This window comes from Sus scrofa, chromosome 1, assembly GCF_000003025.6.
Source record: "Sus scrofa isolate TJ Tabasco breed Duroc chromosome 1, Sscrofa11.1, whole genome shotgun sequence".
In the NCBI taxonomy this organism is placed as follows: domain Eukaryota; kingdom Metazoa; phylum Chordata; class Mammalia; order Artiodactyla; family Suidae; genus Sus; species Sus scrofa.
Window position 1 is genome coordinate 148,809,577 of NC_010443.5, and position 72,089 is coordinate 148,881,665.

General features: G+C 44.8%; 2 long non-coding RNA genes across 4 annotated transcripts; both read right to left on the minus strand.

Moving 5' to 3' along the window:
* Positions 6,255-13,105, minus strand: LOC110261567. The gene is made up of 2 exons (XR_002345845.1): positions 11,821-13,105; positions 6,255-11,718 (listed from the first exon to the last, which is right to left on the minus strand). It is a non-coding gene; the product is annotated as an uncharacterized LOC110261567 (long non-coding RNA).
* On the minus strand, positions 14,080-55,140 carry LOC106509048. 3 transcript variants are annotated; one of them, XR_002345842.1, is made up of 3 exons: positions 53,268-55,138; positions 52,311-52,414; positions 14,080-15,241 (listed from the first exon to the last, which is right to left on the minus strand). It is a non-coding gene; the product is annotated as an uncharacterized LOC106509048 (long non-coding RNA). The 3 variants fall into 3 exon arrangements; XR_002345844.1 differs by lacking the exon at positions 14,080-15,241 and adding an exon at positions 36,042-37,172 and having other exon boundaries at positions 53,268-55,140; XR_002345843.1 differs by lacking the exon at positions 14,080-15,241 and adding an exon at positions 36,042-37,167 and having other exon boundaries at positions 53,268-55,139.

Consider the following 72,089-nt stretch of genomic DNA (forward strand, 5'->3'; position numbering starts at 1 on the left):
TGTCACAGCCTCTGATTCCACACCCTTCAGAAAAGAAAAGCAGGAATTTGCATTGTGGTCATCGGGTTAAGAACCTGACATAGTGTCTGTGAGGATATGGGTTCAATCCCTGGCCACACCAATTGGGTTAAGGATCCAGCGTTGCTGCAAGCTGTGGCGTAGGTCACAGATGCAGCTCAGATCTGGCATTGCTGTGGCTCTGGCGTAGGTCTCAACTGCAGCTCCGATTCAACTCCTACCCTGTGAACTTCCATATGCTGCATGTCCGGCCCTAAAAAGAAAAAGAAAGAAAGAAAAGAGAAGTAGCCCAGTCTCGTTCATGGATGCAAAGGCCACTTGTAAGTCAAACTTGATTTTGTTGACAGAGTAGTTTCTGTCATGTTCTGGAACCCAGCTAGGTATGAGCCAGGTAAGGGGATGGTGGAGGCGGTTAAGAGCTGGCCAGGAACTGAGCTCCCCTGCTCCCAGGATCGGAGGCAGCTTCCTGGGTGCAGCACAGCTGCAGGGGCCAAGAGTCCATCCTGTCCACAGAGGGTGGGCCCTATGGGGATTGCCACCTGTGGAGAGTGATGAAGACACAGCTGTGTCCAGATGTGTAGCTGTCCAGGACCCATATCCAAGTAGCAGAGTACCCTAAAACAGGGGCAGACCCTGGCGGAGTACCCCTTGGAAGGTCGAGTCTGGGATTCAAGCCAGCAGGACAACTTTGATAACAGCAGCAGGAACTAGGAGAGCTGGACGGAGCTTCCTACAGGGCAGAGGTGGGCAAAATGCTTTCAAGGCACCTTGGCCATTGTTGTTAATTTTATCCTCATGGAAGAGACATGGACCAGGGCTTGTGGATCTGAAGCAACTTGCCAAAGACTCAAATTCAGGTCTGTCTGGATCTAGGACTGAAACTAGTAACCTTCACACAAGGTGGTATTTCCCAGAGCTGATTGGAAGCTAAGGGGGCACATTTGGGACAGCAGTGCTGGGCACAGGTGCCCCCCCTGCCCCATGAAAACAGATATTTTCAAATCTGGGTGTTTTCTGGGATCTTTGTAAATGAAACTCTCTGCTCAGAGGATCCTCCTGACACTTGGAAAGTCAGGAAAAAATGTGCACTCCTCCCCACATGCCAGGAGGACCCCAGACCTGAAGCCCCTCTGAAGATGCAGCAGTCAAAACAAGGGGTCAGCACCACACAGAGGAGTGTCCCACTACTTTGGACTGCTCTGCACAAGTCACAGGGCAGCAGGTGATGAAGCAGGTTCTGGGGGCAGTGTGACAGGAGCACGTGCCCAAGGGACTGCAGCTGCAGGAGGGTGGACGAGTCAGGCCACGCCTTCCAAGACAAAATAGGAGCCAAACAGGCTCAGGGATCATTCTGTGAGAAGTTGACAGACAAAGACAAGTATCTATGAGATCACTTCTATGTGGAATCTAATAAAAGTGACACAAATGAATGTATTTAAAAAACAGAAACAGTAGAATCTCATTGCTTATCCATTCTAACTGTAACAGTTTGCATCTACCAACCCCAGTCCTACTGTACAGCACAGGGAACTATATCCAATCTCTTGGGATAGAACATGATGGAAGATAATATAAGAAAAAGAATCCATCTATATGTATGACTGGGTCACTATGCTGTACAGCAGAAGTTGATACAACACTAAATCAACAATGCTTTAATAAAAATAAAATAATTTTTTTTTCCTTTTTTTGTCTTTTTGCAATTTCTTGGGCCGCTCCCGTGGCATATGGAGGTTTACAGGCTAGGGGTCCAATCGGAGCTGTAGCCGCTGGCCTACACCAGAGCCACGGCAACAAGGGATCCGAGCTGCATCTACAACCTATACCACAGCTCACGGCAACGCTGGATCCTTAACCCACTGAGCGAGGCCAGGGATCAAACCCGCAACCTCATGGTTCCTAGTCGGATTCATTAACCACTGAGCCACGATGGGGACTCCTAAAATAAAAATTTTTAAATAGACAGAAACAAACTCAGATTTTAAAGCCAATCTTATGGTCACCACAGGTGAACCAGTTGAGGGAAGGGAAGAATTGGGAAGATGGGAATAATATATACACACTACTGCATAAAATAGATGATTAATGAGAACCTACTGTACAGGGAACCTATTGTACTGCCCAGGGAAATCTACTCAATAGCTTATAGTAACCTACATGGAAAAAAAGAATGGATATATTTACATGTATGACTGATTCAATTTGCTATACACCTGAAACAAATACAACATTGAAAGTCAACTATACTCCAATAAAATTTAAAAAAAAAAAGAGAGAGGAGAGAGAGAGACTCAGAGCCGAGAGCAAGCACTCTACAGCTAGATCCCAGGGGCCAACTAGGCTCCAGGAGTTTCTGTAGGACCAGGGATAAGAACTCCATCAGGTCTTAGGACATGAAGCCAGTGGACACAGAGGGCTCCAGGGCTGGACTCGTGAACTGGTGAACTGCAAAGGGCACAACCATGTCAGAAGCCAAAGTCAAAGTGGAGTCCAAGAGGCTGGAGGGAACATCGGGCGAGCACAGGGCAGGTGCATGTGAAATGGGTACATATAAAGGATTGAGTCAGGATGGAGCAACGAAGACAGCCAGGGAACCTAAAAAGACATCAAACAAGATCCTCTGAACCAGTCCAGTGGAGACACCAACACCAAAGGAGGAAAGCTTTTGGATGAGTAACAAAAGCCAGACTTTGAAGGGCAAGAGATCTATCCTGTGTTACAGGGGACACTGGTGGATGGAAGAGTCCTGAGAACATGGTGGCCTCATAATAGAGATGCCCCAGAATTAACGAGACGGTCAGTCAGAAATCTTTCCATCTTGAGTCATGGGAGTCATGCCTTTGTTACATGCTGAACAGTTTTTAATCGATATTTATTTCAGCATTATTAGCTGTAAGAACAATAATAGGAAAAAAAAAGTGTCATCTAAATATGAAGTCTTATTATAGCTAGCAAATTGGAAGCATAAGCTGATTAATTTGAAATCTGTTTGGCTATCCTCTGGATTTTATTGCCAAGTTTCTGGATGTTCGGTTTGAACTGGTGACTTTCAGAATTGATGCTGAGGGCAAGAGACAGCGCTAATTAGTGCATGAGCTCCTCACATCTGAAAATCTGGGAATGCGTCCTTCTTGGGTCAAAAGTGAAAATGAGCTTGGTTCTCTCACTCTGATCCCTGTTGACACTGTCGTCGTCACAGAACTATCACAGTATTTGGCAGAGCCACCAGGCTGTGTGGAGAGAGCCTCCGACCCAGGGCTGCAGGGGACGGTGGCAGATCCAGGCCAGACTAGCAGGCAGGGATGCTCCCAAAGAGCAGTCGTCACACTACACAAATGGCCCAGCCAGGGCTTTAGTCCTTTGATTTCCTGTGCTGTAAATTCATATGGGCTGATTTTAAAAGGAAGGGGAAAAAAAAGAAGAAGAAGAAAGGAATTAATGATGCATATCCAATCTAAAAGATAGTGTTATCTACTTTATTTCACTACTTGCGTTTCATTTCATTGATTGTGCCCTATAATCTTAAGTCACATAAGCATATAAAATGATGCAATATAGCAGAACATGAGACTTTGCACAATAAAGCACCACACAGCATAGCCCATCACCTCCAAGCTGGTCTATGTGCTCATGAAGGACAGTGCATGATTAAGGGACCTGGCAAAGATTTCCAAGTTACTGCCACCATGCATGGGTTTCCTGCGAGTGGAATCCTGGTGCCTGGAGTGAGGGCTGGGGTTCAGGGCTGGGTGTGGACAGGTTATAGGAATGGCTGCTAGTCTTCTCATTCATTCATTCGTTCATTCGTTCACACACTCGATCATCCATCAAACGTGGTAAGACTGCCCTGGGCTGGGGAGTTCCCTTCATGGCTCAGTGGTTAATGAAGCTGACTAGGATCCATGAGGATTTGGGTTTAATCCCTCTCCTCACTCAGGGGGTTAAGGATCCGGCATTGATGTGAGCTATGGTGTAGATCATAGAGGCGGCTTGGATCCCACGTTGCTGTGGCTGTGGTGTAGGCTAGCAGCTGCATCTCCAATTAGACACTTAACTGGGAATCTCCATATGCCACAGGTGCCCCTAAAAAAATGCAAAAAAAAAAAAAGACTCCTCTGGGGGACCCACGGGGCCCTCTACCCCAAGCAGGCACTGCCTGTGGGCAGGAATCAATGCAAACAGACAAAACCACAAAATAAACATGGGTCACCGTGAGCTGGTGCCATCAGCCCCAGGAAAAGATGGCGACGTTCTTGAGCTGATGGGCTCTGGGTAGCACACGCACCAGGGCGAGAGGAGATGCAGAGACTGGGCATCTCCCTCTGACAATCTACACGGAGGCCAGTGGCCCAGCACAGCCGTTACCAATGGCCCCCCTTACTCACGGCACTCCCTGCCATTTAGTCCCGGCCTGAGATGAACCACAGAATCGGAAATATTAGAATTTCCCTCTTTAGATGTTCTGACTTCAGAGAGAATTACCAGATGTCAGAGAGAACAGAGAGAAGTAAGACCAAAATACTGAACCAATACCCACTGTCGCAAATCTAGGATGAGGGAGCAAAAAACACCTTCTCCACCCCTGGGGGGACTCTCAGACGCAGTTCCAGAAGGGGCTGAGTCTAGAGCCGGGAAGACAGCAGAACCCTGCACCCAGCCCCAGATAAAGAGCCCCTGTCATCACATTTATTCAAGGAGCATCTGTGGGGTCCTGTGCCCGGGTCCCGCGGACAGCAGGGAGCGTCTTCTGCTGCAGGAACAGCCTGAGGCTGCCACAGAACACGCCCTGGCACTTTGAGTCCCCTCCATCATAACCAGGGGGGTCTGGGCTCCTCCGACTCCACAACTTCATCTCCATATCCAGGCCCACGGTCACCCAGGAGGCGCCCGCTGCCCCCTCACCACACCATCCAAGCACTGACATCCTTGAGAATTCGCCACCTAATAACTTCATCAATAACGCTGACCCATTCCAAAGGTCACTGGAGAAGGAAAGGCCTTGGGAGGCCCCCACCTGCACTGTGGGGGATGACACAACGCGTCGCCACCCTGTTCTCCATGTCTGTAATTGGCACTTCGGGATCAGCATCAGCTGAGCCACAACAGAAAGAGTGAGCCATTGACAGCAGGACAGGACACCAAGCCGTCTGCCCAAGGTGTATAGCCACAGCTAACATCCTCAAAGCAATAATTCCATTTTATGTCTTTCACATTTAATAGCAAATTCACCATTTAATCTTTAAGACAGAAGTTACTTATTCTCAATCTACCTCTCCTCGCTCTGCTGTCATCTCATGCCACTGACACTGGCCGGTGGCATGAAGCCCATCACACTCCCAAATCAGGCCCATTTTTTCATTAGCTCATATCCTTCCCGAGGAGGCCTCCTTTACAGATGGCTGATCAGCAATCAACACTAGTTTGTTTCAATCAGAACAGCACCCGTAACTTCTCATTTAAAAACTGCTTCTCCAGAAACACATTAGTGGGCAGCACAGAGAGCCATGGTGATTGTAACAGTGGGTTTTTTCCCCCTTAGGAAAAATGATGCTGAAATACAAAGAGAAAAAGAAAAATCTCACACTCCAGGGACCTCAGTGCAAATTTAAGTCTGTCCTAATTGTTAATGCGTGAGGTATCCCTTACGAGTTAGGAAAGGAATTAATAAATTCTGTTTACAATCTTGGAAATGGAGGCAAGGAGTAAATCCCTTTCCTTCACCCAGAGACCCAAGATCACTGCATCATTCAAAGCAAGCCCATGATTCTGGACAAAATTTAAATGTTAGACATTAAGTTCACTAACAGTACCTCTTGAGAGAGTTTTGCTAAAGGAATAATCAAAGCTTTTTCCAGCACTCCTTTCTAGAGAAGGGGAGGGAGAGTATGTAACTTGGAAAAGGCCACCCGAGGTACTGGCTGGGGGGGCAGGGGGGATGTGCAGCATGTTCTAGAGCCCCCTTTGCCTAGCTGTCACTCTGTTCTCTTGGTGGTCCTTTGTGAGCCAGCCGGAGTTTTACCCATGACCCAGCGGCGCTGAGGTTAAGCATGAATACTTTTTCAAAGGCTGGCTCGTCCACGCGGGGAAATGCTGACTATAATAACAGGAGACTTTAAAATGATTTTCTTATCTTGCTCATCCTTCTTGTATTTCACTTGGGTAAATGCAACATGGCCACACACACACTCAGAAATCACATTTGTCACCAAGTGAAGGGGACAACTTAACATTCGATCCCGGCTGAGCAAATGCAATCGTTTATTAGCAAAGGTTTTGAAAATTCATCAATGTGTTCACAAAGCGTGGGCCACAAAAATTCAACATTGGGATCTTTACTTATTATTTATGCAGCTGGCATGTTCTCTAATTCCATTCCTGAAACCCTAGTCATGAAATTACTATAGTAATCACCTGATGCCAGGGGATACACTACTCAGTGAGCGCAGCTTCCATCCAAGTAGGCATATCAGCACCTTTCAGTAACCTTGTCTTTGCTCAGCATATAACCAGGATTCCTCTTTGGAACTGCTCGTGTGAAAAAATCAGAGATATGGAGAACCTTCAGCTGAAAATGGTCTTTTAGATGAAGTCATCCCAACTGGGAGTGACAGAGTCCAATGTCATCACAGAGCTGGGTCCAGGTGCACGCTGGCCAAACACAGGCATGGCATGTGCCCCAACACCCTTGACCCCTGCGTTCTGTGGTGGCCAGGCTCCCAGTCCAGAAGGGGAGCATGGCTAGACCATTTTGAGAGGCAGGAATGCTCTTCACACACAGGTGAGGATTTATGAAATTTTAAACCCAGCCCCATTTTTACCCACTATACAGACATCCAATAAGCTCATCTGATGGCCACAAGGTTTTAACCCTATAATCAGTGGGTCTTTTTTTGAATACTCCAGATTTGGGAGTTTTAAAGGAAAAGAGCGAGCATATTACCAATACATGTCCATATTTTTGAGCTGTGCCCTGAATGAAGCTCTTTTCAACCATGGGGGGGAGTATCACTTTTTCTTGTGTTTTATAGATACTATTGATCTTTTGGAAGAACTGTTTTATAAATAACGTCACTCCCTTAGGGCCCCAGCTTCACACGATCTAGCACTTTGGACATCCCAACATGGGAGAAAAGCATAAAATCAGAGAAAAAGAACAGTGAAGAGAAGGGGAAAATCTATAGCAATTGCTACTGTCATCATGATGCTCTTGTGAACGCTTGCTGAAATGTAAAGTGACCTAAACCCTTGACCCGGTAACCAGGGTTTGGGATGAGTCCTGCAGAACCTGACAATGGGAGGCAAGGTCGTGTGCCTGGCGAGGCTGTGGGATCCATAGCAGGGGCTCCACCAGCACTTCAGGTCTCATACCGTAGCACTGTAGCTACTGCCCAGGGCTGAACTCATCCTTTATGGACAAAAGAAAAAGAAGAGGAAAAGAAAGAGAAAAAGTAATAATTGATTTGTCCTCTGTCTTACTTAATAATTGGCTATAAATGGACTTTGACTTTATCAAGAGAAGAGTCACAAGGACCCATCCTCCTTAGAACCTCCAGAGGGATTTGCCACAGATTCTGAAGGCGATTCCTAAAAGAGGATAAAGGCTATTTCTCCTCAGATTCAAAAGGCATGTTGCAAACCTGCCCAGCAGAGAAATCCTCCCACTGAGGTGAGGAGAGCGGTTGAGCAAGGTTAAAGCTCTAGCCCAGGGTTCCCAATTCACAGGTGGCAGAGTGGGATTGGGCCTGAGGTCCTTAACTAGATTATTTCAGCAAAGTGAAAATCACCCACACCCTCATTCAAGGGTGTTTATGTGGAGATGTGGCTTCTGTTGTCAGCGAACAAATCTGTGCCCTAAGTCTAAGGCGGGGGACAGTCTGGTGCCAAGGAAGACTGGCTTCCGGCTCCCAGGAGTCCCCCCCACCGTGAGAAGATGAAAGTTTGAAATCCCGGGATCTGAGCACGCAGCTAGGGGACAGCCCACACTCCCACCCGCACTGACACCTCACTTCTTTATTCCCCAAAAGACTATTCACTGATTTCTACGCCAAGTCAACCACAAATAAGTGCTTCTTCTGAGAGGTTTGCACCAGGCCAAGTGGGAGCAGAAAGGGGATTTAAACCAGATACGGTGGGGGGTGGGGGTCAGAGGTGACATCTCAAAGGAGCCCAGGCCCAGTCTGAAAGGGTGAGCAGGAACTGCCAAGACACAGAAAGGGCTGGGCACTTGGAGGAGGAGACGTGTGTAGGACAAGGCAGTGCGCCACCACCATAGGACTTGGGAACAATTAAAGGACAGGGGCTTAGGTTTGATTAGAGCAAAGCACGATGCAGGAAGGGAGGAGTGCTGACCAGAGCCGGAAGGGACAGCAAGAGGCAATCCGGGAGGGCAGGGCTGTCTGAGCTGTGAGTCTGACTACAGCCTCGAGGGCATTTCTGCTGCCTCCGCTTTGCTTCTGCCCGTCCTCCTGCCTAAAACGTTCTCTTCCTCCATCCCTTCTACCCCAGCTCACACTCATGCACAGCTCACCTCTGCCCCACCAGCTCTCAAGATCCACTGCAACATCCTGGAGCCATCCCCTCAATATGCAGCCTTTGGCTGCCCTGTCCTCTCTCCTTCCCTCACCACACCCTCACCCAAGGGACCACTCAGCTCCACTGGTCCCATCTGGTGAACATGACAAAACGCAGAGCAGTAACTCTCTCCTCCCCTCTCCCTCCCTCTTCCTCCTCTTTTTTCATCTTCTTCTTGGTCCAGCATGTCCAGCGTGGGCAGAGCATTTTAGGCAAAGATGTGCTTTCCTCCCCAGATTTGAAAAAGATGTGAAATAGGCTCATGTGTTCTTTCACTCAAGAATTAATCCACAGAACAAACATTTGTTGAGAATTTGTTAGGTGCAGGGCTGGGTGCTCAGCGCAGGGGTACAATGGCAGGCAAAGCAGAAATCTGCCTTCCCTGGCAGAGCTCACGAAAGAGTCAGGGAGAGAAATTTTAGGCAAAGAATCCCTCAAACACCCAAAAAAGTATGTGGCTTCCACCCACTGAGACACAACAGATGAATGTGGGCTAAGTATTTCTTAACAGTTCATTGAGTATCACCTGTGTACTAGGGATTATATTGGACATGGGCACTTAGCTCTAGCAAAGCCCATTTTGACAACACATCACTGCTGTAAACCCCACAGGATGCAGGCCTGACAACTTGCTCCATGCCATGCAGTTTCCAAGACAGCAACGTTTCATAACAGGGAAAAAGTCTGGACAATTCTCTGGTTATTTTCTACTTTGACATGTGCATCCTGGATTAGAAAGCTTTAAGAAAGAATTTTGGGAGAAAGGCATATCTAATATGCTAATGAAGTGGGGCCTTCAACTCTTCTAGATTGTGTTCAGGTCTAAAATTGGATATGACCCTGCCCTGCTCAGACTTAGTACCTTTTCTAGGGCTCTCCTAAACTACACACACCAACCCGTGTGCAAAGAATCACTTGGCCATCAAAATTCACTAGGAGTCATTTACTAACTCCAAATTTAAAAATTAGCCATTTGTTTGACTGACCTGGCTCACAAAGTGTGTGTGTGTGTGTGTGTGTGTGTGTGCACGTAAAGTGATTATATGTGTAAACATAGCCTACATATGTGCACTGAGAAGAAACAGGGGCATGCAGCCACGTGAAAGCACTTTCTACATTTTTATTTAACGTTTTACAAATAAAATTCTGAATGGAACAAACCAAAAGTCCTTTCAAAGGAGTTTTGAAATTGAGTAACTGCTCTGGCTGTCCGGAGAAGAAGAGGGAGAGGGAGCCTGTGGGACAGAATGGGAGGCTGGCCCTGACCTTGCAATTTGACCTTGAGTAAATTGTCTAACATCCTGTGCCTCGCTCTCACCCAATCTGTAAATCTGAGCTTAGCAATGACCCTTAGTTACCTCATGGCTATGCTGTGAAAAGAAATGAGGTAACACTTCTGAACTTAGAGGAAACCTGGAAAGGGTGCAGAAAAGAGTGACAAAGATGATTAAGAAGGAGCTGGGTTCCTCGAACAAAGGTTCAAAGACACAAAAGATAATTTAGGCTAAAAAAGGGGACACCAAGCAGTGATTTAATGATTGCCTTGCATTTAATATTATATTTGCATGTTGATCCTGTTCTCTTTCTCTCTTGCTCTCTCTCTGCCAGCCTAACAAACAGGAAGAAACCCTGTCCTTACCCATCACTCAACCCCTCCCACCTCAACCAAACTATTAGCCTCCTGACCTTGCTGGCCTCCAAGTTGAGGTTACCTCCTGGAAAGCTGCCTCCTCCACCACCTACACTCCTGCAACCTCTTGCAAGTCTGCTGACATTGATCTGAAAATTCCCAACCTTGTATCCAATTTCCAGGCTCCTGGGCCACCTAGAATTGTTAGAAGAAAATACACAATCATGCACACTTGTCAGATGACAGAATTCACATTGACCTGAGAGCAATCCTTATAGATTTCTCTCTACCCACGCCTGGGGTAGCTCCTTCAGCAATGGCCTGACCTCCAACTTCACTGAAAATATTCAGACCTTTAAGGCCACTGATACAAAGAGGAATCCAGAGAGAGGGCTGGGGACACAACATGAAATAAATACTAATACAGTCAACCAGTGACCAACTCATTCCAAACCAGGGTGAGGATGAAAAACTCCCAACCCAGAGCCTTTGCCAAAATCTCACACCTTAGATCCAGTGCCTTGAGCACTGCAAAAATTGCAAGAAGTCTGCCGCCAGCAAGAGATGTGGAAGAAGATGTAGAAACTGGTAGGAAACAGTAGAATTCGGCCTAGCACACAATTGTTTAAGAAATGTGCATCTCTGTCTCATCTCTGGTGCTGCAATTCTTGTCATGGAAACCATGAATGCTTCTGGAGGGGCTTGATCTGGATATTATCTCAGAGTTGCCAGCCAAGCAAAGCAAGCCATTATTCCTAGTCACTGTCATTCAATCACTCATCAATAATTATTATAAGCCTGGTGAAAGCTGACTGGCACGTGAATTGACATCAAAACTTGGCCTCCCACTGCGAATTCATCCGTGGAACATAGCTGCTTTCACAAAAAGGAAGGAGTGAGTGGGGCCTCTCATTAGGAATCATAAATCCAGATTCTTCAAACCAGCACCTCCGCCCACAGTAAATCATGCTTCTTAAATGTCCATGCCTTCAAGAATGGCATGCCCTTGTCCAAAAGCATGTTCCTGGCCCCCACGTGCAGACAAGCTGATCATAACAAGCACCCATGTGGTTCCAAGCCATTGAGAAGCCCTGTCATAGATGCCCATCCCGCTGGTGCATCCCTCTCCCTCAGTGCTGTGAATGTCAGTGAGAATATCTGTGAGTTCCTCTGGAGACAGGAAAAGTTACGTTAGAGAACAGAGGCCCCTAAACTCCACTGTTCTAAGGCTGTAATATCTGTGTTTCGCTGAGTTGAGAAAGTTACCTCCATCCTCCACCTCTTTCTTCACTTTTAGTCCTAATGGACTTTTCCAGAATGAGAGTCTGTACCACTATGTCAAGTCCTCCACCACGTCTGAGTCCTCTTAAGGATGTCCGGATTGCCAGAGCACTTTGAGGTCCCCAAACACCAGCCGACATCGAATGACAGCCACGCTGCCTAGTCTGTAAGATCAGGGCTCAGTCTTTTCATACAACACAAAGAATAAGGACCACCCACTGAAAAACAAAGCCAAAAAGAGTGCCTATTAAAAGCCATGCCCTAGGTTCAAGCAGGTAACTCACCTGAGGGGGTCACTTTTAAAGACATGTCGGGGCTACCTTTTAAGAGGATTGTTGACAGGAATGGGTTAATCTCGTCACCTTGTCTGTTCTTGTTCCAGCCCCCAGGGTTGCCAAGGGGTAGATAAACCTGGTGCTGTTTCCCGGGTTTGGTTTCACCGTCTGTCAGAAGAGTGGGCCAATTTCATACCATTTTCCACTTTCATTACTGTCTCAAGGTTGTCACAAGAATTGATAAATTTCAGACTGTTTTTCTTGTCCTCATTACAATCTTAAGGTTGTCATGAGAATAAATTGATTTTGTGCCATTTTGAGTCCTCATTATCGTCTTTGTCACCAGAATGGCTTCATTTGGAGCCATTTTTGTTCCCGTAGCCATTTTCTTCATGAGAGAAGAGATTCTTTAACAGGAAGCAAGAGATCCCATTCTGGATGTTGGATTCGGAGCAGGAAGCTCTTCCTTGGAGAACTGAAGGATCTGGGAAGGAAGCACAGCCCTTCTGGTGAGGGATTCCCCACTGTGATTTTTGTGTGGCTGATGCGACTGTGGAAAACACACAAAAAGCAAAGCCTTGATGTTCAGTTACTGTTCCCTGCACTGTTTCCTCCTGTGGGGCAGAGAAGGTTCTAGATTGACTCTAGATGTCTTAAAGAGGGAGCAAACAGGTGGCCCAGAAAAGATGAGTGTAAGGAGGAAGGTTAGACACAGGAGGTGGGGCTCCAATTAGAAGCTTTGATGGGACTGAGCCCCTGAAGCTACAAGTACACAACTTTGTTACAGAAACTCCCCTGTTAGCAGTGAGAAGACACCACACATTTTCCAAACAGTCAACTGCCCAAGACACAGTCATGACCCCGAAATATGTTTCATGTCTCTTTGTGACAAATATTCAGATCCTAATGAATTCAAACCAGATGACAGCAAACAGGACCATCACCCTTAAAGCCTGGACTGGGAGCTCAGCATCTGAACACAGAGCAGAAACAAGTGGTTAAGAATATCACATGTTCAAAGCCATAGGAGGGCCACTTCTTGAGTTTGAAAAGCCTGCTGCATTAGAGACTCTCTGCAGTTAGAATTTATGAGAAGATCCAGTTGGTCAGTGGGCAAAGTCATGCAGATAAAGAAGCAGGAGTGAGTTTAGGGTCCTTTCATCCAGAGATGTTTTTGTTCATTTCCTGGGCCAAATTCAAATCAAGCAATCAGTTTTTACCTGCTTGCTTTTGGAGGGAGGATTTATAGGGCTACATGTGCAGCATACAGAAGTTCCCAGATGGCCAGCAAACACATGAAAAAATGCTCAACATCGCTGATTATAAGAGAAATGCAAATCAAAACTACCATGAGATATCACCTCACACCAGTCAGAATGGCCATCATTCATAAGTCCACAAATAACAAGTGCTGGAGAGGGGTGTGGAGAAAAGGGAACCCTCCTGCACTGCTGGTGGGAATGTAAACTGGTACAGCCACTATGGAGAACAGTTTGGAGATACCTTAGAAACCTATACATAGAACTTCCATATGATCCTGCAATCCCACTCTTGGGCATCTATCCGGACGAAACTCTACTTAAAAGAGACACATGCACCCGCATGTTCATTGCAGCACTATTCACAATAGCCAGGACGTGGAAACAACCCAAATGTCTATCAACAGATGATTGGATTCAGAAGAGGTGGTATATATACACAATGGAATACTACTCAGCCATAAAAAAGAATGACATAATGCCATTTGCAGCAACATGGATGGAACTAGAGAATCTCATTCTGAGTGAAATGAGCCAGAAAGACAAAGACAAATACCATATGATATCACTTATAACTGGAATCTAATATCCAGCACAAATGAACATCTCCTCAGAAAAGAAAATCATGGACTTGGAGAAGAGACTTGTGGCTGCCTGATGGGAGGGGGAGGGAGTGGGAGGGATCGGGAGCTTGGGCTTATCAGACACAACTTAGAATAGATTTACAAGGAGATCCTGCTGAATAGCATTGAGAACTATGTCTAGATACTCATGTTGCAACAGAACAAAGGGTGGGGGGAAAAACTGTAATTGTAATGTATACATGTAAGGATAACCTGACCCCCTTGCTGTACAGTGGGAAAAAAAAAAAAAGAAGTTCTCAGGATAGGGGTAGAATCTAAGCTGCAGCTACCTGCCCACACCACAGCCACAGCAATGCCAGATCCAAGCCCACCGAGCGAGGCCAGAGACTGAACCTGCATCCTCATGGATACTAGTCAGGTTCTTAACCCACTGAGACACAATGGGAACTCCCTGCTTGCTTGTTTATATAAAATACACCCATTGGTTGACTGATTAGACTACAGGGTACAAGCTGAAGAGACAGGAAGAAGATTATTTAGAAAAACTATGGACCAGGTAATATCTCCAAAGCTATGGGTTGAGGACTTCTGGGCTGCTCAGAGAGAGACGAGCTTCACAGCCTCTGATGGAGAAAGAGGAATTCGTAGCATGGACCTGTTCATACAGTCAGACCCAGATGCAAGATTTCAGTATAGATGGGGAATAGCCCAAATGTCTGTCAACTGGGAAGTGGATAAAGAGACATATTATATCTGTACAGTGGAATACTGTTCAGCCATGAAAAGGAATGGAGTCTGACACACACCACAACACAGATGAACTTCAAAAACCTCATGATAGTCACAAAGGACCACTTGTTGCATGATTTCCTTTATATGATATGTCCAGAATAGGCAAGTTCATAAAGAAGAGAATTAGAGTAGTGGTTGCCTGGGACTCTTGTAGGTCAGGCAACAAGAAGTGTGGAACAACTGCCAGTGGGAACAGAGTTTCTTTTGGGGTGATGGAAACATTCTGAAGTTAGGTGATGGTGATGATGGCAAAATTTTGTGGATTTTCTAAAATTCATTGAGTCGTATGCTTCAAATAGATGAACTTTACAGAATATAGAGTATACCTCAATAAAGCTTCTTTTTTACAGAGTAGCCCAGAGATTTGGAAATGTTTGTCCCAATGGGCTGCAGACATGGCGAAAGTAAAAGGGACTTTAGGAGGGAGAGGGAAAGAGTTGTGGGAATTGATGCGTCCATTTTGGTTTTTAAGTGAAAAAGAGCAGTCTCAAAAATGTTGATCCCGTGAAGACCTCAGAAGAAGGAAGTTGGATACTTGGTGAAATTCAGAAGTGCTTTATTGATAAATTGATGGGCAGTAGATGAAGAGGAAGACATAGGACAATGAAGTGTGATTAACATGAGAGCTGGTAGCCAGAAGGAAATACCAAGCCTGCTTCAGTTAGATCCACTGAAAGTTTTAGTGATTGAAAGAGCATCTTCTCCCTGGTGTTGAAGTGAATTCACCCCGTTTAAGCTGACTTGCAAGCTCCCAGCCTGGGCATCCTAGGGTCCGGTGCATGTGTTTTGAGGTGTTCAAGTTCTGCAATTTGGAGGTGCCGAAGGACAATTCTGTGAAGAGGAAGTACTACCTGTTAGCAGTGGGCAAGCTGAATGGAGGGCAAGAACCAAGCTCACCTCCCTTCATAAACCCCAAACAGGAAGCATGGGCTGAATCGAGAAGGGAGGGGTGATGTTCCCCTGTGGTTTCCCTGGCATGTGACCGTGTCTGGGCCCAGCTTGACAAGCAGCAAGGATGAGCACATGTGTTATAGGGCAGAACGTCCCTATTGCTGTAATAGGGCAGGGCTGCTGGGAACCAGGGTACCTTTGCAGGTGGCCAGGAAAGTGTTGAAGAACAGTCTTTGAAGGGCTGGGAGACCAAGGCCACATGTCATATAAGAAATCTGACCCAGAGGCACTCATCTTCCCAGCAGGTGCCCAGTCTGGCCCAGGACAGGAGTCATGGCGGCACCCTTCCCCCACCCCAAGCAGTCAGAAGCCCGGCCCCAAACCCCGACCCACAGTGGTTTCACTCCCAGAGCCCAGTGACCTCAGCATCCTTATTGCTTTTCATTAATCCCTCCAGGCAACTACACACCTTCAGGCACTCCCTTCAACAAATTGTTAGGCTCTCATGCTACCAAAGGGTCACGTGACTGGAGACAGAGACCAAAACACCTCCCCCCTTCACATTCTCCACAGAAGGATGCCTCCCATTTGCGGGGCGGGGGGGGGGGCACCCCATCCCCACCTTGTCTCCCAAGGAGGCTTGGCTTCTTTCTGTCTGGGCACAGGCCCCACCCCCAATTCAGCCCAAGGGGTGGTAACAAAAGCCAATCTGTGGCCCAGGAGGGGACGTGCTTATATCAGTGATGGATAAATCCCAGCTAGAAACACGGGTCCCTGACAACCTAATCACCCAAACCCTGTCAACTAACCCCTAATTTTGAAGCGAGTGGCTAATTCCCAGCAAATTGATTTATGCACTGTTTAAGGTTCGGCCAGTGGTGTTGTTCATCTGTTATTACCAGGAACTCAGCTCTGACTATTCATTCAGAGCATTGACACAACCCACTGCATCTCTCAAGAAAATCTCCTTTGTCAGCACATCTAGAATTTGCTAATTAAATCAACGATGACATTATTCACTTTCTCAAGAAAAAAAAAAAGGCTCATCCCCACCCCCAGCCAGCCTGCTCTTTCTCTCTCTCCCTTTTCTTCCTCTCCTCCTCTCCAATCCCAGGTTGCTTAAGCACTGAGAATCTCGAAGTTTAGCCGGCCCTTCCTGGGCTCCTTTTGTCTGCCAACAACAGTAAATGGAGAGTGACATCCCTCTTCCCCATTCGGCACAGGCCAGTATGTGGGACGTGGCCACATAGGGGCCTTTAGGACACAGCGTGATGACCCCAAGCACCTCTGCATCTTGCTCACTGACTTCATCCCAGAGTGAGGGTTGCATTGAGTGATGGGGTGCCTGGTTGGTACCATTCTGACTGAAGCCAGCTCCCAAGGTGGGGAGCATAGGCTGGTCCCCAGAGTCCCTAATTATGGGTCTGTGGTATCTCTGCTTCCCTTTGGGCTCCATGTCCTAAGGATTTACAGCAGGGCTTGAATGACCTGTAGCACAGAAGTTTTCAGTCACATTTTTCTTATGCCAGAACTTTCTTTTTCAATTCACAGAAATTAAAAATTAAAATCAGTGAAAAGAGACTTAGAGGCTCTTCTGTTGTTTTAACGATGACCTAGAAAACCTTACCTCCTATACAGAAAAAGTAAGACGTGAGCGAAATCAGAGGCAGAATAATTCATCCTCAGAAGAGTATTGTTTCTGTAGTATGTTTTTTTAACAAGAACCTTTAATTTTGTATTTCATAGCAAGAAGTAAGGGTATTTTTTAAGATTTTTTTAATTGACTGTGAAGACCATGGTCAATTAACAGGAGATGCCAAGGGGCATGGCCCTGTGATATTGTGAAAAGTCAGTGTGGTTTATGGGGGCAACAGCTAGGTACCCACTGACCAGGGTGGAGAAATATTTCCACTGGAATTCACCTTCTCCACAGGCTCATCTGGAAACAGACCAGACATGAGCCTATTAAATTCACTCCTCTGGGGCAAGGTTTTGGCCTAAAATGCATACGTTACCTTGCAAGAGGTGATGTGTTTACAAACAAGTGGGACTTAAAACAACTAACCTGGTAACGGGCAGAGTCCAGCCAGGACTGGAAAGGAAGGAATTGGTTCATAAGTAGTAGCATTATTTAAAAGCCCAACAGGGGACACTGAGGCAGCCTGGAAATTTGCAAGAGCAGAAAGCAATACCCAGGAGGCCAGAGGGACAAGGGAGAGGTTGGTGGTTACAGAGCCCAGGGCAGAGTCAGCCCCCCGGGGGGCTGGAACCACAGAGGAGACCCAGCTCCCAGGCAGCGATGAAAAGGAGGACCAGAGCCTCCCCACCACCCCCTACCCTCCTCTGCCCTCCACCCCTACCGCCCAGTCTTCCTCCACCCCCCTGCCACCCCACCAAACCTGAGCCCAGGAAAAGCAGCCTGGAGACACATGACAAGCAGGGTGGGGCAGGTGAGGGACCCGGCAGCAGAGAAAAAGGACTTCAGCTCCCACATCGAGGATGTGTGACTGAGTCCGAATGGGGACCTCAACTTTGGGCCTCGAAGAATTCAAAAGGAACTGCCATGACTCTGAGTCTTAGAGGAAACATGTCAGGAAGGTATGGTGGACAATTTATTCCACCTCTCAGAGCCTCCCTTTTCCCTCATGTAAATGCGTGAGCAAGGTCCCCACAGGAGCAGGTGCTGACACCACTAGCCACACTAGGTTTTCTTTTCTCTCCTCCTAGCCATCTAGAATAATAACTGGACAGTCCCATAGGAGAAAAGTCCGTATGCTTTTGTCTCAGCCATGACCTGGCTACTCCTCCAGCAACAAGCAGCCAAGTTGTCATCTGGGGTAAATGAAAAACACAGCGCTCACACCATACACTTTGCACCCATGATTCCACCATACCCCACCTCGCCTGCCTGCAGGCCCTTCTTTCTATCCATTCACCCTGCAATTCAGGGCTCTGCCCGCTGGGCTGCAAGACAGCCCACAGTGCTGCCTGTAAATAAAGCTTTGTGGGAACACAGCCTTGTCCCTGCTCACCCTGCTACTGCAGCTGTGGCCACAGCTGAGAAATGCAACAGAAACTGTGAAGCCCAGGATCTGAAAAGTTCTCCTCTCCGGCCCTTTATAGGATAGGCTCACTGGCCCCCCACTTCCAATGAAGGCTCTAAATGAAGGTCTTCCCTTGGGAATGAGTAAATTTTACTCCGTCTCTATCCTTCTTGAAATCCCATCTCCAGGGTGATGTCCCAGCTTGAAAGTCAAAGGCAGGGGAGAAGTGGAATCCAAAATAGAGAACAGCTGGGGAGCTTCACAGAGAGTCAGACTGCAGAGGTTCATGAAAAGTGGGACCTTTCCCCGCAACAGCCAAGGAGACCTCAGGGCTGGCAGGTCCCCTCACAAGCAGTGGTGTGATAAGGCAGTTGCACATTTCATCATGAAGGCTGTTTCTTCCCTGTGTAAAAGTATAAAAGTCTATAAAAGTACAGAAAAGAAAGATGTGGACTCAGGCTGTGTCTATATGAAGCCCAACAGATGGCTGGCCAGGGAGAAGCGGTCTCCAAGGTCAGCCCACGTGCTGAGCAGGCCAGGTCCAAGGTGGCAGCACCCAGCCATCCCAGCCTCTGCCTGAGCATCCCGCCAGGGTGCAGACTCTGGCATCAATGAGCATAACTTCCTGGGAAATATTTGCACCGAATTCAAACCACAGTCTTGTTCCTCAGAAAGGTGCTGGCCTCTGTCGCCTGAAGTCTTCATTTCTGAACCTGGAGGAGGCTTTTCCTCAACCCACGTCTTACTCATCAACTCCCTCCCCCATCCAGCTTGTCATTTTGTTTAATGTTGCAAAACACGGCAATTTTTTAAAGCAGGGTCTGATTTTGCCAGGAGATGTCTAAACTTCAAGGAAATAATGGATGTAACAAAACACCGCTAAATATGACAGACAGCTTTGTTCTGCCAATGTGATTGGCTGATGCTGGAAACCAAATGCAAAACCGCCTGTGCCATTCTCAGAAAAGAGCATGTGTGACAGACTCCATCCAAAAACCCGCTGCTCACCTCACGGGGGGCAGCAGACTTCTGCGTCCCTTGTTGGGTGTGTTTGCTCCTCAGAGCTGGCCTTTTGAAACCCCGAGGTCCCTTCCAGCCTGCAGCCCAGGAAGATGGTCTCGCGTTAGAGAGAGGAAAGGACGCTATTTCATAATGCTACTGGATTCTTTGATTTGTGATATTCTTTGTGATGATATTTCAGAAAATCAAGTGGAGCCCAGGGCTTATTTTCAGGGAGAGGCCAAGTCAGCCTTTGGAAGACAGGTCACACTGGAACCCACAGCTCCAGAGTCCCGCACATCCAGGACCCGGTGGTTCATATGGCCAGGCCTCCATATGAGGTAGGAAGGCCCGGCCACTCACTCCTGATGGGGTGCAGGTCTAGAGAAACCAGGAAAGAGGCTCTCCAATAACAGGACAAATACTGCCCAACACCTCACTCGAGACGCACCCAGATGCAGGGAAATGCACACCGTGCGATCCTGAGAGTCTGAGGTGCTGGGTGTGTCAGGGGAGGTGGCCCAGAGGGTCTGCTGGAAACCAGAAGTCTTAACTAGAAGTGGGACTGCCAACTGGGAAAAGGAAACAAAAGGAAAATCCCAGCAAGCTCCTTTCTTTTTCAGAGGTGTCACTGCTGGAACCATCAAGAGCCATGTGGAAAGCAAGCTCTCAGCTTTGGGAGTCTCCAAGGGAACACGTCCACTGAACACACATCCCATAGTGAACTTTAGGGCTAAACTTGACCTCCCATGGAGGTTGAGTCCAGGGCACCACTTCGCACTGTGTGTCTGGTCAAGGAGGCATCTGCAGGCACAAACATGTAGATGTTACCTCTCTACAGTTATGTTACCTGTGGCCATGAACACTAATTTGAGGGCTATTTTCCCACTATTTTCTATTTTGCTGTTATTTGCTATTTTCTGCATTTCAGCATCTTGTGGGATGGACCATAAGGGATATGAGTCAAGTCTTGTGATGGGTCAAGTGACAGAAAGTGATGTCATTATTTCACCAGAGCAAATGTTAAAAGGAAAACTGGTATTGGGCAGCCTTGGCCAAATACTGGACAAAGACACCCATGAGGACTTGGTGCAAAACTGTAATACACATGGGAGTACCCATTCCAAATGGTTCCAAGTACCACCTTCAGTGAAACTACAGATACTGCAAGATTTGTTGATGACAACAAGAAACACTGGCCTTTTTGAGGTGGATTGGTTCTGCATCTTTCAACTAGAGCTTCATCAAAGAAGGGAGCTTGGGAGAAAAGTGAGGGGTGTGATTGGGGGCAGGAGGGAACAGGAAGACCAGACACCCTGCATCTCAGGAGATGGCAAGTTCCAGCACATCTGCCCAGCTGGCAGATGCTTAGAAGGCCTTCTTGTGGGTGTGCCTATTTTATATGAAATCAAGTTAACCTTCAACATAGTTCAACAAAGGGACACAGTCTTGTGATACGGCTGATAGCTGTATTTACACACCACAGTTAAGAATGAAACTTTGGCATCATGTTCTGCTGCAAGGGTTTCCAGGGCAAAGAGTGTTCATGGCCATCTCTGTGCAAATACGTCTGTCTGGAAATAGGACAGGACATTTCTCTATCATTTCCAAAGTTTTGACTTGAAGCTAAAAGGGAAGACTTTTTATCCCGGAGGCAGATTCCTTCTTGTCTGCCAGCATCCTCTATAATCTCTTCCAGGTTCAGCCCAGAGAAGATAAGGCCCTACTGTGTGCTATACATCTGCTCAGCAAGACAGTGTACACCTCCATGGACACTCCCAAGAAGAGCAGGGGGTGCCTCGCCATCACTGCTAGGCCTGATGCTGAGGTGTGGGGGAGGGACACAGAGAGACGCAGTGCCTGAAACTCCCTGCGGTGTCCTGTCTGAAATCATGGCTGGCTGGTTGGATGGAGACTTAAGGGCCCCTGATGGCTATTTTAAAGTATCCAAAGGGAGGCCTCAGGGAAGAGGAAGTGATCCCATGCCGTGGTTTTGGAAGGCAGAGCAACATCAGGGAGCAGATTTTGGTCAAGGTAGGCTCTCCTAATGATTGGAACTATCTAAAAATTGAAAGGGATTCCTGTGAGACAGTGAGTTCTCTGTCACTGGATGTATTCAAGCAAAAGTTGAATAATGTTTAAAGGACATATCAGGCACAGGGGGTTGGACAGATGCTATGGCCCCTCCCACATTAGGGTGCCATTATCCTGGAAGCCCCACAGAACTCTCATGATTTCCTAGAGCTGCCACATCACAGTACCAAGAACTGCAGGCTTAAACTACAGAAATGTGTGGTCTCACTGTTCTGGAGACCAGCACCCAAGATCACTGTGTTGGCAGAGTGGCTGGTGGTTTGCTGGAAATTCCTTGGATGGATCAGCACCTCCCTGATCTCTGCTTCCTCTTCAGATGGCATTCTCCCCATGCATATCTGTGTCCTAATCCCCTTTCTTATTGAGACACTCATCATTGGATTTGGGCCACCCCCATGACCTCATTTCAACCTGGTGATGTCCGTAAAGATCCTGCCACCAAATAAGATCTCATCCTGAGGACCTGGAGGTTGAGACTTCAACATGTGTATTCATAGGCACAATTCAACCCAGCCCCAAAAACCTGTTAGGTAACTATGTTTCAACCTGTAGTTGACCCTAGAGAGCCAAAATTGTTCAAACCTGCGGCAATGGCTGACACAAGATTAAACTTTTTCATAGGAACGTCACAAGCCAAGAAACAAGACAGTTTCCATTCCAAGTGCATCACTTAAGTTCCAAGAATTAAGGATTTTCCTGCAGTTCATTGCATGTGATGTGCGCGACAGCTCCCAAACCCATCACCATCACAGCTGCTTCGAAAAAACTTCAAAGGAGCACCTGCAAATCAATGCTGGGCTCCAGGTCCCTGAGTTCATGTTTCTGGGCAATTCACTTGGGCTTCTACATACGCCCACGGAGCTCATCCAGCGCTCAGTGTCGGCTTTTGTGGTTTATCCTCACGTGCATGGCCAGCTGTCATGTTTCTTCTAGTCCACAGGGGATGCCCCGACACCTTGATTGGTTTCAATGTAAGCTCAGTGAAGCCAGTTTATCCAGAGTCTTGTTGGACACATGGTGTGTGGGTTGCACTGGTCCCCAAGGAACTATGTCCACCTCTTATATCCCGAGAGCTGGGATGTGACCTTACTTGTTACCAAGGCTTTTGCAGGAGTGATCAGATTAAGATGAGGTCCTACTGCATCTGAGGGGCCCTAATCCAAATCCTTAGGACTGCTGTCCTTACAGGAACAGGAGAAAAGACGGACACACAGGGACTATAGTCAGAGCAACGCATCTCCAAGCCAAGGAAAACCAGCATCCCCAGAAGCTAAGAGAATGGCATGGACTCATCCTTCCCAGGAGCCTCAGACAGAGGATGGCCCCACCAATACCTTGATTTAGGGCTTTGAGTCTATGAAACCATGAGAAATTAAATTTCTGTCATTTTAGGCTACCTAGTTTGCAGTACTTTTTTACAACAGCCCTAGGAAACAAACGCACTTGGAATATATGCACTATATTTTGTTGTAATAATAATAATATGAATAAGGATAAAATGGTCAACGGATACTTGCTGAATAAGTGCATCCATCACTATCCCCATTCTACAGAAGAGAGAAGAGAAAACCATGGAACAGGCAGGTTAAAATAACCGGGTCAATTCCAGACCAGTATACAAGGAGAAAACTTGAATTAGAGGAAAGTCTATGTGACAGAAGACCCCACACTGTTTTCCACAATATTTACCTCAAGACAAGATACGCATACATCTTACAAACAACAGAGATTTATCCCAAAGCTCTAGACAGAGATAGCAGGGACCCTTTGCCAAAAATCTTAGCACTCTCCATTTTGGAATGATGTGCAAAATTGTCATTTGGAATTTGTCTTTGATTTCACCCAGAAATATTGACACACATGCTGTTGTGACAAGGCAAAACAGCCATCATGTGTAGTTTCTCATGAATCCAGAAATTAAATTTAACTGCATTTGCTGTAATTCATCCAAAATTTAAAATAAATATGAAAAGCATTGCTTTTTCCAAAGCTAGTCATCTCAGTGTACATGCAATTTAGATGTTTAAACATGTCATAACTGGATCTATGTCCATACCTTATGCTGTTATAGAAACAATGTTCCTAAAGTATCTACTTCAGTAATAAAAAAAAAAAAATCCGGCTTAAAAATACTATATTAATAAGCATTTATCAATTCTTATCAAGCAGCAAAGGGAAACATATTGTCTCGTCTTATCTTACATGGGCTGGAATACATAAATTCATATTACAAACTGCTTCATTTGTCTTCCTTTCTTCTTCTTGTTTTTCCCTCCATGCAAATACATGCTGTGGAAGGGGTTTGCTATGTATTAACCAAGGTTTTTCACCTTGGGCACCATTGCTATCTGGGGCCAGTCCCTTCTTATTGTGGGGGCTGTCCTGTGCCTTGCAGGCTGATTAGCAGTGCTCCTGGTCTCCACCAGCTATATGCCCGTAAGGTAGCCCTCTGCCCCCAACATATCCAGACATTGCCACGTGTTAAGGAAGGGGCAGGTCACACCCGCCTAGAAGCCATTGCAATGGATAGGTCACATTTCCGAATCTTTCTGGTGTTATGTTGAAAGATCCTGAGGACTGAGCCTGGGATGGAGCCATATGCAAATAAGAACTCAGCAAAAAAAACCTGGAAGAATGAACAAATAGTGTATTGTCCAGCAAGTTCAACATCTCTCCCTCTCAGAACTCGGCCATCTCCAGGCCACCTCCTGGGGCTGGGCCCTTCTGCAGGGTGACCTTGTCCCCTCACCCCTGGAGAGCAGCCTCTATTTTCTTCCCACAGTTCCCAGCATCCTCACTGGGATGCTTCCCATATGCCGTCTCCCTCAGAGGCCCCAGGGTTCACTTGAAGTGCGGGTCTGAGGAATAAGTGTTCCCTCCGAAGGGCTCCTGAGAAACCAAAATAGTCCAACCGGTAGTGGCAAAAACGATGTCCACTGTCAGGCACCCCTGTGAAGTCCCTCGGAAGTACTTTGTAAGGGCACTTTACCGTCCTGCCCCTTGCCCGCTGCTTTCCTGTCCATGAAGGATGGACACCGCAGGCCTGGTCACCAATAAGTACCGGCTATGCCGAAACACCGCCCCTTGTGTGAGGGTGGTGTGGTGATTGCTGAGCACTTGGACAGTAAGGACCTCACCAGACACACAGTAGGTGCTATACAAATATTTGGAGCATAAATGAGTAAATGAATCATGGAATGTGGGAATAGAAAAACAGCCTTTAGATGACAGCAGAAATGGAAGAGCTCTGTTGTGGCCTGATTCAACCACCTGTGGTGGCTGTGGTCCATGCAGGTGGCTCTCAGCGATGGAGACAATGCCGGTGCACCGAGGGGAGGGCAAGGACCAAACCAAGGCAGAAGGACCTGAAAGGGACTCAGGAGAGAGGACTCGGCCTTTGGGACAATCGTTTCTCCAAGGTCTCCCTGCAGTGACAGGAGTTGGACTCGGTCTGGATGGTCCCTCAGCACGGAGCAAAGGCATGTCCTAGGCGTGCTTAGGCATCCTCAGCCATCCACAGCCCAGCCTTGCTTAACACCCACCTGGCCACTCAGGAGACACTTTGCTCCAGCCTCCTTCGAAATTGCATGGATAGCGAGGACCTCCTGTTTGGCGAGTGAGTGAGTCTCCCCACGCTCGGATAAATGTTGAAAATATCACATGCTGCTTATTGAACACACACTTTGCCAAAGGAGGCTGGCTACTCGCTGGTTTTGTTAAGCTGTGAGTACTTGAATTCAATACAGAACATATTGCCTCTTGAAACACAGTAGAGAAAGCCATTTTCGCCAGAGCCTGCTCTTCTGAGTCAGCCATTCGGAAGTTGCCTTTTGAAGCTGCGTTTCAAATGACACCTTGGTTTAGGGGAGCCTGAGGTTTCAGGATGCATTTATCTCCTCTTTGATGACCATTGATCATCCCATAACAAGACTGGTTTACTTTTATGTTTGATTTCCTATTTCAAATGGTGGGAGACAGCTTTACCACTGCCAAGCTTCCTAAAAGCAAGTCTGCGGTTGCAGCAACCATGCACCTTCTTGATTTTTGCTGCAAATTCCAGTGAATGAATTAAGCCAGGGTCCCCTGGGGTGAAACCTCCCCCTTGTCCCTGGCCTGGCTGCTGGGGAGCTCACTGAGCCCTAAGGTGAAGGAGGGGCCTGAGGTGGGAGCAAAGTCAGTTAGTTTATGTCCATGAATCATGTGGCAAGGTGACGGCTTTGGGACCATTGCTAAGGTTTTCATCTTTTGATAGAGCTCATGTTTACCGTGGGTTCTTGGACCCTGCTGGCTGAACCCTCATGCCTTATTCCACCCAGAGCTTATTTATACTTTCTTGCTTCATTTTAAAGGTATCCACATGATTTCCCACCGCCTCAGTTGTCTGCCTGCACCAGGATTCCGCTGGGCACGAGTGTCTTGTTTGAATGATTTTTGTAACACTTGCCATTCAACTAGGCAAATGCCCTTTTAAAAGGCAAAGCAAATTCTCTCTTGGATCAACTGGGGGCAAAACACAACATGGAAAATTCCAGTTATCACTTAAAAAGAAGCTATTCCTAAAAAAGTTCCATTCTGCCATTTGAATTAATGCCCCTGGGGAAAAGCCGAAGCAGGAGAATACACAGCTCATTATTATTTGTGTAGATTATGCAAACTTTGCCTTTGAAAAAACAATGACTAAGTTGCAGAGGATCAGGGAGAGAATTTGGACTGTATTTAAGTGAGAAGGATTAGCTAGCAGGATGTTGATTTATAAATGGCAACAACCGATTCCTTATATTCTCCACTGCAATCCTGTCTCCTACACAGTAATTCCCAATGTTCTCTTTTGAAAGCCCTTGGAACTCAGTTAGCCCCGAGGTATAATGTCTGATAATATAACTACTGCTTCTGTCACTGCGTTTTGTACAAACGCATTATATGTGGCCCAGAATGGTAAAGATTTATGTATGGGTATGGAAAATAAAAATCAGCATTGATTAAAAGCCCCAGATAGACCATCCAATACAGCCCAAAGAACATCAGTTATTTTGCATTTTGACATGGCGATTGATAACTCATAAATGCAAGCAGGAATGACAAATGCGGATGGAAACTGGCTTTGACAAAAACGATAACAGTATCAGTCTCCAGGGGCGATGGAGGTATAAGCAGGAACTGTTTAAAATATTTAATCATTTTATGAAGGCTGCAAGATGCTGTTTGACCCTGAAGGAGTGTGAATGTCACATGGATCAGAAATTGCCAAGTCTTTGAAGTGAAATAAAAAAATGGTGTTATTATAGATCCTTCTTGACATCCTATCATTTTTGTATAGGATTAAAAATATGTATACAAAGCACTAGATAAAGGACTCAGCAAAGGATGTCTTGGTTGAAGGAAAAGAAAGTCAAGACATACTGGTTGTGAAATTTTCCTTCAAAATCCCGAAGCATCTCTTTTATTTGCTTCCGAATGGCCAGAAAAGAGCCAAGAGCTCCCAATAAAAAAGATGCCTTTGGATTTTAAATAAAGGGTAAATTACCCTTTACTTGTGTTACCGTGGGTCCAGCAGCTGGAATTTTTATCTCTTTCCTCCCATGTTCTCCGCCTCACTAGGGCATTGTGTCTGAGATGCATGTTTATATATGGGCAGCCATACAGGACAGAGGTGGCTATAAATAAGCACCGGGTGTATTTACACACCTGGGCAGGAGGGGTTTTATTTGGTCCTCAGTGAATTGGTAATCTTCGTTCTTATCTGCCGTGCTGCTCAAACTCCTCCCGGCCGCCAGCATCTGGTGTTTCAGAGGATGCCCAGGTGACCAAGTGCTGGTGGATTCTTAGCAAGCATTCCGCCCCACCCCCACCCCCCACCAGGGCTTAAGCATCCCCATCCTCACCCTGGGGACCAGCATCCTTCCTGCTTCATCTGCTGGCAGCAAGTGAAAGCTCAGCCTCCCTATCCTCCTGCATTTCTGCAATCCTCTTCTCCTTTCCCCCACCCTGAACTTCCGCTTCCTAATTTAGGGGGTTTTTTTGGGGGGTGAGGGGCTGCACCTGCGGCATATGGAGGTTCCCAGGCTAGGGGTCTAATCAGAGCTACAGCTGCCGGCGACAGCCACAGTAACGCCAGATCCAAGCCTCATCTCTGACCTATACCACAGCTCACAGCCACTCCAGATCCTTAACCCACTGATTGAGGCCAGGGATTGAACCGCATCCTCTTGGATACTGGTCAGATTCTTAGCCTATTGAGCCACAACAGGAACCCCTTCTCTTCCTAATTTAGTCTTGTCTGTTGCATGCAGGTGTTAGGAATTTTTTTTTTCCAGGATCTTCTTACCCTCTCTGGTCTGGGGACAGTGTGCTGGTGTTCCGTTGTTGGGATATATTTCCTGATCATTTGGAGCTGTTCTGGTGGCCAGGAGTCAATGAAGCTTGGCCAGCAAGTCCCATCCCCAGGCAGGAGCTCCAGGTGTGCAGATACTGCAGGCAGGGAGGGAGTGATCCCTCTCTGCTCAGGGGTCAGTCCTCCCCGGCTGTGTGAACGTTTTCCTACCAGCCTGTGTCCGTCCAGGAAGAAGGTTTGCTTGTGCGGGAGGAGAATCAAGGCCTGAGTGAGGCTTGCGAGCTCCTCTGATGACAATCACCCCATCCCTCTGGCCTGCATCCAGCAGCCGCGAGCACCCTTGCTCACACTCACACACACACACACTCACAGTCCTGAGCCCTGGTGTCCAAAAGCCAGGAAATAAAGGGGGAAGGATGTCCCCAGGGCTTTGTCCCCAGGAACTGTGTTCATCTACTTGTCATACTTAGCCTGCTTGTACCTGACAGGACACGGGAATATGACAACAGGAAGTGTCTCTGTCCCCAAGAAATGCCACCTGCACTGCAGCCCTTCTCACTGCACCCTCCGGGGACCTGGAGCCACAGCAAAAACAGTGCAGTCTCCCTCCCGGACCCACCAGCCCCAGACCCTGGGACGCTCCGAGCTGCAGGTCCCCTGGAGGATAGCACTGCCAGGCACTCAAGGAGCTGCCCTGGCCATGACATCCTTGGGGTCTTGGGAACTGCAGGAAATCACAAGATGCTGCCCCCCACCCTCCAAGAACTGAGAGAAATCCTGCAGAGAGACGAGCAGGAAGGCCCCTCAGGTCAGGTGCTCCTCACCTTGATCAACCTGATGCTCTCTGCATCACACCTGGACGTACCACCTGGCCTCACCCCTGCCTCCTGCACCCCCATCTCTTCCCCTGGGCCCTGTATCTCTGAGGTCTGGCACTGGTCTTCCTGAATTCTTCTATCCATTGCAGTAAACTGCTTCTTTTGAGTCCTATGTTGAGGGACCTCTTCGGGCTGTGAATCATTAAGAGGAGACGTCTTTATGCCCACTCTGCACAAGGGCACCATGCATAGGACTGAGGGTAACTATGACCAAGGGGTAACCATGACAAGAATGGTGATGCGGCACGGCCCCACCAGCTGCCTGCTGCCCATCCCAGGCTCAGGGCATCACCCGCACTAATTCATCCAGCGCTCACAGTAATTTCTGCGGAGGTGCTTCTGTTGCTCCATTACAGAGCTCTGAAGGGAAATTAACTTATTCAGGGTTCAGACTTGGTAAACGAGGGAGCCCTGACTGGAGCCCAGGCAACCTAGCTCCAAAGCCCTGGTCCCCGCATCTGTGCCTTCTTGTCGCTAATCAATGAGTGAGGAGAGCAAAGCCACCTGCTTGTCCAGAACCCAGATAATCACCACCCTGCTACGCTGAATAATGCCCCCTAAAGATGTCCAGGTCCTCATCCTGGGAATCTTGAAATAGGGAGTATTGTGGGTTGTGTGGTGTCTCCACAAAATATACGTTCACCTCCTCATTCCCCATTCCTGTGAATGTGCCCTTATTTAGAAAAAGCGTCTCTGCAGATGAAATTAACTTAGGAGGCGGTCAGTCGTATTGGGGTAGGTGGGCTCTAAATGCGATTAGAGAATAGACTTGTGGTTGCTGGGGGCGGGGAGGTGGGGGTGGCGGGATAGATGGGAAGTTTGGGGTTAGTAGATGCAAACTATTCCATTTAGAATGGATAAGCAATGAAGTCCTGTACAGCGCAGGGAACTATATCCAATCTCCTGGGATAGACCACGATGGAAAAGAATATTGAAAAAAAAAATGTATATATTTATATGACTGGGTCACTTTGTTGTACCACAGAAATTGGCACAATGGTGTAAATCAACTATACTTTTTTAAAAAAAAAGATTTAAAAGGAGAAGAAGAGAAGAGAATACAGAGATGCACAGAGGGAAGCTGGCCGTGTGACAGCCGCTGAGACTGGAGGGATGTGGCTGCGGGACAAGGAGGGCCTAACTTGCTGGCCACCAGCAGGAGCTGGACGGTGCCAGAACAGATTCTGCTTCCAGGAGGAACCAACCCTGCAACACTGGATTCCAGACTCCTGGCCTCCAGAGCTCTGAAGCAGTAGATTTCTGTGGCTTTAAGCCTCCCCACCCCCACTTGTGATCATTTGTTATGACAGACACAGGGCACTGATGCAGCTGCCATTGACTGAGTGTTGTCCATGCCTGAGATACACACCAAGTATCTCAGCTGTGTTATTAACTAGTCCTTCATCTGTCCTTGGAAGCCAATTATATCACTCCCATTTTGCAGAGGAGTCAAGCAAGGCCAGGTGGGAAAATACACCTGGGGTCAGGTTCCACCACCAGGAAGGGACGGAGATGGGGTTTGGAAACAGGTCTGCAGACTAGTGTCACCACACTCTCAGCCTCTCTCCCTACAAAGCACCCCAACCTGGTCCACATCCCCTGCCCCCAGACCCTGTTTCCAGCGCCAAAGTTCCACAGAAGCTGCTGAATTGGCACAGAAGCCTCAGCCTGGCTTCCATGGCATTTAAGAACCTGACCCACCCATCCTTCCAACCTCATCTGCCAGAATTTCCCTGGTGCCCTTGTTCCCGCCGCTTAAGCCTGCTTCCCATCCCCTCCTCAAGCCTCCGTGCAGGCAGCCCCTGACCCAGAATAACCGTCCCCTTCCTTTCTCCCCCTTAAGGGAAAATTCTAGATCTATGAAGAGGTTTCCTTTATTTGAGATGATGCCAGTATCTCCTTCCTCTGAATTCCTGCTTGACTTGGCACACAGATTCGTGTAACTCTTTATTGATTCATACGTTAGCTTTGTCTTCCCTAGATTTAAATATCTTGAGAATACAAAGAAAAAAAAAAAGGTAAAGATCTCTCTCCTCAAGAAGCTTATAGTTCAACAGAGGAGATACAATTTCTTAACAAAACAATCAACAACAATCATCATCACTGGATTTAATATGAAGGCAGCTGTTCCACATTGAGAACACGAGACCGGAAGTCAAGAAGACTTGGTTCTGTACCCTTTGGGACAGCTCTCCACTTAGCCAGGGCCTGCTCGTTAAGGACAAAGTAGCTATTGGGGTCGATGACCTCTAATGTCTCCCCCACCGACTCTGACATCCCCTCGTCCAGAGCTGGCACCAAGATGGGCCCCCAACCACAGACACCTTTCCCCACCCAAGTGTCCTGCCAGAGACCGTGTGAGTCATGTCTCCACAGGAGCACCGGGCTACAGGTTATTAATCATCCTGAAAACCTGGGTCATGGATAAATCTGATCCAGGGAAGCCCTCCTTGCCACCAAGGTTTGTTGGCATGGGGAACTTGAAAGCTGTCCCTGACTTCTGCTACTTTGGCAGGATACAGACAAACAAGGGCCTCTGGTCCAAGGAACTGTACAACAAAACCAAAAAGCCAGTGCACATCTTGGCCAGACTTTGAGGGTCTGGCGTAGGCACAGGAGCAAGTTCTAGACCAAGAGAGGGGCCTTTGGGGGCACAGATCACTCCTGTGAACCTGCAAACCCTGGACTTTACAATTAGTTTCCGAGAATACTTATCTGCAGTAGCTTAGTGCTCTGTTTAACTCCACACACAAGGTCACGAGTAATGTGGTCTCAGGGTACAGAGCACCAGCTCGGCATCACCATGGCAGTGTGACATTCTGACCAAGAGGGGCTGAAGCCCACAAAGGATGGGGTGACTCAGCTGAGAAATAAATGCTGTGCTGCCTCCAAGGAAGATACCCCATCATTGGTGACAGGCCCCACATACTGCAATCAAATATTCCCCTTAAATGCCCATTCTGGCTATAGCTACACACAGAAGCAGCAGCAGAAGAGATGTGAAAATAGTTCTTATTCTTACGTCAGGTCAAGCTAATGAGAGGTCCTGTCTCCAAGTTGATACCACTCAGAGTTGCGAGCTGACCTCCCTCCTTGGCTGCTGGGTCCAGATGGAGGACTCTGGGGGGCAGAACAGAAGTGCTAAGCATCTGGTCCCAGGACACTGCCTCCCTTGAACCCTGATGGAGTCTTACACATGCTCGGCCCATAGCACCCTGGAGCAGCTTTCTGACTATTAGAGCTGTCGTGTCTTGTTCCTGTTAATACTGTTATTATTTTTCTCTATATTAAGTCATTTGCATGAAAGTCTTTTATTTTAGAGTGAGAGGTTTATACAGTTCAACAGCACTGGTTAGAAAGTGTAATGTTGGAGTTCCCATCGTGGCGCAGTGGAAACGAATCCAACTAGGAACCATGAGGTTGCGGGTTCAATCCCTAGCCTCGCTCAGTGGGTTAAGGATCCGGTGTTGCCATGAGCTGTGGTGTTGGTCACAGATGTGGCTCGGATCCCTTGTTGCTGTGGCTCTGGCGTAGGCCAGCAGTAACAGCTCCGATTAGACCCCTAGCCTGGGAACTTCCATATGCCGTGAGTGCGGCCCTAGAAAAGATAAAAAAAAAAAAAAAAAAAAAAAAAAAAAAAAGTGTAATGTTGCAGCACTTCCCAGTAGAACTTTCTGCGGTCATGGAAATGGTCTAGAATCTGTGCTATCCACTGTGGTAGCCACTTAGCCACAGTGGTTACTGGGCACTGAACATGTGGCCAGTGTGACTGTGGGATTGATTGTGAATTTGATTTCATTGACATGTATTTGAATTTAACATTTAAAAATGTGACTAGTGGCTGTCATATTGGACAAAGTAGGCCATGTTTCCTCACTCATTTCTGATTTCACTTTGTCATAGATTTCATGAGCATTTACTGGGTGCTTGCAGCATTCTAGCCTAGTGACAAAATATAGAGACATGAGCATGAACAAGGGGCAAGAAAAACATTACAATGGACTGCAAGCACCCATTGGCAGCATAGTGTTAAGGAGATAGCAGATATGCAGGATGGCAAGATACACGTTTGTTATTAGTCCAACAGCACTGTTTGCAAGTCCAGGGCTGACGCATGCGGTATATTCATCTCACTTAATGCACACAATGAGCAATGAGATTGGCTTTGTACAGATGAAGAAACTGAAATTCAGATACCCCCCCAAAAGGGTAAATAATGTGATGAGGGTTTGGAGATGTTAAGGGACAGAACCAGGGTGTGAACTCAAATTAAATAGGATTTTCCCAGAGGAGATAAAACCTGGCCTGATTCTCATTGGGTTGGGTTTGATCCAGGTCAGAGATTGCAGAGTGTTGGAGGGCCAGGGGATGGGAAGGAGAGCAGGAGAATATGGGGACAAGCACCCTAGAAGGGGCGACATGTGCAAAACAGAGTTCTAAGACGGGCTGGGGTGGGGGGGTTTGGAGGGGAGAAGTTCCGAGAAGGAAGAGGGCAGCAGGTTTCTCAGGTGTGGGTGCTGAGGGGACTCAGGGGTCACCATGGAGCTCACAGACCCAGCAACGATGCACGGAGGAGAACTGAATGCCCAGCGTTGGGAAGTCCGCCCTGCTGGCACCATCAAGGACGTGGGTGTGGGGACACAGGGGGGTGATTGGAGGAGGGCCTGACCTAGCTCAGAGGAGATGGGAGGGGTGAAGGATACCAAGGGAGGGCACCAGGACAGGTGCCCGGGTTTCCAGCCTGAGCGACAGGCGGCAAACGCTGCAGTCACATGCTTTCTTCCCCAGTCTGAGGCTGCTCCCTAAGTAACCCAATCCAGGCCATTCCCTATGGAATGTCTTCTTCTAAGGCCGCCGATCCCAAACCCTCCCTTCCCTTAAAGAAAGAACCAGAACTTTCCTAGAGTTTCCTTCCAGAAGGGGCTTCACAAACTCTCACTTGGCTCAAAGCCTCAAGCTCCAATTTATTTGCTTATCCCATTTACCAGGAGAGAAAAAGTAAATCTTTAAAACTTTGTGCACACAGACCCAATATAAGAATAATTATTTACTTATAAATTGTAGACATGTGCCACTATAGTATATCTATTATGATCTACAAGAAATAAATATAAAATAAGATTACATAAGTAATATTTTAAACTATTTTTAGAGTTCCTTTGTGGCCTAATTGTTAAGGATTTAGCACTGTTACTGCTATGGCTTGGGCTTGATCCCTGGCCTGGGAATTCTTGCATGCCTCCATAGGCACAAGCGAAACAAAAAACAAAACCCAAAAACAAGACAAAAAAAAAAATTAATTGCATATTTTATTATGGCTCAAATTTTAAATTAATTTATATTTTCTTATTTTTTTACATTAAACGATGTGATTGAGTGCATCTTATTAACTTTAAAAATCTTACTTTTAAACCAGTGTTTATCAAAGTGTGGTTCATTGTCACTTAGGGTCCCCAAGGCCCGATCATTCAGTCCAAGAGGTCAAAACTCCTTTCATCCTAATTCCTGATGTTCTTTGCCTTTTTTGGTGTGTTAACATTTGCTTTGATGGTGTGAAATTAATGGTGAACAATCCTGTGGGCAACTACACACAGGCACCCCAGGGGTCACTGTTTTTTCACTGTCACACCCCAGCTAACTCCAAACCAGTCTGCTTCCCTTCCTTGATAAAGTGGTGGGAATTATTATTTAATTAAGTCTAGGTCCTCAAATATGTGTCTTTTGACTATTCAGAGTGATGAAATGGAAATTATACATAGAGCACATGAGTTGCACATCAAAGGAAGGTGTGGAGGAGTTCCCGTGGTGGCTCAGCAGTAATGAATCAGGCTAGTATCCATGAGGACTCGGGCCATCCCTGGCCTTGCTCAGTGGGTTAAGGATCTGGCATTGCTTGTGAGCTGCAATGTAGGTTACAGACACTGCTTGGATCCCGAGTTGCTGTGGCTGTGGCATAGGCCAGCAGCTATAACTCTAATTCTACCCCTAGCCTGGGAACCTCCATATGGCTGCAGGTGCTCCCCTAAAAAGACAAAAAAACGAAAACAAAGGAAGGTGTTGATCTCTAGGAAAAACACTTGTTGGAACTTTTTCCATCAAACATCATTTCTCTTCAAAAGAATGACTGAGGGACCAGCTCTTCTTTGGTAGCCAATTTCTAAAAAAAAAAAAAAAAAAAAAAACCCAAAACAAAACAAAAAAGTGAGCCTGTAATTATAGGGGAAAAATAATAATACTTGCTGATAAGGATAAAATTCAACCTTTTGAGTGAAAATGAGAATTTTGAAAAACATTGTCTATTACCAAGAGCTTGACAGCCTCCTTAAAACTTCAAAGCCTTTGTTGATGAGCCTGGCTGATATTAACAAAATAGTTTGATAGTATATGATGAAATATGTCAAGATGTGCATAGTTCAGCAGGTCAATATTTTCAAACCACTGCAAAATGTTACGAAATTATATATGGATAAAAAATGTAGTCCAGTGGGTTTTAATGTTCATATAAAAGCTCATCAATATGGTTTCAGATCCCAAATTACTATTCACTTTTAGGAAACACCCACTGTCGAGTTTTAGTGTAGTATCAAAGAATATCTGGAGTTGTCCGAAAAAACGATGAAACTGTATCTCCCTTTTTCAACTACAGAGTATGAGGATGGATCGTCATACGTTTTTCAACAAAGACAACACATCACAATAGATTAATTGCAAAATCATATAAGAAAATCCAGATGTGTATTATATGAATAATGCCACTCTTTTCACAATTTTTATGCATTGGAAAATATATGCATTTTATCAAAAGTATTTTATTTGTGTTAAAATCAACATCATGTGTTTATTGATGTTATGCTCAAGTGAATTAATAAAGAAATATGTCTAAGCTTCTCAGTTTTAATTTCTAATATGGTAAATACCAATGCAGAAATCCCACATAAACAAAAGTTCCCTGAGTTTTCCAATAAATTTTGAGTAAAAAGTGGTCTTTGAGAACTGTCAATTTAAGCCACTATGATACAATTTAAAGAACAGTTCAAAATCCAGGTTATTTTTAATATGTAATCTATATTTGGTTATATTTGTCATCATCATTGAAAAACTATCCCTCCTGGAGTTCCTGTTGTAGCCCAGCAGACTAAGAACCTGACATAGTCTCCATGAGGATGCAGGTACCATCCCTGACTTCATCCAGTGGGTTAAGGATCCAGCATTGCCACAAGCTGTGGTGTAGGTCACAGATATGGCTCGAATCCAGCGTTGCTGTGGCTGTGGTTTAGGCTGGCAGCTGCAGCTCTGATTCAACCCCTAGCCTGGGAAGTTCCATATACCAGAGGCACCGACATTAGAAAAAAAAGTTTCCTCCCAAAGGTTTTATATATATACATATATATATATATATATATAAAATTAGCATTTAGGACAACTTTCATCCTTAAGGATCATGGTTGTAAATACATATTTCTAATCATACTCTTGATCATTTTGAATTTCTGATCAGCTTTTTGTCAGATTAGTCTTGACCATGGCAGAAGCAGCCCCCTAGGAAAAATCGAAATATCAAAAGGAACGATTTCTTGTCACCTTGTTCTTACATTGTCAATATTACCTTCAATCTGCAGGGTTTTGGGGGGGGTTGGTTTTTGCAAGTGTGTGTAGAAATCTTACTTTGGGAAGGTCAGCGTGGTTAAGACTAGAAAATATGGGAGGCCTCTTACAGCTCAATGCATTAAGGATCTGGTCTCCTCATTTCAATGGCTCAGGTTTGATCCCTGACCTGGGAACTTCCACATGCCATGGGTATGGCCAGAAAAAGAAAAAAAAGACAAGAAAATATGATTTATGAAGACCCTTAGCTGGCCACTTGTGAACAGCATGTCACCACCAATTCACCCATTTGCTGCTTTGTAGGACTTCATTCTGCCCCAGTTGCCCCACACAGACCATAGGGGACACACTCATGATGGACAATCTAATACACGGGAAATAGGAGACCAACCTCAACCTAAGCAGAGATGTTCTTAAAGCTTCCTTCCTTTCTTCTTAATAAAGGAAAGAAAATGTACATAATGTATGTACCATCTGTATAGATAACATATATAAAATCTTCTTGTACCCTAATAAATCATTGAGCATTTTGAGTTGCTACCTGGAGCCCCCCACTTAGACAGATTTTCAATGGATGAAGGGCCACCAGTCAATGGAAAAGACCCTTTGTCTCTACGGGACACTGCTGACCATGGGCACTAACCCTCGGCAGGAGCAGAATGGAGTTTCCTTTCTTCACCTGTGACATGTCCAGGACTTGGAGAATGCGTATTGTTAGAGTCACAGGGTTGGAAGACAGATGATCAGTTTCCCTGAGGAGACTTCTCAGTGGCCTTTGGTAGCGTGTTCTTAGGATGAACATCTGCACTTGTGAGTTTTTCTTAGTAATAATAGTTATTCAAATATTTCATGGTTCACTTTAATCTTGTTTCCTGGAGTTGATTGCTCAGGAAAGAGGAGAAAGCTGGCCTCATCCTGCTCTGCCAACAAAGATAAACATCAACAGAGCAGAAGGCATTTAGAGAGGGTCAAACAGGCTTTGTCAACTTCTGCATTTCTTCTGGTGCACTTGAAGGATGAAACGGTGCTCATTATCACAAAGAGCTGTCTACAAAAATGCCTCTCCTCTGAGTAATAGAGCCTGCTGGACGTCACATGGCCCGGTGGAAGCCTTGGCTTCTAAAAGCCATTAGGACTGCTCTGTTCTCTGCTCCAGAGCTCCCTGCAGCTGCTCTGAACTCTGCTCCTTCCGGAAGGATTACACATTACTGGAGCATCTATTTTCCCAAGAGGCACTCATAGGGCCTGGGTGTGATGCCCAGCATATGGTTTGATGCTTCTCTGCCATGTTTGCCTTGAATGAATCACCACGTAAAGGGCATCAGGAAATACAGCACCCACTATTCTGAAAGATGAAAGAGTTCACCCATGGCCAGAGTAGGGAGCCTTAAATCATTCAACTCCGAGTGTCCCTTTTTCTTGCCAGGAGGGGGGTATGCAAGGGGGACCGGAGAGTGAAACCAAGGATGGATTATCTCATTTCATTTAGCCTGACTCTGTCTAGCAAACCATGCAATTAACTGCAAAACAAATGGAATCTCCCTTCATCACAACAGAGCATGGGTCCACTCTGGAGGATTTACTGGCAAGGCTTTCTCGATGAAGCTTTCTAGATCTTTCTGAGGACAAAGTGATGAGTCCATTTGCAATAAGATGGCAAGGTGTAGACTTCTGCCTCTTCTGGTTCCTCTTCCCTGCCCCCACAACCCATGGCTTCCCCTCCCCCGCTAGCATGTTCATTTCAATATCCTTATAACTAAATCTGAGACAATGTGTAATTATACAGAAGAAAAATCTGTCAGAGGATAGCTGAAGTTGCTTAAATTGTGCTGATTTACAAAGATGAGAGATTTTTTTTTCCCCACTTAAAAAAAAAGAAAAGAAAAACCTTTATGCGTGTGTAATGGCAAACAACCTCCTGCAAAGTCAACTCCTTTTCTGAAAGTCATTGCTAGTTTTATAATTTCTGAGTCATTAGATAACAGATAGAACTCCACACTTAGTGGTTTCAAATGTTTATGGTCTGCAATTCATTCTTAATGAGCTCTCTCCATGTCTTTATTCTTCTTTGCACCCTCCTGCTGGGAAGTGTCTTACTCTGCCTTGCCTTTTGTTAATGATTCCACCATCATTTCAGAGCCATTTCTCCTGCCTTATGTAATTCTGACACCAGCGAAGAGCCCAGCTCACTGCCTCACAGTTGGAAATGTAACCTTTAATGTATTAATTTCTCTTGCTCAAAACAATTTAACCTCTGTCTTGGTTTTGTGATTGCTAAGTGTTCCAATTAAATGCCTCTTTCATTTTTTGTCCTGGAGGGCTGGATCTTACCCGAATTATGTTTCACACACCCTGCCTCGCCAGCCACCAGCACGCTGCGCTCCCTTACGCGTTCGCCATCAATCCATTATCTAGCTCATGAGTGTCTGTCACATTTTCAGAACACCTCCTTCCCCAAAAAGATTAATTAAAGGAGTTTTAAGTGCTAGGAGCATTGTCTGTGGATGAGAAGCAAATCACTTGAGCCCAGAAGGCAGAAGCATCCTAGAGGATAAAAGACGCCTACCCGCCACCCTCCCTTCTGAACCTACTGGACCAGTTCCCACCAGTGAACACATGGCTACTTGGGGGGAGAGGAGGCACCCCGAATCAGCCAGTGTTCGATGGGGGGGGTCCGTCATGGTAGCAAAGGTCTCTGGACACCGGCCTTTGCATTTCACTACCTACTTCCACGCAAAACAAGACAAGCAAATTGGGAGATCTGTTGAAGGATCCCTGTGTAGGGGCATGGGTTCACACCTCACCTTCACTGCCCACCCCCAGCATGAAAAACAATAAAGTAAACTCAACTGGCAACTTTGGACAGTCTGCTCATGGCCCAACTCTCAGGAGCTCCCCCCAGGTCCCAGCTGCTACATCAGTACCATCTTGGTACCAATGCCACGAACGGAGCTCCCCTTTCTTCAGAGCCCTCATTGCAAATTGTCTGTTGTCTTGGTGCTGAAGAGTTTATGCTTTCAACAATCTCCTTTCCTTCTTTCAGGGACCTCTTAGAAACGGAGGCTGGGGGTCTCACCAGTGTCCTAGCTCAACTGGAAAGTCTGTCTGTAGGAGGAACTCCAACACACATGGACAGAAATGACTTGCATGCAAACATTCTGTGGTCTCCTCAGAACAGTTTCTCTGAGACAGTGATGCTTAGAGACAATTATCTCTGTAGCTGGGTCACACCATCTCAAGTTTGCCTTCAGAACAGCTATTTACATATTGCATCTCATCACCAGGCCTGTGGCCAGTCGAAGAGCAGTGAGAGGAGGGAGTGACATCAGGCAGAGCTGGCTGTCTCCTCTCTTTTGGGTGCTAAGAAAGAGCTGTTTTGGAAATGCCAGGTATAAGGCACCTTAGTGACCACACTCAACAAATTCATCATTTTGTAAAATGTATGTAAATTGTAAAATGTAAGTAAATCGTGTCCAGTCCACACTATCTGAATCTTGCTGATTTCAATATTGATCACATTCTTTCATGGGCACCCACACAGTGAACCTCATCCTTTGCTAGTGAGCAAAGCCATGGATGTCCTGACCCTCCCAGGGCTAAGCAGGAATGTGTCTCCTCCTCTGCAGTTCTGAAAAGAGCCTGTCAGAAGCTTCCACAAAGTTCTATACCAGTTTATTAGGGATTCCTTTGGACTCTGTCTGAGTTTATCATAGCATTCAGAAAATAAGAGTGAAAATCTTCAAGGAGGAATCCACTGGCTGGTAGAAGATTAGCTCATCAAAATAATGTTGCCCCATTTTTTTTTTCATGTTTCAAAGTTTACAATGCCGTGATAATTTCTGCTGTACCTCTGTCCCCATTTTTTGAGCATTATTAAGATAAATGCAAGCTTCACATTTGAAGTAATCAGCCTTAGAGCATTTCTAAATAGTTTCAAAGTGTTCACAAATCCAGACTTTTCTTAGCCAGAGTCAGAGGATTCTGAATTATTCCTGAAACAAAATTTGAAAGCAATCTTGATCTAACTACTAGTTTCTAGGAAACACGGGGATAGAAGAACATGTTAAACAACCCAGAGGGATGCAATCAGCAAAATTCAGAAGGTGGGAAATTCCGCAGGACAAATGGTCCACTTCTGCAACAAGTGAAAGACCAGGAAACAGTGGGAGAGTTAAAACCCTTAAGAGGCACACGAAGTGAATGCAATGTATGGACCTTATTTAGATTCAGATTTGGGGGGGCGGGGGCAACAATGCAGTTCACCCAAAACAATCAAAGACAGCACTGGCTGCCTATGTGAAAATTTTAAGAAATGATTAAGTTTGAGGTACGATAATGGCATTGAGCTTATTTCTGTTGTTATTGTTGTGTTTTAAGAGTCCTGCTAGAAAAATGCTAGGTATTTATGGATGAAATGCTATGATATCTGAGACTTGTTTTTAAATAACCCATTTGGGGAGGGAGAGGTGGGGCAAGAGTTGATAGCTGTTGTAGGTGGGGTTCATTGTACTGCTCGCTTTACTTTTGTCTGTTTCAATTTTCTACAAAAAGCATTTTTAGCCAGCGTGAGGATAGGTCTTCCTAAGCCTGAGCTCCTGTGTGGTCATCTCTGCCTCCAGAGCCCTCCACTCAGTCAGTAGGTCACCATGGATAGGAGGATGCGTTACCCCCTTATTATAATTTTCCTCAAGGACCCTGGGCACTGCCAAGGTCTCTCAGATGTAGGTGCCTCAATGCAGGCACTTGACACCCCCTTCTCATCGCTTCCGAGGAGGGGTCAGGACGAGACCTGCTGTCTCCTGCCTGGAATCACCCTACCAGGCATGTTTGTCTGGGGTCCTTTTAAAATAAATCCTGGGTGGAACACCCCACCTATCACATCTAACATTGACAACAGCATTTTTTCGTAAATTAAAAAAAAAAAAACTGTGTTCCTTCTTACAAACACATCCATGCTTATTACAGAAAAATCAATAAAATCACGAACAAGAGAGAAAAACAAAATTAACCATAATCTCACCTTATATTTTTTCAAAGATATACTAAACAACTATAACACAAGTCCTCCACTAAATGACTCTCTAAAGGTTTAAAAAAAAAAAATTCCTCCATGTTTTCCAGGATTGGATTAAAAAGAGTTTGACAATCTTAGTGTCTCTCTGACTAATAAAGAAATTTAAAAGGGAACTGGGCCATTTTTTTTTTTTTTTTTTTTTTTTTTTTTTTTTTTTTTTTACATTTTTCCCTTAGCATTTTTTTTTTTTTTTTTTTTTTAATTTTATTTTCCCACTGTACAGCAAGGGGGTCAGGTTATCCTTACATGTATACATTACAATTACAGTTTTTCCCCCACCATTTCTTCTGTTGCAACATGAGTATCTAGACATAGTTCTCAATGCTATTCAGCGGGATCTCCTTGTAAATCTATTCTACGTTGTGACTGATAAGCCCAAGCTCCCAATCCCTCCCACTCCCTCCCCCTCCCATCAGGCAACCACAAGTCTCTTCTCCAAGTCCATGATTGATTTTCTTTTCTGAGGAGATGTTCATTTGTGCTGGATATTAGATTCCAGTTATAAGTGATGTCATATGGTATTTGTCTTTGTCTTTCTGGCTCATTTCACTCAGTATGAGATTCTCTAGTTCCATCCATGTTGCTGCAAATGGCATGATGTCATCCTTTTTTATGGCTGAGTAGTATTCCATCGTGTATATATACCACATCTTCCGAATCCAATCCTCTGTCGATGGACATTTGGATTGTTTCCATGTCCTGGCTATTGTGAATAGTGCTGCAATGAACATGCGGGTGCATGTGTCTCTTTTAAGTAGAGCTTTGTCCGGATAGATGCCCAAGAGTGGGATTGCAGGGTCATATGGAAGTTCTATGTATAGATTTCTAAGGTATCTCCAAACTGTTCTCCATAGTGGCTGTACCAGTTTACATTCCCACCAGCAGTGCAGGAGGGTTCCCTTTTCTCCACAGCCCCTCCAGCACTTGTTATTTGTGGATTTATGAATGATGGCCATTCTGACTGGTGTGAGGTGGTATCTCATGGTAGTTTTGATTTGCATTTCTCTTATAATCAGCGATGTTGAGCATTTTTTCATGTGTTTGTTGGCCATCTGTATATCTTCCTTGGAGAAATGTCTATTCAGGTCTTTTGCCCATTTTTCCATTGATTGATTGGTTTTTTTGCTGTTGAGTTGTATAAGTTGCTTGTATATTCTAGAGATTAAGCCCTTGTCAGTTGCATCATTTGAAACTATTTTCTCCCATTCTGTAAGTTGTCTTTTTGTTTTCTTTTGGGTTTCCTTTGCTGTGCAAAAGCTTTTCAGTTTGATGAGGTCCCATGGGTTTATTTTTGCTCTAGTTTCTATTGCTTTGGGAGACTGACCTGAGAAAATATTCATGATGTTGATGTCAGAGAGTGTTTTGCCTATGTTTTCTTCTAGGAGTTTGATGGTGTCCTGTCGTATATTTAAGTCTTTCAGCCATTTGGAGTTTATTTTTGTGCATGGTGTGAGGGTGTGTTCTAGTTTCATTGCTTTGCATGCAGCTGTCCAGGTTTCCCAGCAATGCTTGCTGAATAGACTTTCCTTTTCCCATTTGATGTTCTTGCCTCCCTTGTCAAAGATTAATTGACCATAGGTGTCAGGGTTAATTTCCAGATTCTCTATTCTGTTCCATTGGTCTGTCTGTCTGTTTTGATACCAGTACCACACTGTTTTGATGACTGTGGCTTTGTAGTATTTCTTGAAGTCTGGGAGAGTTATGCCTCCTGCTTGGTTTTTGTTTCTCAGGATTGCTTTGGCGATTCTGGGTCTTTTGTTGTTCCATATAAATGTTTGGATTGTTTGTTCTAGTTCTGTGAAAAATGTCATGGGTAATTTGATAGGGATTGCATTGAATCTGTAGATTGCTTTGGGTAGGATGGCCATTTTCACAATATTGATTTTTCCAATCCAGGAACATGGAATATCTTTCCATTTTTTTACATCTTCTTTGATTTCTTTGATTAAGGTTTTATAGTTCTCGGCATATAGGTCCTTTACCTCTTTGGTTAGGTGTATTCCGAGGTATTTGATTTTGTGAGGTACAATTTTAAAAGGTATCGTATTTTTGTATTCCTTTTCTAACGCTTCATTGCTGGTATACAGAAATGCAACTGACTTCTGAATGTTAATCTTATATCCTGCCACTTTGCTGAATTTATGAATCAGTTCAAGGAGTTTTGGGGTTGAGTCCTTAGGGTTTTCTAGGTATAGAATCATGTCATCTGCATACAGTGACAGTTTGATCTCTTCTCTTCCTATATGGATGCCTTTGATTTCTTTTGTTTGTCTAATTGCTGTGGCTAAGACTTCCAAAACTATGTTGAAGAGCAGTGGTGAGAGTGGGCATCCCTGTCTTGTTCCAGATTTGAGTGAGAAGGCTTTCAGTTTTTCCCCATTGAGGATTATATTTGCTGTGGGTTTATCATAAATGGCTTTGATTATATTCAGGAATGTTCCCTCTATACCCACTTTGGCGAGGGTCTTGATCATGAATGGATGTTGAACTTTGTCAAATGCTTTTTCTGCATCTATTGAGATGATCATATGATTTTTGACTTTTTTCTTGTTAATGTGGTGTATGATGTTGATTGATTTGCGTATGTTGAACCATCCTTGTGAACCTGGGATGAACCCAACCTGGTCATGGTGTATAATTTTTTTGATATGTTGTTGGATTCGGTTGGCTAAGATTTTGTTGAGAAGTTTTGCATCTATATTCATCAATGATATTGGGCGATAGTTTTCTTTTTTGGTGGTATCTCTGCCTGGTTTTGGAATGAGGGTGATGGTGGCCTCATAGAATGTCTTTGGGAGTATTCCTTCTTCTTCAACCTTTTGAAAGAGTTTAAGGAGGATGGGCACCAATTCCTCTTTATATGTTTGATAGAATTCACCTGTGAAGCCATCTGGTCCTGGGCTTTTATTTGTAGGGAGTGATTTTATGACCTCTTCAATTTCATTTCTAGTGATTGGTCTGTTCAGTTGGTCTGTTTCTGCTTGATTCAGTTTTGGCAGGCTGTAAGATTCTAGAAAATTGTCCATTTCTTCCAGATTGTCAAACTTATTGCCATATAGTTGTTCATAGTATTCTCTTATGGTTTTTTGAATTTCTGCTGTATCCGTTGTGATTTCTCCTTTTTCATTTATAATTTTGGTGATTTGGGTTCTTTCTCTCCTCTTTTTAGTGAGTCTGGCCAGGGGTTTATCAATTTTGTTCACCTTTTCAAAGAACCAGCTCTTGGTTTTATTAATTTTCTCTATTGTTTTTTGAGTCTCTATTTTATTGATTTCTTCTTTGATCTTTACAATTTCCTTCCTTCTGCTGACTTTAGGACTTCTTTGTTCTTCTTTTTCTAATTCATTTAGGTGGAGGGTTAAGTTGTCAATTTGGGATCTTTCTTCTTTTTTGAGAAAGGCCTGGATTGCTATAAATTTCCCTCTGAGCACTGCTTTCGCAGCATCCCATAGATTTTGAGAGGTTGTGTCTTCATTATCATTTGTTTCGAGGTAGTTTTTAATTTCCTTCTTGATTTCCTCATTGACCCATTGGTTTTTTAGTAGCATGTTGTTTAGTCTCCATGGAGTAGGTTTTTTCTCTTTCCTTTTCCCATGGTTGATTTCTAATTTCATGGCATTGTGGTCAGAGAAGATACTTGAGATAATTTCTATGCTCCTAAATTTATTGAGATTCGCTTTATGTCCCAATATGTGGTCGATTCTTGAGAATGTTCCATGAGCATTTGAGAAGAATGTGTATTCTGATTTTTTTGGATGTAGTGTCCTGAAGATATCAATTAAGTCTAACTTTTCTATTGTTTCCTTTAGGATCTCTGTTGCTTTATTGGTTTTCTGTCTAGAGGATCTGTCCATTGATGTGAGGGGGGTATTTAGGTCTCCTACTATGATTGTATTCTCATCAATATCTCCCTTTATGTCTGTTAATATTTGTTGTATGTATCTGGGTGCTCCTATGTTTGGGGCATATATGTTGATGATAGTAACATCCTCTCCTTGGATGGATCCCTTAATCATTAAATAGTGTCCTTCTTTGTCTTTCTTTATGTCTTTTGTTTTAAAGTCTATTTTGTCTGATATGAGCGTTGCAACTCCTGCTTTTCTGTCATGTCTATTGGCATGAAATACTTTTCCCCAGCCTTTCACTTTCAATCTATATGTATCTTTTGTCCTAAGGTGAGTTTCTTGTAGGCAGCATATTGAAGGTTTTTGCCGTTTTATCCACTCAGCCATTCTGTGTCTTTTGATTGGGGCATTCAGTCCATTGACATTTAAGGTGATAATTGATAGATGATTATTTATTGCCATTTGATCCTCGTGTTCCAGTTGATTCTATGGTTCTCCATTCTTCTTTTTTTTTTTTTTTTTTTTGGTTGGATGGTCTCCTGTTATTATCTGCTTGAGTGTATTTTTTTTTTTCATTTTTTGCAAATGCAATATTTGGTTTTGGCTTGTGGTTGCCCTGTTTTTTAAGTATGCTAACCCCTTCCCATAATTGTGTGTTTTAGCCTGATGGTCCTGTAAGTTCAAACACTTCATTATTATATTAAAATTAAGAAGAGAGACATACATACAAACAAAAAGGATTATTTACCTCCTAACATCCCTTGCCCACATTTTATGGTTTTGATGACTCTTTTATTTTTTTCTTTTTAATTTTATTTTGTTTGAAGCATGTTCATGATTAAATCTGTATGCTGGCTTATTTGAGTGACTGCTCTCTGATTGTATCTTCCTCAGTCCTAGTTCTTCCTCTTCTTCTTCTTCTTCTTTTTTTTTTTTTTCTTTTCTTTTTTCTTCCCTTTCCTTCCTTTCTTTTTGGTTTAGAGAAGCCCTTTCAATATTTCCTTTAACCTGGGTTTTGTGTTGCTGTATTCTTTAAGTTTTTGTTTGTTGGGAAAAATTTTTATTTCCCCTTCTATTTTAAATGATATTCTTGCTGGATAAAGTATTCTAGGTTGCATATTTTTTCCTTTGAGCACTTTAAATATCTCTTGCCATTCCCTCCTGGCCTGTAGTGTTTCTGTAGAGAAATCAGCTGATATTCTTATGGGGGTTCCCTTGTAGGTAACATTCTGTTTTTCTCTTGCTGCCTTGAGGATCCTCTCTTTATCACTAACTTTTGCCATTTTTATTATGATGTGTCTTGGTGTGGGTCTGTTTGGGTTCAGTTTGTTTGGGGCCCTCTGTGCTTCTTGTATCTTGAATCCAGTATCCTTTAGATTTGGGAAGTTTCCAGCGATAATTTCTTCAAATATATTTTCCATTCCTTTATCTTTTTCTACTCCTTCTGGAATTCCTATTATGCGTAGATTGGCCCGTTTTATATTATCCCATAGGTCTCTTATATTGCTTTCCAGTTTTTTGATTCGGTTTTCTGTCTGTTGACCAGATTGAGTGATTTCCATTATTCTATCTTCCATATCACTGATTCGTTCTTCTGCATTATTCATTCTGGGAACTGGGCCATTTTTTTTAGAGTTCTCTTATTTTAAAAGCAAATGAAAATATTTTAAGGTTGCAGAAGAATTTTGAGCACCGGGATGCAACAGATGCCACTTCTCAGGAGTTCCAGGGCCTGCCAGCCAGGAGGGGAGGCGGTACAGAGCCAGGGGCCAGGTGGGGAGATTGGGAAGGAAAAGCAAATCCTTCTCATTTGATTTTTTGGAATGTGGCTCTGGAAGAGCTGCCTAACCTGACTCAGTGCTGGTTTTCTGGGAGCCCTTTTGCTGGGTGTTGTAATAACTAATCACAGTAGCTATTGTAATGTGACAGATACCGCGTCAATGAAGACTGAATTATAAATCTTTTGTAATGATCAGTTATCTGAGATCTGCCCTCTGAAGATCATAAGCAATCTTTTGCGGCAAGTCCTAGCAATGCATTCCTCATGCACACACGCTTTGGAAATTAAAACAACTGTAATTTTCCCCCAAGTGGGATAGAATAATCAGACTTAGTTCTGCCTTTCTTGCTTAGGCAACAATTTGTCCATTGTTAGAGTCCACTTGGATGTTTAAAGAGTCTACCTTTTTAGTAAGTGGCTTATTCTTTCTCCCCTTTCATTTCCAGGACTCTTTAGCCCCTAAATTTCAAATATATTTACAGTAAGGAAAGGGCAGAGACACTTGACCTTGAGCCAAATTAAAGAAGGCTCTTCCTTCTTAGGAAGAATCTTTTCTTCCAGGTAATAATCATTTGCTTTAGGGTTGGAACTCTAGGAAAACAGAGTCTGCATTGACGCTGGAGTCAAGCCAGGCAAATCTGTTTGTCTTTGGCCACTCTTTACTTTTTTTTTTTTTTTTAAACCTTTTCTCAAACAGGTTCACAATTGGAGGCATTTGCACTATTTTTTAAAGAAATCTTTTTGATGATAATTTTTAAATATTTGATCACGGAAGATAAAAATAAGGTAATGAAGAATCAGGAGTAAATAAAAGGATAAGCAGTATCACATAGCACATAAATTAAAATGGTCTCTTCAGTTAAATGTAAGTACATAGCACACACTGTCCACTTTGATCAGCAGATTCTTTGGATTCTGACTTCTTGGCACCCATTTCTTGGTGATGCTCTACTGACAAAATGAAGCCAAAGTACTCCTTGTGCCCAGTGCAGACTACAGCCCCATGGACAGGCATCCTGGGTCATCTCTTTATCCCCAAGACCTAGATGCACATGCTTGCATGAGGTAAACTCTGACAGATTGGGCTGATCGGGCAGTAAAAGATGGTGAAAGGGCAGAGACAAACCCAAGATACATCTTCAGGCCGAAATATAGTGCTTGGCGTGAAATGGGAATAAAGGTTAGACCTTCAGCCACAGTCTGCACCTCACTCATCCCAACCTTTATAGAAAACAAATAAATGTAGCTCCCTACTGGGTCCCAGACAACTGAGTGGGAAATCATCAAGGCTTCTTGACACAGAGAGTGTTTGGCAGATGGACTTTGATTTCTTTTTTTTTTTTTTTTTCCTTCTTTTGGCTGTGCCCACAACACACAAAAGCTCCCAGGGATCAAACCCTTGCCACAGGAGTGATGACACCAGGTCCTTAACTGCTAGGCTGCCAGGGAACTCCAGGGGACAGATTTCTATGTACATGAGGAGCAGCAGGGGCCCAGAAGGACAGGGCCCTGGGTTGGCTGGTGACTACACCCAAACTTCCAAGTCACCCTCTCAAACTTCAGGGCCTCATCAGACTCTTCTTTTCATCTCTTTTCTGTCTCTGACCCTGACTTCCTTCACTCAAAGACAAACTCAGAAAAAATAATGACAAAAAAAGAGGCAAACTCAGAGACAGACTCGGAGGCCACAGCAGGCACCTCCGCTCCCACCCTTCCCCTGGTTCCTGATCTGCTTTGCCGTCGTCACTGGCAGGGTTGATTCAGCTCTTCCTGGGGGCTGATTTCCGGGGGAAGGAGGAACAGGGCTATATGGGAGAGTGTGGTCTTCTGGGTCCCAGATCCTGTGAACATAACCTGTCTGCCTATTGTTCAGGGGAATTTGTGCCTGTCACCTTCCTGCTCAGGGGACACCCAAAAGGGCAGATCTCAAGAAGAAATTTCTATTTATTTATTTTTCTTTTCTTTTTATGGCTGCACCTGAGGCATATGGAAACCCTCAGGCTAGGGGTCTAATCGGAGCTACAACTGCCAGCCTACACCACAGCCACAGCAACACAGGATCCCAGCGGTGTCTGTAACCTACCCCACAGCTCATGGCAACGCCAGATCCTTAATCCACTGAGTGGGGCCAGGGATGCAACCCGCATCCTCACAGACACTATGTTGAGTTCTTAACCCAGTGAGCTACAGTGGAAACTGCCTAGAAGAAATTTTTAAAAAGAGAGGAGTTCTCTATGGCTCATTGGGCTAAGGATCCGGCGTTGTCACTATTATGGCTCTGGTTACTGCTGTGGTGAGGGTTCCTTGCCCGGGAATGTCCACGTGCCCAAGACATAGCCAAAATAAATAAATATTTGACAATAAAAAGAGAGAGAAAAGGAAACCATGCATGTTGCTGCGTCCTTACTATTTAGGAAGCTCAAGGTATGTGACCTCTTTACGACTGTTTGTATTTTATGTTCATGTGTAATTTTTATTTTAGTCTTATTTATGTGCTTTTATTTCTTTCTATTTTACTTTTGTATCATTCTCAGCACAGCCATGTCATACTGTATGACTGAAATAACCAACATTCACATATGCCCTTTTGAATGATAGCTTTGGCCCCTAAAGACTCACACAGGCCTCTTGCCTGGGCCTCAGAGTCACTAGAAAGGTCATCAGATCTGGCCATTGAAACTGAGCCCCTGACCACTGCTGTGACCATTGCAGCCAAGTGGCTGCTCTCAACCAGCTCTGGAAGCAGCTCCAGGATGCGCCTTCCACAGCCCAGTTGCATTAAAGGCTAAGGGACGCCAAAGGTTACGGCATCATTCAGCAGAGCTTTGAGGTGGACGTCTGTCCTTGGGGTCATGAATGAACCAAAACAAATTTGGGGTCAACTCGGGGGCATCCAGAGGACACAGGCCTGGGGCTGGCAGAGCAGGCACACTGTGCATGTCTGTTCTGGTGTGTGCGCGGCTGCTATGCTCAGAGAGAGCTGGGGGAAAGTTGGCCCCCAAATAATAGAGGATAATTAGAAATTCTTGCCTCATGTAGCCACAGTTTCAGCATCTAATAATTATTGTTTAAATGCAAATACTGGTCCCCAGGACTCCCTATGCATTTGAATCAATCTCTTAAAAACAATGGCTGCCTCCAGCTGAAAAACAATTTCTCAACAGCTGGAGAACATTTGCAGAAGGCTAGTCTTAAAGAACAGAGTGAGGGAGAAAGACAGAGTTAGACACAAAAGTAATCCTCAGCCTCTGTTGTCTAAAGAAGCCTGAACTCTTCAGATGGTTGTTACTGATTTCTTTACCTACAACCCTGGCTACTGCTATGCCATAGGGAAACTAGCAAGTTAAGTCAGAATAGCATTTTGTGTTGTTGGCACTGTTAATCAAAAATTACCCTACCTTTTATTTATTCAAAAAAAGAGGTCTTTTGGAGTTTCCATCGTGACTCAGAGGGAAGAATCTGACTAGTATCCCTGAGAACACAGGTTCAATCCCTGGCCTCACTCAGTAGGTTAAGGATCCAACATTGCTGTGAGCTGCAGTGTAGGTTGCAGACATGGCTCGGATCTGGTGTTGCTGTGGCTGTGGTGGAGGCCAGCAGCTATAGCTCCAATTTGACCCCTACCCTTGGACTCTCCATATGCCCAGATTGGGGCCCTAAAAAGACAAAAAAAAAAAGTTTAAAAAAATCTTTTTTTAATATTAGCATCTTCTTTCTGAGATTTAAGGATGAAAAATTAAGGTTAGAACATCAAGAAAGAATATGGGAAGTATAAGCAAATCTTGAGCATAATATTTAGCATGAATAGACCCGGAAAAAACTCTAATTCAAAAAGATATATGCACCCCAATGTTCATAGTGGTACTATTCACAACAACCAAACCATGGAAGCCACCTAAACGCCTATCAACAGAGGAATGGATAAAGAAGGTGTAGTACATATACACAATGGAATACTATTCAGCCATAAAAAGGAATGAAATAATGCCATTTTCAGCAATGTGGATGGACCTAGAGATTATCATACTAAGTGATGAAACCCAAAGACAAATATCTATGATATTGCTTACATGCGGAATCTAAAAAAAATGATAAATTGAACTTATTTACAAAAACAGAAATAGACACACATAGAAAATAAACTTGTGGTTATTGAAAAGGAAGGGGGAAGGGATAAAGTAAGAGTTTGGGATTAACATATACACACTACTATATGTAAAATAAATAACCAACAAGGACCTATTGTATAGCACAGGGAACTATACTCAGTATCTTGTAATAATCTATAAGGGAAGAGAATCTGAAAAGAAAACACACACACACACACACATGCTAAATGTTTTACGTCCAAAAAACATAACACTGTAAATCAAGCATACTTCAATTTTTAAACAATATCTATTGTGGACAAGTTAGGAGAACCTCTTTGCTGTGCTAAACTGAAACACCTGTGTTAAGGTGGTTATGTGGAAGGCGTGGTCTCAGAGCAGGGTGGGCAGGGAGGCAGAGGGGGGAGGCAGAGGGCCACTGCAGCCAGCCTGTCCCTTGTGTAATTAACCTGAAACCATTTATGTTTGTGCCCAGAACCCCCAAACTAATTCTAACCAAGTCCCAGATTTTTAAGTCAAATACCTATGACTCACATCTTAATCTTTCTTATTTGTCACAATCATTTAAATTCAGGTTCAATGCAAGATATGGACTCATATTACAGTCACAATAATAATGATGCCCATGGTACAAATAGCTAGCACTTTATAACACTCGCTACCTAACAGATACAGTTTTAGATGCTTCAACTCATTTAGTCCTCATAAACCTTGATGTTTAAATACTGCTACTGCCCCCACTCCACAGACAGAACCCTGAGCTGCCCGGAGGTGACATAACTTGCTCAAGTTTTCTGGGACTGGAAGTGGTGGCGCCAGCAGCCTGGGCTTCTGACTCCAGGAACTGTGGTCTGTAATGAATGCTTTCTGCAGATACTATACTTTTTGGGGATACTAAAATTACACTCAAGTGCTTTGTTCCTTGGCTGAATCAGTGATCACACACCCCAACGAGATAACCCATTGGGAATCTACAGGGCAAGTTAGCAAATTATCGCAGGGTACAGTTTACCTGTGACCAGTCAAGGGGACTTAAGATTGTATTGCTTAGGTTTAACCGAATTTGTACTCACCGAAAGGGGCAGGTGGCTTGAGAAAGATTTGTACACAGAATATGGGACTTGAAGATAGTCCTAATAAGGTATAGACTAGCTACAAGAAAACAGGAGTGACCCTTCCCTGCTCAGCCAAATCACAAAACACAAACAGTGGAAATTTGACCCATCCTCCATTGTTAATGATGAACTCACCTTCAGTTCACGTTGTACATTGAAATCTAGTTAATGATGGTAGAAAACCATTATAATTAATGCTATGTCTTACAGCTAAGCCTCCAGAGCATGAATGCAGATCTCTAGAAGATGAAAGCAAAAATATTTGTGTACAATTAATAAATGAGATAAAAAATAAATAACAAAAATATTTTATTTGACCCACACATGATCACCTTAGTTTCTATGTTATGTGTGCTTTATAATGCAATTTATAATATTAATATGCATACCATTTTATGAAATGGTAAATGTGCATCTAGAGAAAGAGGTGCTCAAAAACTTTCACTGATAGGATTATGTAACCCAAAAAGTTGGGATTGGAGCACAGAGCCTGGGTCTAGTCCACCCCATGGGGCTACTCTCAGGTAACCATGGTAACCCTAATCCTAGCCAAGCCTCTGGCAGAAGCTTAGCAACCCAACCCAGAGACTCAGGACAAGGTGGATGGGCAGGCAGCTGTGCCCCCAGGCCAGCTCGCCGGGCCCCCATGCCACCAAGGGGCACGCGTGCGTGTGGTGAAGTTGCAGGTCCTTTGAGATGTCAGATTACACTGCACATCGATAGAGTGCTCAGGGTATAATGAAATCTGAGTAATTACCTCCCTGAGTTGATCCTATTAGCAACAGAACCAAAAGCTAAACAATTGACTAAGAAATGGTCTGAGGTCACACAATTTTCAACATGGAGCGTTCAAAATCAGGTTTGCAGAGCAAGCTGTCATACTTCCAAAACTATCAAGAGAGAAAAATTATGTGCTTTTTTATACAAGGAAATAAAATCCTAGAAAGGTAACAGAACTGCACGTAAGAACATAATCATGTTCAGATACTGAAAGGCGTATATTTGGATAATATTCTATGGAGAAAACATTCTAGAAGGGCGACGGGAGAAGCAACTTCCAATACCCAGACACATACACCATACAACACTCACCCAAATGGATTTTCCTTTCTAAAATACATGATTTTGCATGGTTGATGTTTTCCTTTCACTCTATTCAAAATGAGACGTGTCAAGTAGCAGAATTTCCAGGTTGTCGCTGCAAAGGACTTGAATAATGCTTTGTGTCTCTCAAAAATGTGGTCAGGTAGGTATTTCATCCTGAAGATTTAAAGCTATTTCACTGGCTTTGCATTTTGTATTTTATAAATCATTAACAGGAACAAAGTAAGAACCCAAACAGAAATACCCATTTCATAAGTGTGAAGACAGTTAACCTTTAAACAGATGGGTAATCCCAGACAGCTCTGTAAAATTAATAGAGCCTAAACCTGAGGTCTCGGAGCTGCAGAATACATCTTTGGAGAGCATGTTTTTGAGATCATCATAAATCAACTTTTTTTTTTTCCACTGGTCCCTAATGCCTACCCCAGCTCCTAGAAGTGCCAGGTTATGAATATGTATATCATGGCACCAACCGATCCCCTGCTCTGCTATCAAAGGTTCTGTGTGTGTTTCCTCTGCTGTCCCGTCATCTTCCAGTTCACACGGAGGGAGAGCCAGCATGCTGGCGGGATTGCATGTGAGGTGGCAGTGGAGCGGGTGCCCTTAGGATTTTCAAGTGTGGCTTCCTTGGGCAAAGCATTTCTATTTTTATTTGTAAACCTTTGCTTATCAAATCAGAGGTGTGATGGAGGGTTGTTTTGTTTTCAAGACACTGGGTTTCTACTTGGCCAAAGGAGTTCAGATCTCAAAAGAGGCCTGGAGTGTGACAAGCACAGCTCGGACCAGGCAGAGCCTGCCGCGTGAGTGGCTCTCCCCCGGACGGCCACCTCCACTCTTGCACGGGGGCAGATGCGCCAGTCTGCAGGGGGTCTATACACGCAGAAAGGGGAAAAGGACTGCCAGCCTTGTCAACGCTACCGTTTTCAGCTCCTTAAGTGGGTATTTGGAGGCCTTTCCTAAAAGACCTGGATCTGCTTTAAATGTGGCTACAAATCCAGCAAGAATGTGGATTTAAATGGAATTAAAGCCAAGAGTATGATCTTATTGAGTGCCAGCCGCGGCTATGCCAGTCCCGGAGACTCTTTCACTGGTGATCAGAAAGACATTGGCTGAGGAATACACATGAAATTAGGCCAGGTCACCTGTCCCTTGCCTGGGTACCTCACAGGCCACTGCTCATTACGAGGCTAAGGTAGAAGCACATAGAGCTACACGTACGGAGTAACAGCAGACACATACTGGCCACTTTGTTATCCTAACGTCCAGAAGAATTTGCACCCTGTCCCCTGCACGGCAAAAAAAAATGAAGGTCAGGGGACTGGGGTCTTAGTGGGAAGAGTTAAATCTGAGAGTAGAGAAACCTGCTGAAGGTACCAGCCTTTGCTCTTTGCATGCAATTTCCACCCAAGAATATTTTCGCCCTTCCACAGAGGAGGAGGAGTCCATGATGGGCATTTTTTCAGTTATTTCCCACCAGGGGAGTTAATTTGGCAGCACTGCAGCAAACAGGCAGGACATTCTAAAGCCTGAAGGGTTCAGTGGAGTCTGAGCAGAATACAGATTGAGAGAGGACGAGGGTCAGGACGGACCATGGCCCAGGGTGTCCACTCGCATGGAAATCTCGCTGCACTAGGTACGCCTGATGGACAGACAGATTGTGCTTCCCAGCAACGCGCCAGTGTCTTCGGTGGTACCTTCTCCTGGTGAGTTCCAGCATCACATTAGCATAAAGCCCATAAAATTGTGGCCCTGTATCTTCTTTATTATTTTTTATAGAGATATAATTATTGAAGGGAGGCTGTTAGCTCTTTTATGGACTTAAGGGCCTACCTGCCTCTGACATCCCCACCCTCTCCGAGATTCTCCATCATCGTGCTGCTCTGCTGGCAAAAGAAGAGAGAAAACGAGGTGTGTGAACACAGAGGAAAGGAGGGAGCCACAGTGACCCACAGGTGTGTGTACGCGACCTCAGGGAACGGCTCCATGACGGGCGGCCACAGCCCACCCGCCACTTCCCCCTGAAAGCAGGGCTTTCAGAACGCTTGTTACAACCCCAGGAGTTCTGAGTCATAAAAATCATAAAGAGTAACGTCCCATGTCTGGAAACAGAAACGATTTCTACAAGAATTGATGGATTCCGTGTAATTAATCTGCACGTCAGGACTTTTCCTCCTGTGCTAATTATTGAAACCCAGGGCAACACATCCACTCAATTTCAGTCCCAAATAAACACCCCCACCCCATTCCTTATTTAAGGATGGAGCAAACTCACCCGATGAAAAGTTAGGAGGCAAATTTCACTCAGAGAATATGATTCTTTCCCTCCTTTTCTTGCTCTCTCCCTTCTTAAAGAGATCATCCTTGGAGACAGTTCAATTTTCCGTGGCCCAAAGGATTACCCAGGGCCTCGACCAGGACTTCCTACTGTGGGGGGAGCAACTCAGCCATATTCATGTCAGAAACCTCTCTAATCAAGCACATCGTATTTAACAGGTTATTTCCAGCCTTATGATGCTTCCCAAATGCTTTACCATTGAAATTTTCACTATCAGCTCACTGAGCAAAAAAGTACAAAATCTGTATGTTTGTGTCTGAACTGCTGATAGAAGCCACCTTGGCATATGACACCCCAGGAACCATCATCATTGCTAACAGTCATGGAGCCACCTGAGTGGTGGACCATTTGCGGTAAAGGCAGCTCTCTCCTCCCATCAGTGACACACGCAGTCCGCGAATTAACAAGAAATGGAGGCTGATCTGAATGGTGGAGACAAAAGGCAGATCTAGGCAGCTGGGGAACTCTGTGTGTTCAACACAAAACTTATCTAAAGGTGCTACACACACGCTCCCCCAAGGCTGGTTCACCCAGACTTTTGGCACAAAGACCACAGTGGAGGTAATGCAATTTCATATCATCTGAATTCGAGCATCAGAAGGACAAAGGGAAGTTTTTAAAACCACAATGTGGCTGTTTGTTGTTTGTTTCTCTCTCCCACAGCACTGACCGGTTCTTCAAGGCTTCCATTCATCTGGGCTCAGTGAGAGACTTCCTCTGAATCCCAATCTGAGTGGAGCAGGAAAGACCCAGGGCCTCACCAGAAACCAGTGGATGCCACAGCTGTAGGGTCCAGTTAAAGTAAATGATCAAAAAACAGTCTTGATCATTATACAACTACAGATGTGATAAATTCATTTGAGTAATAAAAAAAAAAAAAAAAAAGGTCTTGAAACAAAAATGAAAGTCCAGCCTCTTGGGATTTCTTGATAAGCATCGCTCACAGACTGAGTTCTTGGTTGTCCTGTTTCACACCTGCCTTGGTGCTGGCACACCTGGTGTTAGGTACACCGGCTCCTACATCAGTCTCACTGTCCTCTCTAGAGGCAGGTCAGCTGCAATAACGGCTCAGTCGCCACGCCTGGTGGTCCTCACACCTCATCTCTCCTCCTTCCTACCAGCCCTGTGTCCACTGTCTGACGGGCAGACTGTCCGTCAGGGAAGTGAGCCTTACTCTCACTCCCAGCGTGAACGTTACCTGGTCCAAGCTGAGTGATGGATTTGGTCATATGGGCGTGAAGTATAATTCGGGCCAATAGGACAGAGGAAAGGAGAGGAACAGAAAACCTTCCTCATTCTTAACAAAAGACAGGCAACCCTCCCTGTGATGTGATAACAAGAGGCAGGAATGGCAGGCTCCAAGATGGAAAGAATCTGTGTGCAAACCTGGAGTCAGGCTGCGTCCAGACTTTGTGAAACATGCAGCTCTATCTCCCAAGTGCCGCAGACACGGTCTGACTTAGCCTCCTAACTCCAATTATCCCTGCACCAGGAAGCCCTGGTGCTTGAGGGGCTTCAAGGTGCTTGAAGAGTCAGGTTGAAGATGGCAACACAGGCACTCCACCAGAGCCTGGCCTCGCCAAGGGAGCCAGGCTGTCCACTGTCATGTGGCCAGTCCAGAGAATCCACCTTCTCCTTAGTGCTGCCCCCATGCCTACCCAGGCTGCTTAGCAGCCTCTAAAATCACCAGCATAAATGATTACGAGTGAAGGGAAATAGTTCTAAAGACAACCGAGGAATTACATCAGTTCCATTATGCTACCTCGAACGTAATATTCAGTAATAAAGTTCTGAATTCCATTACTGAGTCACTGAATAATATGGTTACTGTTAAACAAAATTTTATTGTCTGCATGTTTGTTCCATAAAATAAATATATATTTTATCTAATCCAAATTGCATCCGACTGTTATAATTTGTGAGAGGTGTTGAAGGGCTTTTCTCGCCGTTATTTTTAATGTGCTTTCCTAGATAATGAACTAGGGCCTAGAATCAGGGAAATTAGAGATTGAAAGCTGGTGGGTCAGCCCGGGCGACTGGCTGCCAGACTGGGATCTGCAGGACCTCCACCCGCAGGACAACTCCAGGGGAAGCAGGGGTGGGGGAGGGGAGATTTTAATTGGCCATCTTTGTTTTGATAGCTTCAAGTTGGAGAGTATGCCTCTCCTAAAGAAATGTTGATTTTGCAACCCTTCCCCAACAAAGTGAAGATCCTGTCCTCTTTTTCTTTGGGGGTGAAGGGCAATAATCATAAAATTTTACTGCTCTGGGCCAGCCAGCTGTGAATAGATAATTTACTACAAATTAGAATGAAATAACAAAAAGACATGGCTCTACACCCACCCCCCATATCATACTCCTGCTTGAAAATCCATTTTATGAGAGGGTTGAAGAGTCTTGCATTCTATAATTAAAGAAATTTTTAAAATGCAAAACAAAATCTTAAATTTGTATTCAGTGTACATGGTAGGTATTTTCTTGGAAAGTCTTAAGAAAAGAGGATTAGCCCAGAGGAGAAAGAATAAAATAGCACCAAAAGCATGGAGTTGGAGCACACTCGAAGCCTACTTCACAACTCGGAAGAGACCCTGAGGGTATAAACTCCTTGCTTCAGACGCCAAGTTTCTAAGATACCATCTAAAGAAAAACCAAGAGTTAGCGAGACAAGGTCATTCACCAGATGACACACAGGTAATCAAAGGACGAGTAAGGATTTGAGTAGGTGCAACGTCAACACCAAAAATCCACTGTTCCCCATGGAACTCCCTCCCTTCCCCATGGCAGGAGAGAGGGATGGGAGCCGGCAGGTGTGTGTGTACAGACTGCAAAGGGTTCTCACATTTTCTCCAATATTCACTGAGGGTCAGCCGTCCACCAGAGTCTGTTCAGTCCTGAGATTCAGACGATGTGGTTCTCACTCTGTCCTGAGATATTCAAGCTCAGATGAGATAGGCCACTAGGTGGGAACGTGGTCACCAGAGGGTGTGGTGAGGGTGGGGCATCGGGGAGGGCTCTCCCAGGAGGTGGTGTTTGGCCTTGGCTACCAGCAGTCCCAGGAGGCAGAGAGTCCATTCCAGCCAAGGTTATAGGCCAAGACCAGGATGGCAGAGCCCCTCTCTGCCAGCCCCACATCCAAAGTCCTCACACAGGTCCAAGTGGCTCCTGAGCACCTGCTATCACATCTCATCCACAGAGGAAAACCAGAACCATTCTTAATGCTGTGAAGCTTTTTTTGGTCTTTTTAGGGCTGCACCAGCAGTATGTGGAGGTTCCCAGGCTAGGGGTCTAATGGGAGCTGAGCCACTGGCCTACACCACAGCCACAGCATCACCAGATCCAAGCTGCGTCTGCAACCCATACCACAGTTCATGGCAAATCGGGATCCTTAACCCACTGAGCGAGGCTAGGGATCGAACCCACAACCCCATGGCTCTTAGTTGGATTCGTTTCTACTGTGCCACGACGGGAACACCTTAACGCTGTAACACTTTATACAAATAAACATTCATGCCTCCTTTCCTTAGAGAAGAGACGCTCAGGCGGCCCTGCCTTGGCCAATAGAGACATGCCCTCTGACGACCCGTGGCATCTTTCTGTGTCCCCAGTCAAGAGCAGGGTGACCAGAAGGAGGTGGGGATAGCACTGTGGCCATGGTGACAAGCAGCATACTATATCTCCAGCACCCCCTCATGGACTTGAACCCCACAGCTGTCCTGAGCCCTGGATCCAGCCTCTGCCCTCTCTCTGAGTCCCAGCCTCTAGGAGTCTCAAGGTCATCCCCTGAGAAATGGAGAAAATCAGGCTACACCACAGCTGTTGGGAAGGGAAGAGCAGCGGCATCTGCAGAACTCCAGAACGACGGCTATTCTAACCAGCCAGGGGCCTCCGCTTTTGGCCCACTCTGTGGATCCCCCAGGAGACCTCTGTGTGTGTGGGTAAAACAGTCTGTGTGTTGGTGAAGAGCAAGGAAAATGTGGAAATCCGTTCTCTGGCCATATTTAAATGGCCTCTAAGTTGGGGTAGGCACACCGCCCAGCATCGTTCCACCATCCGCATAACTTGCGCCCGATGCAAAGGCACAACTTCTGCTCCTCTGCCTTGAATGCACTTGGCCAGGCACATAGATACATAAACACACACCAGGCTCTTGGAGAAAATAAGGTGCTATGGGCCCGTGCCTTCCGCCATGAAGGAAACATATGACTTTCCTCAGATTTTCTTTCTCTCTCTCTCTTTCTTTTTTTTTTTTAATTTTTTTTTTATTTTTGACGTCACAAGAGTGGTATTTGTCAGAGGCTTGGAAGAGAATAATGACACCATAGAAAAGAAATAGCCTGTGTGGACTGCTTCTTCCCTGAGACTGGACGGGTGCTTTTGAATTACAGAAGCCCCTTCTGCTTTTTGAAGGACTGAATAAAACGGGAAAAAATAACAAGCCGGTGCTTTAACATTGGGCATGTGCTTGCTGGGTATATGGTGCAGAGCGCTGTGAATGGGGCCGGATTCAGCATAAATCTTTTCTTATTTTGTGTTCCAGGAGGTATGCAATAGAAAACCCATTCTAACAATAAATGCTAGTCACCTGAGGTCTATAGCTTGTTTTGTAGCTAAGAAAATAAAGCCTCCACTCACCCTTAGCCAATGGAGTTACATTTTATGCTATTATTAATGCATTGCAAGGCTTTTTTTCATATCAATTTGAAATTATACATCTGGGAAATCCCAGTACAACAGCAGTCAATGCTTTGTTTCTCTGTGTGGCCCTCTGCAATTACTAGAATGTGCAACTATAATTTAGCTCAGGTAAAATTCAATCAGTCACCCCAAGCACAAAGAAATCTCGTCTCCCAGGAAGGGGGGGGCAAGGGAGGGAGTAGGAGGGGAGAGGAAGAGGAAGAGGAGGGAGGAGGGAGAGGAGGAGAAAAGGAGAAAGAAAGGAAAAACTGGAGGGGTTTCTTGGGATGGCACCAGGAGCTGGAGGAGTTTCTAAAATAAATCGATTAGAATATTTAAATCCAAGTTGTGATGGGAAATGGCGCTGGAGCAGGGTAGCGGCTGAGCCCTGGAATTAAAGGGAAGCAGAAGCATGCTTCTTGGCTTCTTTATAAAATACAATGTTCTTTGTGTTAAAAATAGAAAGGGAGGAAAAGAAAGAAGGGTGATTTTTGTTGGTGTGCTGAAATTCAAAGGGAGCAACACAGACGAACAGCACACCAACTGCAAACCATTGTCTGAGCCGGGGGGAAAAGAGCTTTTTGGAGAGAACACGGTGTACTCTTTGCCCATTTGGAGAATGGAAGTCCACCTTCAAAAAGCTTGGGTTCTGTAAGGAAAAGCCAGCACAGCAGTGGTTTGCTCTCATTTCATTTTTTACTTTCACACTTTTACCTGTTGTCTGGGAAGGATATTTTGTATTTAGGGGCTAATGTAGAAATATTTCTAAACTCTACAAAGGCATCTGTATCCCAATTATTTCATGGAGGGCACTGAGCAGAGAGCAGGCAGTTGAACCTGAATTCACTGAGAAGCCAAACATGTCCCTCTTCACCACTGAGAGGTCACTGTTCCTGTTAAACACCTTCTTTTAAAGGCATTGATTTGATGTACTACGGTATTTTTCCAATGTGCTTGCTTCTAATCAGATGACACTGAAAGCTCACACTTGCATCTCTTCTTCCTCCTCTAAACCCAGCAGTGATAGACAAAATATTCTGAATTAGCCTGCTTATCTTTAGGCAATCACAGATTCACATTCGGTGTCTGAAATATACAGAGGGATACCTTGTACACCCTTTATCCAGTTCTCTGAGGGGAAAATCCTATAACCTTATAGTAAAACATTATAATTATGATATTGACATTGACGCAGTCAAGATACAGACACTTGCCATTGCCACCGCATCCTCATGTTAACCTATAGTAAAACATTGTAACTAGGATACTGACATTGACCAGGTCAGGATACAGAGACTTGCTCTCCCCACCAGCATCCCCATGTTGTCCTGTTGTGGTCACATGTGCTTCTTGCCTGTCCCCAGCCCATCACTAACCCCTAGGAACCACTCATCTGATCTCTGTTTTTACAATTTTGTCATTTCAATCATGTTACATAAACAGAATCACACGGTATGTGAACTTTGGGGATTGACTGTTTTCACATGGCATAAAGCCCTTCGGATCCATCCAATAATCTGAGGATTTGTTCCTTTTTGTTGCAGAGCTGTGTTTCTTATCATGGCTGTACCACAGGCTGCTTAACCGGTCAGCATTTAAGAACATCCAGGTTGTCTCTACTTCCTGACTGCTACAAACAAAACATTTGCAAACAGGTTGTTTTGTGAGCATACATTTTTATTTCTTTAGGATAAATGCCCAAGAATGAAATTATTGGGTCATATGGCAGTTGCTTGGTTAGTGTTTTTAAAAATTGGCAAATTGTTTCTCCAAAGTGGCTATACCAATTTACATTCCCACTAGCAAAGCACGATCATTTCTCCTGATCTTTATCAGTGTTTGGTGTTGTCATTATTTTTTATTTTAGCCATTCTGATAGGTGTATAATACATCATTGTGATTTTAATGTGTATGTCCCTAATGGCTAGTGATATTGAGCATATTTTTATGTGCTTATCTGCCATCCGTATGTCCTCTTGGGTGAAATGTCTATGTCTTTTGCCCATTTTCTAGTTGGATTTTTCTTCTTTTACTACTGAATATTGAGAGGTTCTTAAAATAATCTAGATATTTAGCCTTTGCCATATATGTGGTCTGCAAATTCGTTCTCCAATTCTGTATATTATCTTTTATCCTCTTACTAGCACAACAAAAGTTTTTAATTTTCATGAAGTTCAATTCATCCATTTTTCTTTTTGAGTTGTGCTTTTGATATCAAGTCTAAGAACTTTTGGTTGTCCCTATATTACAAAGACGTTCTCTTACTTTTTTTCTGACAGTTTTAGTTTACATTTAAATTATTGATTAATTTTGTATCAATTTTGTATAGGATGTAAGGTTTAGGTTGAGATTTTTTTTTTTTTTTTTTTTTTTTTTTTTTTGGCCTATGGCTAGCCAATTGCTCCAGTACTATTTGTATCTCTTTCACTGAACTGCTTTTTTTTTTTTTTCCTTTCTTTCTTCTTTGGCTGCCCTGTGGCATGTGGCGTTCCCAGGTCAGGGATAAGATCCAAGCCAAAGTTGCCACCCAATCTACAGCTGGGGCAATGCCAGATCCTTTAACTACTGTGCTGGGCCCAGGCTCAAACCTGCACCCCAGTGCTCCAGAGATGCCACCGATCCCATTGTGCTACAACAGGAACTCCTTCACTGTTACTTTTATACATTTTCAGAAAAATCAGTTGAGTGTACATTGATGGAAGGGCGTGTTTTTATGGATTATCCATTTTTTTTCTATTGATCTATTTGTCTATCCCTCCAAAACATACTTAAATAAGTTTTAAGATGTCTAGCCAAGCTTAAATATAAAGCGAACATCATTTTGGGAAAAAAAAAAAAAAAAAAAAAAAAAAACAGAAATAAGTGGATCTGAAGCAAGTTTCCAGGCTAGAAACAGGGAGAAGAAACTAGAAGCCCAATTCCTGTGCAGTAACAGGACAGGAACACTCCCATGGGTGAAGGGAAAGGAGAGCCACCCTGACTTCAAGAAGTGAGGTAGGCTCCCCAACCAACAGGGGCTGATGACAATTCACTCATGTCCAAGAAGCTGCATATCCATGAGAGCAGGAGGAAGCAGAGTAAGCATCAAGACAGACTTGGGCCAAGTCTCTTTCTAGCTCAGGGGTTAGATCTGCAGTGGCCCCAGGATCAGCAAAGAAGCAGAGCCCCAGTAGAAGACCTGGATCAGGACTGGGGAACAGAGGAGGTGAGTTCAGAGAAATCAGGAAGAAAAAGCAGACCACTGTTGCAGAATTCTCGTACAGAATCTCGTACAGGAAGCAGCGTTTATTCGTGCCCGCACTGGCTCAGCGGATTCATATCCAAAGGCTGAGCCCCGAAGGCAGCGGAGTGTTGCCTTATATACCTCTGCTATTTTTCCCACCAGGTCTTGGTCCCTTTGCCCCCCTTATAAGGTAACATACATTCTGTAAATTCTGATATATAACAAGGATAGTTCATGTTACAGAGCTCCACCTGTGCACAGCGGTACCAGTTATGTCATATTGCCACAGAGTTGCACATGCCCACAGATGCTGGTGGCACACGTTGCCTTCCCTTTGTTCTGGGAGCCCTCCCACCACACCACCAATAAAATTTCAAAATGGACATCAGCGGAGCAACACAGAGAACAAAGTCAGCAGTCAAGGCATGAGATCACTTCCAGCAAAGTGGAAAAAGTTAACTTCAAAAGGACTTTAAAATAGACATGCATAAGATTCAGAGAAGTAAAGGAAAGAATAAGATCCAAGCATGATTCATAACCTATTGCCACAATAATTCTGTATAACAATCACAAAAACATGCAAAATCTTGGTGACATAAAAAATAAATGTTCATTGCTCACGTGTCTGGGTGAGTGGTGTGCTCTGCTGATCCTGCTAGTAATGAAAAATATAAACAAATACACACCTAAACACACAGCAGTGAAAATAAAACTTTTCATTAGAATGATGGCAGATTTCAAACCAGACAATGACATATTATGATCTGAGTATTGGCAAAAAGACGCTACCAGCCTACATTTCTGCATCTACACAAACTGTCACTGAATAGTAAAGGTGGAATAGAGGCATTTTCAGACATAAAAAAGCAATATTTTGTTAATCACAGAACCCTCACTGGAAAAAAAAAAAAAAAAAACCAAACTACCAAAGAAGGTACTTCAGTAAGAAATAAAGTAAAAATCCAGAAGGAAGAAGCAGGATATGAAAAATAATAGCCACCTGATGAATCAGTAAAATAATATTGATAAATCTAATTACCAACTAATATTTGGGTAAATGTTCAAAAGAAAGAAATTAATAAAAAGACTAAGTTTTGAATTTTAAAAAATAATAAAGCAAAAATTCTAGACCTATGCTATTGCCAAACTGAGGGGGAATTTTTACAAATTCTCCAAGTTGACCTTGGCGACTGAGAGTTTAAGGACAGCTGCTCTACACACACAGAAGGGGGGCAGAAGGGGGGGTTCACAGCAGAGTCAAAGTGTGCTGGGATCCTCATCTTTTTCTGAGGGAAGTTAGAGATAAAGAATAAATTTAGATTTAATTAGAAATTTGTCCATCTGCTTAGAAGTATTAGACAAGTGTTTGCCAGGTTTTTGAAGCCATTTAGGGCTATTTGAACAATTAGCATTACTAACAAAATAAACTTGTGCTCAACAGAAGATAGTATATTTTGCCATTAAAAGTCATCAAAGTAAGTTTCTCGAATCCTGAATGTCTTGCAATTACCTTCTAATGTATTTTGCATATTTTTAGACAGAAATAACTTCCCATTTACAAAGTGAATAGCTCTGAAAAGAGTCTGCTGATGCTTCTGGTGGATTTGAATAGTGATCAGGGCTGGGGGAAGTTCAATGAACCCAGCAGACTTCACTGGAAGCCTTTTTTGAACAGAAGTATTTTCTTTCCCAGCCAAGTGTGTTTCTGACACTGTTTGGCCACGTAGGCATCGGAGCCCTGTTGACTATTGTGTGCCCTATCTTTTTTTAAGTTGAAAATCAGCGTGGCTTCTCCTATACCTTGTTATTTACAACTTTATGTATAATAAGAAAAGGCTTTAAAAGTGAGGGAGGGTTCGAGGCAAGTTCTAGAAGGGGGCAGATAGGCAAGCACAAATGATTATTACTGTTATTTTGTTATTTTACAATATTTTTTTCTGACCTGGCAATAGTTATGCCCCTATCCTCTACATAATATTTGGGGCAATGTTAAGAAGAGAACTTAGCCATCACATGACCACAGCGAGCCCTTGTACCTTCTTCTTCAAGCATCAGTATGATCAAAGTGGGCATCCACGGAGCACTCGGTCTGGGTCAGGCACTGTGCAAATTGCTGTGTGCACACCATCATTCTCCCAAACGTTTTGCTCTTGAGGAAATGAATACCCAGTGCTGCAAGCCTCTTGTCAAAATCACACAGCTGAAGCAGGCAGGTCCAGGATTCAGACAAGCTGTCTGCCTCGAGAGCTGTGGTCCACTCAGCTAACACTGTTGTCCTTCTCCCTTCTCTGTTGAAAGATATATATTACTATTCTGCCTCTTTTTTTTTTTTTTTTTTTTGGCTGCACCTGTATATGTGGAAGTTCTGGCCCAGAGATCAAACCAGAGCCACAGAAGCCACCCAAGCCACCACAGTGACAATGCCAGATCCTTAACCCGATGTGCCACAAGGGAACTCCTATCCTGCACATTTTTTTCAGATGATTCAGTGCAGCTCAGAAATGCTAAGCAGGTTGCCATGGAACAGAGCTGGAATCTGAACCCAAGTCTGTCAGACTCCAGAGTGGCTTTCTTCACCTTTCATTGCTGCAATTCTAACCATATCAGGATAATCAAAGGAATAAGGTGGTTCTGAACGTGATAAAAGAGCAAAGGAGGACTTCCAGGTCCAGATGGCAAAAAAGTACATGTGATTTTTGCCACCTGGCTCTTTTGAAGTCCTGGGGGATAAAAGTAAGGACGATCAAAAATAAGGAAAGACTAAAAAAGATAAAAGGATGGCGGGAGAGAGGGGGAAAAGTGATATTCTTTACATTTAGTAATTTTTTCAGTTGTTTCCTTACACTTCATTTGGCAGCAACACATTTTTTTTAACAACTTGCTGTTATCAGCCCTTTTCAAAGTAGTAAACCAAAATTTAGTGGAAACAACCCTTATTTTCTATATGAATATAGAACAGGCTTACAAAATATTTAGTTAAATCACACCATTATAATAAAAAGCATAAACTAGCATAAACATGGTCAGAAACAGGCACAAGTGACTCTGGGTGAGCACTGGGGCCAAAGAAGGGCGGGGCAGGGGAGAGCCAGCGTGCCTTCTGCAGACAGCAGGGACCCCCCACCTGCCCGAGAGAAGTCCAACAAACCCAACTCTCTCCGCCCCTTCCTCCCCCGCCCAGACAGTAAGAACATCAACTCGGAATTATTTTTCTTTAAGCCGCCGTAAACTTTAAGAAAAAAAAAAAAAAAACAGAATTGTAGCCTCTCCAGCGTCATCCCCCTAACAAAATTGCTGGTTTTGGTGATCGCGTGCCAGCCCCTGGAATTGACTTGCTGGATCACGTTTCATTGCAGCTGCGCCTCCAGGCAGATAACCGCTCTTATCCCCACTGTGCATCTGGAGAGTCGGGGCTGGGGGGCTTAGTAGCACGTCTAGTACCACGTCTGGTACTACGTCCCGTAACATGGCCGGTACCCCGTTCCATAGCAAGTCCAGTACCGCGTCCTGCACCATGTCCCATACCCTGCCCCGTACATCATCCCGTACCCCGTCCCATGCCCAGTCGCATACCGCGTCCTGTTCCCCATTCCGTACCACATCCTTTACCACGTCCTGTACCCCGTCCTGTACCCGGTCCTGTACCCCATCCTGTACCACGTCCTGCCCTGTACCACCTCCCATACCACTTCTTGTACCATGTCCTGTACCCTGCAGTGGACGGGGGTCATCTGCAATGTCAGGGCTGACACCACAGCTGACATTCTCAGCCTGGGAACCAACTCATGTGCTCCTGGCAAGACCCCCCTCATCCATCCCTCCCAGAACGTGCCCAGCCTCCCCACAGCCATGGGCCTTGCTATCCACCAGCAGGAGACTTCACCTGGGACCTCCTCCCCAAACTCTAAGCCCCAGAAGGTTCTGTCTCCCGCTCTGTGACTCCAGGACTCATTCCCAGTCCTCCATTTCCTCCACTTCTGGCCGACTTCAGCCCCTTCCTTTCACTTGCCTGATGCTCTCCACCAAGAATGCCCTGCCCAGAGAGAGAGATTTATTTTATATACCTTCTATTAGTTTTATTTCCCTAAGAGCCCTAATACATATATGGTCATAAGTATTACACATATATATAAATAATATCCTACATATATGTATATGTGTGTATTTTTAAAAATCATACAGCAATTGTAACTGAGCAGGGCCCCATGGGGCTCCCGGGCACACAAGCCTTTCTGGGTCCTCCATTGCTTGTTTTCAGGGAATAAGCCTCAGCCTCCCTGATCTTCCCTGAGTTACAAAGGCTGGTTGCTAATCAGGGAAGGGAGGGGATGCAGAGACCAGGGAGGAGCAGTCAAGAGACGATAGTGGGAGTTCCCCATCGTAGCACAGCAGCGGAAAGGAATCCAACTGGGAACCATGTGTTTGTGGGTTCAATTCGTGGCCTCACTTAGTGGGTTAAGGATCCAACGTTGCAGCTTGGATCCCATGTGGCTGTGGCTGTGGTGTAGGCGGGCAGTTGCAGCTCCAATTAGACCCCTGGCCTGGGAAGCTCCATATGCCACGAGTGCAGCCCAAAAAAAGCAGCCTTGGGGCAGGGTCCTGGTTCCTCTTCAAGAAATATGCACAACAACATCTTTGAGCCTTTTTGCAGAACTAAAACAATGGAAGAACCACTTGATGAAGCATTCTTCATTTGGGGAAGAAAGAGGAGCACCAGACCCAGTCCCCAGTCCTGGAGCCACTAAACACCAGCAAGCTTTGAGAAACAATGCAAGCTTGCCTCTACCCTGATCCTTATCTACAGCCCTCCCAAACTATAAAACCACCTCCTAATCTCTCCCAAAGGGGACACAGTCTTTAAGGCATTAGCCTGCTGTGGCCCCCTTTTCCTGGCAAAGCAATAAAGCTATCTTTTTTAGTTTCAGCAACACAAGCATAGTATTTCCTTTGTGCCTGTGACTCAGTGTTGGCTAAATAAACTGTAGAGGGACCAGAGTTATACAGACTCCAACAAGATGTCCCTTACAGGTCTTAGCATTGGTTAAAAGTCTCCTATTTAGTGTTGTCAAAATTACCTAAAGGAGAGAAACTGATCACAGTTTCAGGGGGTCTATGGGAGGTTATTTTGCCAAGAATCTTTGCCTGAAATGGACTGTTGGACTTAAAGCCCATCATTGTTTTGGAGAGACCTTAACTGCTAGAGAGAAAGGAGCCAGAGCCATGTTAAGGGGAGCGAACCTCTTATCGGGTTTGTTTGGAAATTTGGGAAGGGATGTTCAATGAGTGGATGGCAGTTAGCGGGAGTGATGGAGTGGGGAGAGGCGACAGGGCTGGAAGGAACTATGAGTACCGTGGGATGGGGTCAAAGGGCTTGGCCATGTGGTTTCCTGTTAAGTACAGTTAAAAATGAAATCTCTCCTAAAATCACGATTCCTGTAAACTAAGAGTTTCATGTCAATTTGCACCTGTGCTGTTGGGTTGGGTTAATCTCATTGTAGTGTAAGTTTTCTTTTTCTTTTTTCTTTCTTTTTTCTTTTTTTCGGGCTGAATCCACAGCACATGGAAGTTCCCAGGCTAGGGGTCTAGCTGGAGCTTCAGCTGCCAGCCTATACCTCAGCCACAGCCACAGCAACGCTAGATCTGAGCTGTGTCTGCAACCTACACCACAGCTCATGGCAACACTGGATCCTTAACCCACTGAATGAAGCCAGGGATCAAACCCACATCTTCATGAATACTAGTTGGATTTGTTTCCGCTGAGCCACAATGGGAACTCCCCCCCCCCCACTTTTTTTTTTGCCACACCTGTAACATGCAGAAGCTCCCAGGCCAGGGATATAAATCGATCCACAGTAGAGACAACACCCAATCCTTAACTCACTAGGCCACAGGGAACTCCCTGGAGTAAGTTTTGATAAGTGCTGCTATTTGTGATTAAACAGTAATCACTCTAAAAAAAAGGAGGGAAATAGGCATGGTAGCAAGTCTCAGAAAACTAGTTTTGTATTTTTGTTGTTTCACTCTGCTGCTCATGTTTATATTTTGCTGTTGTGTTTATCTTTAAGCCTTTATCACCAAAGGAACTCAATAGCCCCACCAAGGAGCAGAGGCAGGGCCTTTTTGAGGGCCTTATGTTTATATTGCTTGAGTAGGGGGAGCTTCAAGAAAAACGTAAAATATTGTTCATTCTAAACCTTACAACCACGGAAGACATTGCTCCCAGGGAGGGCCTGTAAGAGACCCACAATGTCATGCCTCATTAAGATCGCCCCCGTTCTGCTCTGGTCCTTCCTGACCCCAGCTCTTTCCATAGTCAGGAATCCCTGAACCCTCTACCTTCTGAAATACACTCTTAATGCAAACGTTCCCTCATTTCTCATCGAGTCCATAAAAGTTCACAGCACACCTGTAACAAATGCCAGCCCCCCAAACTCTCCAAAGCAAGATCCCTGCCCCTGCTGAGTTTCCGAGATGCTCCCCAGATATTCCAGATGCCCAGGGCTGTGCATCCAGCTCATCCAGCACCTTTCAGAGGGTGCTGGGGTCTGAACTCAGGCTTGAAGGTGAGTAGGAGTTAAATAAGTAAAAAGGTAGAAAAGAATTGCAGGCAAAGGAGAAAGAACAATCCAAGAACTTAAAGAATAAAATAAGCGGTAGCAGTTATCATGAGACTGAAGGCAGCCAGTTAAAAAGTAGGAGTCAATAGAAAACACATGGACGCAAATCAACATCCTGCCACACATGCACACATCTGCACACACAAGCCCCTTCCCCCAGAAAGAGGGGGGCTCTCTGTGAGGTCATCTCTTCCCTACCCCCCGTACCTGCAGCAGAGCTATTCATAGCCTCCCTAGTGACCTATAAGTCCTCCAGCTGCCAGGAGCTGTCCTTTGCTCTTAGAAGGGCAGCAGGATAGGGACAGTGCCTCAGACACTAACATCAAACAAATGGGGGGGGTCAGAGAGGGGCAGGGAAGAGAAGCAAAGCTATTGGTAACAGAAGGCTCTTTACCTTTTGAGCCTTCAAATTTTAGCAAAGTCATTGCTTCCTCGGAGAAGACTGACAAAGTTCCCTCTTGCTGGTTCTTATGACAGCTTGCCTGACTCTCTCCTTGGTAGCACTTATCTCTCATATAATTATCCACATATCTGTGTGGAACTTTGATTATGAACAAATGAATGGAAGGAGAGAGAAACAGAGGAAGGAGGGAGGAAAGGGGAGAGGGCTGGATGGATAAGTGGATGGATGGATGGATAGATAGATGGATGAATGGATGGATGAATAGATGGATGGATGGAGGGAGGGATGGATGAGGGATGGACAGATGAATGGATGAAGGGAGGGATGGATGGATGTTACACTGACAATGCAATAGTCCAAAACCCAACTCAAAAATTAAATGCTCTGGAGGAGATTCTGTTCCTCTATTGATCACTGAAGAGTTGTCTGTGTGTGGCACTTATAAGTTCTTCAGAAAACAACTCACAATTTTCTCTCTTACCTAAGTCAGTATCCTTGAAAAAGGCCCCCCAAAGGCCTTCATTCTGCTTACAGAAAATCACACTGAAGAATCAAACTTAGTCCAGAAATGATCTGTGGAGCTGATACAACTGAGATTTTTTTTTTTTTCAAAAGTTCTGGCTGGGAATGAGACTTAACTGTTACCCACAAAAATGTGCTATCTTCGCACCACACCATAAATCTGCACACTTGCAGGACAGACAGACAGATCAGCCCCTGTTCCAACAGTAGATACACGCATCTTGTTTGAATTTCTCTTTCTGTTTATACTGTCCGGGCCCAGGTCAGATGGTAACCCAGGGTCACAGTGTGTGGTCACAAGCATGAAAGCAGCACGTCCCTGCCCCCCACAGTGGTAGCCCCACATCCTGTAAGGAGCTGAATCCATGACCCCAGCTCCAACTCGGCCCCCTTAGCTGCCCTTGGCTCCCACTCAGAGATTGGCGACTTCTTTCAGACCTCCAATTCAATGTCTTAGAGCTCAACACGGTGCTAGACCACCAATAGAAGACGTCACATTAACGTGAATTTTCTTAGTCAAAATAAAGGATTTTACTTCAAAGCCACAGTCCACACAGGGTGCTGGCAAGACCAGCAGCACATGTGCTGAATGAGCCTCTCCCCGGCTCCTCTAAGGTTCCTGTTGGGAAGGACCTGGGCCAAGCCAGGTAGAGGAGCTTGGTCTTCTCCCCCAACAATGGACGATGGACAACCCAGCCCAGATATATTAAATCCCCGTTTGTCTGCTCCTTGTCCCTCAATCCAGGGGATTTGAGAATGGCAACCCTTGGCCATTGGCCTGTTTGGGTTTCTGGGCTTTCCCTGAATGGGGCCTCTCACAAATTGCCTTGGCCACATCCTGTCCAACCAACAGATCCATCACCGGCTCCTGGATACTGCACCCAGCTCCAGGCTCTGAACTCCAGGCCAGAAGGCCCCCCATGGTGTGGAATCCAACTCACTTAGAGCTTCCTCATTCCCTCCCAAGGCGCATACATGGTGCATGGTTCAGGAAGAAGAAACAACCTCAGTCCAGTACAGGCCACGGTGCGCTGGG